Source organism: Equus quagga, chromosome 13 (assembly GCF_021613505.1).
Source record: "Equus quagga isolate Etosha38 chromosome 13, UCLA_HA_Equagga_1.0, whole genome shotgun sequence".
In the NCBI taxonomy this organism is placed as follows: Eukaryota; Metazoa; Chordata; class Mammalia; order Perissodactyla; family Equidae; genus Equus; species Equus quagga.
In genome coordinates, this window is record NC_060279.1 from 86,565,821 (window position 1) to 86,626,768 (window position 60,948).

Sequence of the window (60,948 nt, forward strand, 5' to 3'; positions counted from 1 at the left end):
AGGAAACTCTAGCTCAGAAGACAAATACCACTGACTGGGCACTGACAGGATGGCCAACAGGGATTTGGCAATAGCAGTGATCTTCTTAACACAGATTGTGGTGGGGATCCTGGGCAATGTCTCTCTTCTTTGCCATTATATCATCCTTTACTTCACTCAGTCCAGGTTAAGGTGCACAGATTTGATTCTTAAGCACCTGATTGTAGCCAACTTCTTAGCCCTCTTCTGTAAAGGAGTCCCTCAGACAATGGCAGTATTTGGGTGGACAAATTTCATCAGTAATTTTGGATGCAAATTTTTTATATTTCTTCACAGAGTCGGGAGGGGAGTGTCCATTGGTAGCATCTGTGTCTTGAGTGTCTTCCAGGTGATCACGATCAGTCACAGGAACTCCAGGTGGGCAGAGCTTAAAGCAAAAGCTCCCAAGTACATTGTCCCCTCTCTTTTCCTGTGTTGGATCCTGCAAGTGCTGGTAAATGTCATTTTTCCTATCTTTGTAACTGGCAAACTGAGCAAGAAAAACATGACAAACCACAAAGATTTCCTATACTGTTCTTCTGTTGTTCATGACAAAACCAGTGACTCATTATATGCAGCATTGCTATCAGTCCCTGATGTTTTCTGTTTGGGGCTCATGCTTTGGGCCAGCAGCACCATGGTTTTCATCCTGTACAGGCACAAGCAGAGGGTCCAACACCTTTGTAGGGCCCACATCTCCCGCAGATCCTCCCCTGAGTCCAGAGCTACCAAAACCATCCTTCTCCTGATGAGCACCTTTGTCTACTTTTATGCCCTTGCTTCCATCTTGCAAATTGTTTTGGCTGTTGTAAATAATCCTGACTGGTTCCTGGTGAACATCACTGCAATCACGACCATGTGTTTCCCAACAGTCAGCCCCTTTCTGCTCATGAAAAGTGACTCCAGTGTGTCTAGACTCTGCATTGCCTGGAAAAGGAATATAAAATTCCCTAATCTGGTCAGAAATACATAAGTTGTATATATTTACACAACGGACAATTGTCAATTCATTCATTCCCCCTCAGAGACCTAAATAAAGTGATCAATCACAAGACAATGGTAAACAAAATATCCTGAGCATCTTCTTCAAAATAAACATTAAATCACGATCGTATTGTGATGAAGTATCATTATCATGTAAATATGTGATTAAAGTTTTACTAGTTGTTGCAAAGGGGAAGTTTAGAACTTATGAAGTCATAAACAGCAGGTCTTGAAACTATCTGGATGTTATGGAGAAGTCTTTGAGTGTGTAACTTTTGATGCATTACAGTAAATTTCCCAGAAATAAACTAGGCTAGAATTTCAGGAAAATCTACATGAAAATGAGTCAGCCTGAGGCAGATCATTCCTGAAACTTACGAAATGTAATGTTCTTAGGGAATAAAGAATAGCCTGGGATAGATCTGGAGGGTCAGGTCAGTCTCCGTGATTAGAGCCTTTGGTTGCCAGTTAAGAGTTTTGTACATAACATCCTTAGATAGACGGTGGTCATTTATTTGAAATGTAGCGTTATGCATGGAGATAGCACGTTGAAATCATTTTCTTGTACATTAAAGTAGAAGGAACAAAGGAGAACACAAAATGAAAGTATGCTTCAGCAGGTATTGAAAAACCATCAAGTGCATGTTCACAATTAAAAGACTATTAGGATCTGTAGAAGGCTTATTTTCCTGTATTATGTTAAGATGACTTGAGCATGTTGGCAAGAAAGGGGTTTGGAGATGCGTGGTCATGTGTCTGCAGTAATGAAATAAGTTTATGGTGGAGACTTTCATTAAATTTGGAGCACTTTAGGGAGAACCATTTGAAAGGGAAAGATATAAATCCATTTTGCTTGTTCAGAGTTCGTGGCTTTGAGATTTACAAAAAGCAAAGTGTATCTCCTCAATTTTAGGAATGATTTTAATATGATTCCCTCTGTACATACATTATGAAGCTGATGCAAAGTATTAAGAACTCAGCAGTTTGAGAACAAAAGAATTATTTTGATTTAATGGATATATATATCGAATGTCGTGCCGCAAAGAGAAACTCATATTTTTGGTTCACATCAGAAACTTAAATATTTGCTACATATTAGATCACAAAGAAAGAAGAAACATATATATGTACACACACATCTAAATTTGTGTGTGTCCATATATGTGTGTCTGTCTGTCTGTGTGGATATATGTATGTATACATATACAATCATGTTGTTATCCCTCAAACAATAAGTTGGAAGTTTCTTCATTAAGAAAATTTTTAAATAATTCTAATCACAATAATGACAAATCTTACTGTATATGTTATCTGATATACATGTTGCCATGCTAAATTGTTGAGTTGTTTAAAATTCTGTAAAATATAGTTTTCTCTTCACTCCTTTAATTCTCGTATTTTGGCTATATCTCTGGAAAAAATATCCAATGACTATGCTCAAAAATGTTTGACTTTAAAAGAAGTGATTATTCTATTCACGTTACTATAATAATTGATGTATTTGGGTCTGTATGTTTCAAGTACTGGTGTTTTCTCCAACAGCATGGATATGTTTTCTTATTCTATCCATGTTAACTTCTTTTCTGTTAACTTTAAGTATACATTTGACCATCTTTCTTTGGAAGTTATATACTTCGTATTTCTTAGTTTTTAACCTAGAAATTTTAGTATAATTTTAAAAACTAATCATCGAGACATTTTATTTATTACCTTTGAACTCCACCTTGACAATGGAAGGACATTAAACCTGAGTTTACTCACAAATCTCACTTTTTTAAATTGGTGATACATATTTTAACCGCTTAAAAATACATGCGCATATCGTAAATGCACAGGTCAATGAAACTGTGCAAACTGAATACATTTCTGTAGGTAGCACCTGCATCAATGAACAGCATGTTGTCAGACCCCTGGAAGCCCCTCTGTGCTCCTTCCAGTCACTACTTCTAGGATCACCACTGCTGTGACATCTAACAGCGTAGATTCCTTTCACCTGTTTTGTCTTTCATATCTAGCCAACAATAGAGCATTAACTCTTTTGTACGTGACATTTCATTACTTACGTTGTCTGTTAATTTTTAGCTGTATATTGTTGTGGATCATTCACTGGCATTGCTGTATAAGATTCTATTTTATGAACCTTAAACAATTAATTAAATCATTCCACCGTTACCAAGAGTGATTTTAGAGAAGAAGAATTTCATGGATTAGTTTTTCTATTTTATGAACCTCAAGCAATTAATTAAATCATTCCACTGTTACCAAGAGTGATTTTAGAGAAAAAGAATTTCATGGATTAGTTTTTTCATTAGCTCTTGGGTTTCTTGAATTGGCTTTCTAACCTGATTAGATTTAAAGATGGTAATGAATTTATTTCCAGTATTGAAGACAGCACTGATAGTCCGTGGTGTGATCTGGCAATAGAGATATGCAAAATATCTGCACTGGATACTCCTTGTCAACCAATTATAAGATATAAGTACCTGGGTGACTGTGTATACCATACTTTCAAACATTTTTGGAAAAATAATGAATATGATAACATTGGCTGGTTGCTCCTAATGTTGGTGGACGAAGAGGTGAAAGAAAAGGTTGAGCTCAGGGACTCAAATTCCCAGTTCAAGCACCCTTTAAATGACTTGTAGGCTTCTGTGTGTGCCCTGAAGGAGATCTTATCTCCTGTAGCCCCTGGGCTGAGATTGCTGAAAATCAAATGCAGAATCTCATTCTGGGACTGGCTGAATTATAACTGCAAATTGCACTCCCAACTTCACAGGGTGCCTACTGTTAAAGTGAGGGCATTAATTGAGAAAGAATGGGATCCAGTTGATTTGGGATGGGGATGTGTGGGAAAACACTGACAAAACTGGGAACCCTAAGCCCCTAAATTCTGATGAGTCTCTTTGCCAGTGTGATAGTTCCGCTCCCAGTGGAACTGGCCTCTCCACGCCCAGTGAAAGTGGCTTACCCACCACCAGTGGAAGTGGGCCCCTACCTCTAGCAGGGCATCTCCAACCACAGTGGTATTGGCCTTTCAACCTTGTATGAAAGGATTAACCCTACACCGCCTGAGGAAACTTTAATGGCCTCCCCTGAAGCAGTTGCCATGCAAGACAATGTTGATTCTCCTCAGAAACCACTTTCACCATTCCTTCTTGCTTCTAGAACTGTTACTAGACTCAAGTCTCAGCAGACCCCTAAAGGTGAGTTACAAAGTGTGACCCATGAGAAAGTGCAATATACTCCAAAAGAACTATTTGAGTTTTCTAATTTATGTAAGCAGAAATCCTGGCCACGGGTCTGGGAACAGATGTTAAGCTACAGGATAATGGTGGAAGAAACATAAAGTTGGATCAGGACAAGCTTACTGATATGAGCTCACTAAACGGAGATTCAACTTTCAAAGTTTCAGCTCATGGAGTTAGACAGGGCTGTAACAGTTTGGTTGGTCAGTTAAAAATGGATCAAAATCCAGTTCAATGTGAAGAAACTGGAAATGCCTAGCTCCTTTAAATGTGACGGAACAGATTCAAAGCCTTAGGGAGACTGGAATGTTAGAGTGGATTTGTCATTTAAGACCTGCTCACCATATTGGGAGGCCCCGCAAGACATACCTTTCACTAATAGTTTAAGAAATACGTCTGTGGGGGGAGCCTCAATATCTTTGAAGACCTACTTGATTGTTCCCTCTAAAACAGATCCTACTTACAGTGGGAACTTTTGCTGCTGAAGTGGGAATGCTAAATACAATGGGAGTAGTTTGATCCTGGAGTGGCTGGGGCCAAGTGGTGGCACTCATTTCACTGTTAATGGGCATGTGGGTGTTTTTCAGTTTGTGACTATTAGGAATAATGCTGGTATGTAAATTTTAGAACACATTTTGATGACACATTTAAAATTTTCTGCTTGCTCTAGAGTAGAGGAATCATTGGGTCATGGGTTTACCTGTCTTCAGCTTTAGAAGATAGTGCCAAATAGGCTTGGGAAATGGCTGCATCAATTTTAACCCACCTACCAGCAGCATACGACATTCTTGGTTTATCCACATCCTTGTCGACACTTGTAATTTTATTTCACTTTCATTTTAGCTAGCTGGTTGGTGTGTCATGTTACCAAGTAGTGAGTTTATTTCCATTTCTCTGATTACCGAGGAAATTAGGCATATTTTCAGATGTTTATTAGACATTTGGCAACCTCTTTTTGAAGCATATGTTAATTTTGTCCGTCTTTCCTCTTCTCATATCTATCTCCTTTTTCTTATCAATTTATAGGAGGTATCTATATTGGCTGGATATTATTCTTTTCTTAATTCTCTCTCCCTCTACCTCCCTCCCTCCCTCTATTTTGTGGGTGTGTATCTGTCGGTGAAAAGAAGTTCTTAATTTTAATCTAACCTATTTGACATTTCTCTGTTGTAGATAATGATTATTGTTCTGTTAAAGAGATATTTTCCAAATCTAAGACCACACAGAAGTCCTCATTTGTTTTATTATAAAATATTACTTAGCTTTAACATTTAGATCAACAAACGATTCAGTATTTATTTCTACTATGTGTGGGCAGTACATTATGTATTTTTTCTATTAAACTAATATACTTCAATTGATTCTCAAACTAGGGTATTATTCTTTCTTTCCATTTGCTCTGAGTTCTCATTGCTAACCTAGGTTAACGTTCCCTCTCCTTTGGCTTTGTCTTTCATGTGACATTTCCTTGTAAGTCTCGGTCTCTTCCTGCCTCCTTCAGTCTTTAGTGACCACACAGCACCACACAAGCAAGGCAAGAGCTGGTATCAAAAATCTTCAATGGATCTTTTTGTAAAATCAATTCTCCCCAAATTTTAAAGGGAAAGGGGCACCCTGTTCGGAGACAATTCCCCATTTGCCTCTCATTTTTTTTCCCCATCTTGTGTCAACTTCTGTTCTAGGCTACCTTGCACAGATTTTTGTTTAATAGCCTTGGAAGATGGCAGTAGTGTCTGTATTGGGAGTAAGCAGAGCTTAATTACCTGACCAATATAATAGAGATAATGCCTTCCTCTGAAGCAAAGGTTGAGTAGGTGTACTCATAATGCACCTGCAAGGATTGGAGTTTCTTAAGCTTAATGTTCTCCAGTTGTGACAGAAACCTACTATATGTGCACCATCCACCTGGACCTCTTTTCATGGCCCCCATAGCGTGTGTGGGGGCCAGAGGAGTATTTGTAAACTTGAGGCTCTTGCTGCCTGTTGTACCACAAACAACAGTCTTTTGTCTGAGTCTCAGGAGTCTCATATCGTGAGCCAGTATACAGGCTAACTTGTTAGTTTGCAAATGGGGTAAAATCTTACACAATTTACATTTCTTAGCAGTCTTGGCAATGAGTGTGGGATAGTGACTGAACCCCACAACTAATAGCTTTTGTGCATTGTCATAGTATCAGAGGGAATGTAATTTGATGAGGTAGTTGTGGTCTATCTCAGTCTGTTTGGGCTGATATAACAAAATTCCACAGATTGGAAGGCTTATAAACAAAAATGTATATCTTGCAGTTCTGGAGGCTGGAAGTCTGAGGTGAAGGTGCCACCATGGTCAGGTGAGGGCTCTCTTCTGGGTTGTAGACTCATTGTTACATCTTCACAAGGTGGAAGGACATAAAGGAGCTCTCTCAGGCCTCTTGTTAAAGGGTATCAGTCCCATTTATGAGGGTTCTGCACTCATGACCTAATTACCTACAAAGCCTTCACCTCCTAGAACCATCACCTTAGGGATTGTGTTTCAATATGTGAATATTGAGGGGTCACAAGCAGACCACAGCAGGACCTTTTGAAAAAATTCAACATCTTATTGTTGCTTTTACCTCAAAGTATAGTAGGAATTGTTGTGTTATATGATTGTGCTTTTCCATCTCATAAGGACCAGAGGGGACTATCTCAATCAGGGTGACATATTGTAGAGAAGTGTTAGTGAGACAAACTACACTTTCATTTGTCACCAGAGGGTGGGTAAGGATTAAGATCGAGTGCCACTAACCTCTGATCTGCCAAGTTTTAATTATGGAAATAATATTCTCTTTGTTGGTAAGTTAGAGTCCTCAGTCTCAATAGCCCTGTCTAAGCTGTCATCACTTCTCTGCCAGTAGGGGTGTCTGAGAAAACTTCACCAACTTCAGAATCCTGCTTTCCAATGAAAATTTATTGGGATTTTATATGCAGATTTACAATGGTCAACCCACCCAGCAAAGAAGAAAAAACTCTTGCCTCTTTGGCTCCTCATCATCTAAAAAGAGACCCACATGTTACTAGATTCCTGGGATATGGGAGGCAGTACAAGACTCTGTGATCGACAATTTTGTCATTGAGAGTCTCTGGCAAAATGTGGCAGCCTCCACCTAGAAGCCCCCCTTGGTGTATAAACTTGGGGTCATTCTACCACAACAAACAGGTGCACTGTTTTGAAAGCAGTAATTAGCTTGCTAATGAGCTCTCCTCAAAACTGAAGTCTGATTCTTAGAAACCTTGCAACTATTCAGCTTGTTAAGTAAAAAATTCAACTGAGTAAATTTAATGATCAAATTGGCTTTATCAGTAGTTCATAAATCCGGGAGTATCCCACCTAGGAAGTAGAAGGGAGCTCCAAAGGGCTACAGAAGAAGAAATGTTTTTAAAGGCAAAGAGGGGGTGGAAAACAGGGAATTATTAGCAAAGAATGCACTGTTTGAGCAAGGTGACCCTATTAAGGTGAATGGAAGGTTTCTATCAGGCAGATTACCTCACTAGTGCTGGCCAGGTAATTCCAGGTTGACTGATGAAAGGTTACATTCCAAGGGTGATGGAAACTGCAATTAGGTTAGGTGTTAGGTCTTGGTTTACTTACATGGGGATTAGCACAAGTGACTCCATTTTGGGCCTTCATTCTTTCTCTTAACAATCAGACTTGCAATCTGACTCTCAGCTTAACTGAGAGAAGTGATCAAAATTTAAGGTATTAGAGTCACTCTCAGCTACCGCTGGGAGTTTTGTTGATTCTTTGTGTGATATACACAGGTCATGATGTTTTTTCTAATCACTGTGATATTCACCAGTCATGGATTCAGGCTCACAGTCTTTAATTTGATCACTTTCTTTGCTTCTTTTCTGTTGTTCCAATCTCAGGGAGATCATTTGCTTGGTGGTTAGCCACTGCAAACATGCATTTAGAGCTTTTGAGTGAACATAATGCAACAGGGAGATTATTGTGATTATTATAAACAGGATAATTTGCAGTGTTTGGAGTAAACTTCAGATCCATGGTCCCCAAGACACAAATCAATCAAAATCTCATAAATCAAAGAAAGACCTCCCTGAAGGAGTCACCTTTTTAAGCCAAGTGGCCTTCTCAGTGATCTTACGTAAGTGAGTTTAAACTTTCCCATAAGTGTTAATCCAGGTGCAGCAGGTAGTGCTGGCCACAGCATAGACACCTTCTTGCTCAGCTCAAAGGTAATCAAGCACTATCCTATTATAAAGAAGAACTTGGGCCAGACAGTCTGAGGATCATTTTTGGACAGCTATTCCCTGAGCAGCAGATTCTGCAATATTCTCAAGAGTTAAAGAGAGGTTTCTCATTATATTCTCATTGACATTTACTCCTGACCAGGGAAGCATGGTCCCCCCAATAGAAGCAAATCCTGAGTCATGAATGCTTCTTCACAGGTCCTTTCTGACTTGGCAATGTAGATCCAAGGGAGTCAACCAATGAAGTGTATTAGTTACTTTGTGAATAGTTAGGGGCATGGTTAGATAATTTAAGAGGTGTTGCCCATCAAGGCACCAGCTATCTAGGCATTCACAGGCCCAAGGAGAATGATGTCCACCACAGACAGAGACACATACTCTTGGAGCACAAACCACTCCCATTAAGGTGGTACTGTTAATAGATCGGGTTGCAAGCATTGCTATATTTACCCATTGAACCCATGGGTCACTTAGTTTTTCATTGTATATGGGAAGAAAATCTATTCTGAAATAGAGTCATTCTAAATACTTTGCAAAGATGGGTGCTGCTGATGAGTTCTCTCAGTGAGTAGGAGCAAATATGATCTAGATAATCATGGGAATGTGTTTCCAAAGTACAAAGATTTCTATAGGTAGTTCTCTCTAACTCGGCAAGTACGGTTATACAGTTATGTGTCACTTAACAAAAGGGATAAATTCTGAGAAATACATTGTTAGGACATTTCAATCTTGTGCAAACATCCTAGTGTACTTATGTATATATGTTAGGTATGTAGTCTACTATATACCTAGGCTACATGGTAAAGCCTATTGCTTCTAGGCTACAAACCTGAATGGCATTTTAGTGTACTAAATACTGTAGGCAATTGTAACAAAATGGTGAGTATTTTGTATCTGAACATATCCAAACATAGAAAATGCATAGTTAAAATACGGTATAAAAATCTAAAAATGGTATCCCTGTTTAAGGCACTAACCATGAATAGAGCCTGCAGGAACAGAAGTTGCTCTGGGTGAGTCAGTGAGTGAGTGTTGAGTGAATGTGAAGTCCTAGGACATTACTGTACATCACTATAGACTTTATAAACACTGTACACTTAGGCTACCCTAAATTTATTTTAAAAATTACTTTTTTAATAATAAAATAAATGTTTGCTATAACTTTTTTACTTTATTGGTGTTTATATTTTTTACTTATTTGTAATAGTACAGCATAAAACACTAACACATCATGCAGCTGTACAAAAACATTTTCTTTCTTTATATTCTTATTCTATGATTTGTTCAATTTTTATCTTTCCAATTGTTTTTATTTTTGCAAGTTTGCTCTTACAAAATAAGACATAAAAAGACACATTAGCCTAGGGCTACACAGGGTCAGGATCGTCAATATAACTGCATCCCACCTCCACATCATGTTCCACTGCAAGGTCTTCAGGGTCAATAACACACACGGAGCTGTTCATCTCCTGTGATAACAATGCCTTCTTCAGGAAAACCTCCTGAAGAATGTGTGTGAGGGTCTTCTTGAGGAGGTGTCACACTTTTCAGAAATATATGTACATGGTGATTTGCTTGGTTTCTTTCTTTTTTTCATCATAGATTTGCTTGTGAGCAGATAATACACCATGAACATTCCCCTATAATAAAAAAAAAAAAAGGCCTTTTGGTGTTGAAGGCCCGTGTCCTCAAACTTTTTAAAGAATTTGTTGAGGTCTGCAAAATCTTCTCCTAAACACTTCACTATGAATTTTCTTGGGTGTTATTCGTTTTCTTCTCCTGCAGTTTCCTTTTCTCTTGCTTCTTCTTCAGCTATGTGTTCCTGTTCCAGTTCCAACAACTCCTCCTTAGAAAATTTCTCAGGAATCTCCTGTAGGAGAACCTCAATGTCATATTCATCCATGCCCAGGTTAAAGTTGTTTGCCATCTCAATAATGGCCTTGTTGATTTTTGAAACCTCCTCATTCTTGGCAAGTACTTTGAAGTCATGGACAACTCTCTTGAGTGTTTTCTTCCAGATGCAGTAGGCGATAGGAATTTTTCAGCTCCGTTATAATCTTATGCAACCACAGTCTTATATATGGCCCATAATCTACGGAAACATCATTATGTGGTGCATGCCTGTAATTGGGGAAAGTTAAAAATCAGGCAGTGGATATTCTGTCATAAAAGTTGAACTCTGTAAGAGACTTCTAAAGGGGGTTGATTGCAGTTTGTGGTGACATTGGGAATAGAAGGGAAACTGATCATAGGAAGAAGCAATGATAAATTGCATCATGGATAGATCAAAATCTTTGATGACAAATCCAGCATCTGAATAGTTAGCTCCCATAAGCAATGGTCTGGGAAATGTTGACGAACGCATTATCTTTCCAGACCTATGTCAGAGTAAAGGAAATAAAGAGAAGAAGAATAGTTTTTATGTTTAGTAAAAGTATGAAGTCTCAATCCGATGTCTTGAGCATAAGAAGTCTACCTCAATGTCAGTTACATCTCTTCCTCATCAATTTGCTTTGGAGGTCTCCAGCATCCGTACAGGACCAGATGTCAGGTCGAGCCCTCTTCAGTGGTGAGGTGTGTACCCAAGGCTCAATGCCTTCTAATTTTGCAGCAGTGTCTGTGGTCAGGAACATTTGGTAAGGTCCCTTCCAATGGGGTTTGAGGGCTGTCTTTCTCTGATGATGTGTCCAAAATACCCAGTCACCAGGTTCCAGGCTGTGTCCAACAGGGTCCTTTGAACAGGGATCAGGAAGACTTCTTTTATCTGCTGATGATAGGCTTTAGAGTAAGACATTAAAGACTTACAGTAGCTTGTCACACTAACACGGCATAACAAAGAATCAGCAGAAATTTGTATACTGATGGACGCTGATCTGCTGGTGACAATCTCATGTGCAGTAAGCTTGTTTCTCAAAGGGCTAATGCAAACAGTCAGCATGATCAAAGCAATATATTAGTACTACAGAATCCAGTATTTTCAACAATTTCAGGGTTTGAGAGTCTCATTAATTCTTTCAAATTTGGCCTGATGATTGAGGGTGATAGTGACAGTGATAATTACAAGAAGTTTGCAAAATTTTTATGGCTCATGTGACTTGTCCACTGAAGTGGATGCTTTGACCACTGGAGATTGTGGAAGTATACCCCAACGGGGAAACATATTTTTCAATAAGTTTTTTTTTTTTTTTTACCACTGTGAAGTCATCAACTTTGCAGCAAGGGGAAGGACTCAACCCATCCTGAAAACAACACATTCTACAATAACAAGAACATAATGGTAACTCATGCCAAGTGTCAGTTGAATGAAATCCAGCTACAGGTGCTCAAAGTATCCAGAGGGAGGAGGTCTGAGGTCTCTGGGAAAACAAATAGTTTTCCCAGGATTATAGACCAGAGAAGTTGGACATTGGTGGTAAACTGCTCTTACAATTTTATAGAAGTCTTCTCACCAATGTCTATTCATAATCTGAGTTATCTTCAATGACCCCAGGTTGGTGAAGGTATGTAAAAGCCATCAAATTTGGCTTTCCGAGGATCTGTGAAGTGCCAAGTAGCTACCTTGGCTTTCTCTTAGCCCTGACTTTCTATTTAATTTACAACCATTTTTTGCCCATCTTAAGTTTTCTGATTCAGGAATAGATTGTTGCCATGTTGCAAGAATATCTGGATGACAAAAGCCTGGCAACAAGGGGTCATTTTTTGCAGAAGCAGAATATACTTCATCTGCATGTGCCAAATTCTTTGTAGATTCTGTTGCTTCTGCCTTTGCATGAAAGTCAGCTATGGCATTTTCCCAATATTCAGTTTTAGTTCTCTTAGTGTGAACCTCAATTATAATGACAGCAATTTCAGAAGGTAAGAGAATAGCAACAAGAAGGTTCTTTACTTGTTCATTTTTGGTTGGGGTCCCAGAGGACATAAGAAAACTCTTTGTCTCCATAACCTCTCAAAATTATGGATGACCCAAAGGCTTTCCAGCTATCAGTATAAATATGAACAGTTTGTCCTGAAAACTGGCATGCTCTGGAAGGGCATGGAACACTGTTTGCTGGGCTGATTTAGCTTGTCAGAGGTTTCCTTCTTGAAGGAGTTCATACTGAGTAGTAATAGCATAAGTAGCTTGGAAATTCCTTCTTTATTTCTACAGTATGACCCATCAAGAAATGAGATTAGATCAAGATTAATTAAATGAATGTCTCAAAAATCAGGACATGATATCACAACATGAGACATTATTACCTGAGTCATGATGCTTGCCTTCATCAGGCAGATGTAGTAATGTAGCAAGATTATGGATGCTACAAAGTTTAAGATATGTTTAGGTGGTGAAAGCAGACAGATCTTATAGAAGGTTAGTCTTCTCGTAGAGAAAAGTTGAGTCAATTCAGAGTTAAGAAGACCTTGGAGAGATGTGAAGTTTGTAAATAAGTGACGAGTCCTAGGATTATGTATGCTGAGACTTCTAACTTATCAGCACCTGGCTGTAGCCTTAAGATAGCAAGGACAGGCACAAGCAACTGAATCAAGTTGTATGCTGTAATGGGCAACAGGCTTATGTTTATTACCATGTTCTTGTGTAAACATTCTCAGGGCTTGGTTATTTCTTTCATATACATATTTCTTTCACGTACATATAAGTGGAAGATTTTGAATAATTAGGTAGCCCTAAAGTCTGTCCCTCCTGCACAATGGTTAATAGATCTGTTTGTGCTCGATAACACCCTGCCATGAGGTTTCCAGATTGGCAAAACCAGCTTTTTAAAGAGGCTGGTACAGGGAATTACCAGCCCCTGGGTAACTAAGTCTTCTACAATGTGTGTGAGACCTTGTATGGCCACAGGCTTTATGGATGTTGAGGCTACTTGGAAGTTTAGTCCCATCTACCTGGATCTTTACAGGCTCTGCATCTTTTATTCTCCAAATGTCAGTATTGGATGTTGCCTATAGATTTTCAGGCACCTCAATTACATTAGGGAACTTTTGTTGGAATTCTTCCTCTTTTACATCAAAGGCAGATTGTAAAGAGCATAAAAGATCAGGTTCAGGTTCATCAGGAAATTCTAAAATGAGGTCTCCATGGGAAGTGAAAAATATTAATATTTTAATTTAGAAAGAGGATTTCTGTCTAACAGATTGACTGGGGCTGTATCACATAGCAACAAAGGAAGCTTTTCAGTAAAACCTCCTACAGTCATTTGTACTAATTGAGATAGAAATTCTTTCTAAACTTTATTAGAGAGACCCACAATGGAAACTTCTTTTTGATCTAAGAGATTTGTTGTCCTATGAGAATGAGGAATAAAGGAGATAGTGTAGCTCTGTTATCAACTATAATTTGGGAAGGTTTCCTATTAATTTTAATTTTAGTTTCCTGTTGGCTGTTTAAGGGAATCCCTGGAACACCCTGAGACTCTTATCAACTCTGGGAGAGTCCCATATGGAGGCCCTTCCCTTAGGGGCATTTGAGTGGATGTTGAAGAATTTGCCTTAGAACTTTGAAGACAAGCTTTTTTCTAGTGTCCCAATTGATTACCATGGAGACATTTATTTCTGGGCCAGTGTTTTGATATTCGACCCCTAGGAGGCTGAAATGGGAGAGGCCCAGATGTTACTTTAGGTCTCCGGCCTTGGAGCTGTTGTAGCTGTAAAACTATAGCTTGGTAGAGTTTTGTTTGTGGTCTTGCTTCTAGGTCCTTCAAGGTGCTCAGCTGTAGTCATGAGTTCAGTCAAACAGTGGGTTCCATTTCACTTTTGTGCCTTTGTATCAATTCAATAATCCCAGGAGATAATCCATTTGATACTGACTCTGATATCAGTTTCCCTACATTAAACCCAGCATATATGGGGATAAAACCAAAACACTCATTTGCTGCTTACTCCCTGGCTTCCTGGCTCCAGAATCCACTATCTTCCATGGAGACAGACATCAGAAAGGACAAGCACCTGGATTCATTATCTCCTCCCTGCAAAAAGATACAGGCTGGTGGGAAAGCTGCTGACCAGCAAGGTCACAGGCTTCCTCCTCTCTGCAAGTAGTCTCCAGGCCAAAGACAGGCTGGTGGGAAAGCTTTGACCAGCAAGGCCATATACTCCCGCCTCCCCTACCTAAAACCCCAAATAAAAACCCTTCCTTTTTGCTTTTCTGGGAGTTTGGGATTTCAGCATTAGCTGCCCTCTCTCCTTGCTCAGCACTGTGCAATAATAAAATTCCTACTTTCTTCCACTACCTCTGGTGTCAGAGATTGGCTTGCTGCGCAACGGGTGAGCGAACTCACTTCAGGTTTGATATCACATTTACAAATACAGTGGCTAGAGCACATTAGGTGACCTTATTAATCATATGGAACCTGGAATGCTGTAGGAAGAGGGTTCCCAAATGGACTTTAAAGTCTTTCACGGATTCATTTGTTTTTTCTTTACATGTTTGTAGCATAGATCAATAAGTGCAGGCAGTACCAACTAAAATAGTTATCCCATTCCACTTGTTTAATTCAGGAACTTTTAATTTCCAGTGTACTTCTTAAATAAATGATGTTGTCTAATTGGAATGGTCCCCATAATTACATTGTTTTTAATAAGATTTTGCAATTTTTCTAGATTATCTATAGCTTCTGGGACTATAATTCTTAGACATGAAATAAGCAGGTGTGCTGGAATTTGGTATATTTGAATCCTTAGAAATAACAAATTTCATCTCTTTTAGCTAGGCTTTGAGTCTCTTGGAGCCAGACTAATACCTAAGAGGGATGTGTCATGGGTTTGGGAATTGAGCACTGTTTTACAGTGCATCTTGTTGCACAGAAGTTTTCTTGAGGCTGACTTGTGTCCTAGTGTCAATCTAACCTGTTCCAGGATCAACTTATCCTAACACAGGAGTCTCTGAGCTAGGTGGCTATCACTCTAACAACTTTTAAGTGCTTGACCCATGCTCATCAATTTTTGTTGCTTTTTGGCTTTCAAGATCCCCAAGTTTTCACTAGCCTTTATATACACAAAACAAGACAAACAAACCTGTGCACCTTAACACACCAGGAGTAACCAAGAGATGCTATTTCAGACAGGTCGAGAAAAAGCCCTGTGCACACCACCAGGAAATCCAAACCCCAGAACTGGGGACGGGGGAAAATGACCGAAGCTGGCAGACTCAAAAATGAAGACTGTGGACTAGACAGGGTTTCAAAACAAAAGGAAATTGCAGGCCAGAAAGCTGATTAGATCAACAGCTCAACACAAAGAGCTGAGCTCAGAAATCAGAGGAACTTACCCATGGCCCTCAGAAACTACAAGAAAGACAGAGACCTCAGAAAGTGTTCAGAAGTACCGTGCCTCTGTTTCTTATTGTACCTGAATGCCATCAGAAGTTAGCTTCAGATCCTGTTGCTCCCAGCATATTTGTTAAATAACAAAACTTGAACTGAATGAATTTCAAAGATTAGTTGTTTTTATAAATCAATTTGTGTAATAGGCAGCATCCCAGCCAGCAAGTTGAGAGGAGCTCTGAGAGCTGTACAAACTGGAAGGCTATTATGGGCAGAAGGGGGAAGGAATAAGGAAACAGCAGATTACCTCAGCTTCTGTTAGGGATAGAAAGGGTCCATGTGGCAGATTACCTCATTGGTGCTGCCCAAAATTTCAGACTGAAAGGCTGGGATTCCAATCCCAGGGAAGGTTGAAACTGCAATTCAATTAGGTATTAGGATTCAGTTTGGTGATGTGGGCTTAGCACAAGTGACTCCATTTGGGGCCTGTTGTGTCTTTTCAACATCACAGATTTGAGCTGCATCCAGAATCTTCACCCAGTCCGTACAGGGTTCCTCTACCTCTTTGGGGTCTGGAGACCCCAACAGAGCATCATTCTCTCAAAATTAACTGCTGATGTGGAGAATGCACAGCTCTAACACTGCCTCTCATCTCTGCTTGGCATTGTTAGGCTGTTAACGTCTGTTACAGAGTGCAAGGAGCCACCTTATCCAGCACCCCAGTGAATGCACGTGCAGAGAGTCAGTCCTGCTCTAGCCCACCCACCCTCAACCACCCTTCATATGCTCATTCTTGAATAGATGGCACCTTTGGATGCCCCCTCCCTGGAATCTTTTCTTGCAACTGCACACCTGCATCATGTCACGGGGTCCTCAGAACTTCATTAATAGCAGCCCCTTCCATTTCCATGTGAATCATGCATCCGGGTTCCCTTCTCTTCCTGACCATATTGCTAAATGCCAGGAACCAACATTATTTGTGTTGAGATGTGATGGTAGTGTGTAGGGCTCAGAGGTGCTGTACTCCTTTCTCTGAAATAGTGCTACTGAAAGAGGAGACAGGGAGAGCAGCTGAAGCACCACGGGGGACAATTATAAAAATGAAATTTCATGACCCTACTGCAAATCTGCTGCACCATCATTTCTTAGAGTGACATATTGCAAAGAATCAGCTTCTATAGGATCCCTGGATGTTTCACATGCTTATTACAGCTTGAGAAGTAATGTTTAACTAAATGGTCCTCAATACTGGTTCCTCGTTTAGGATCACCTGGGGAGTGTCAAGAAATACCATCATCTGTGCTCTTCTCTCTCCCCCACTTCCATTCTGTCAGTTGTTAAACCATCAGGATACATTTCTGAGAGAGGATCTCAAGTTCGGCCCACGGGGAAGTAACAGGGGTCTCCTCTGCATGGATATTGTAGAGGCATCTTGGTGCAGTCACATCCGTCATGCTGTAGCAGGATTTGGGATATTCCTAGGAGGAAAATGTCCCTAAAGACAGAAGAGGAGAAACTAATGTTAACACCTTCAGGTCAGAGCTGTTTTTTCTTGTATTCTTCCTATGGCAAAGGACAGGGAAGGGCAGCCTTTTCTGCAGTTCAAAGTCCTTCAGCCTGTGGTTTTTGGAGGTGGCCAAGGAAGGTATATTCATTTGCTAAAGACACCATAACAAGGATCATGAACTAGGGGGCTTAGAAAACAGAAATTTATTGTCTCACAGTTCTGGAGGCTAGAAGTCTGAGATCAGGGTGTCAGAACGCCGTGCTCTCTTTGAAGGTCCCAGGGGAGAATTTGTCCCAGACCACTCTTCTAGCTTCTAGATCATTGACTTGTGACAATATAACGACATTCTTCACATAGCATTCTCCCTGTGTGCATATCTGTCTCTAAATCTCTTTTTTTAAAATAAAGATGACCATCATTTAGATTAGGGGCACAGCCTACTCAAGAAGGATCTCATCTCAACTAACTATGTCTACAATGACTCTACTTCCAAATAAGGGAACATTCTGAGGTACTGCGGCTTAAGACTTCAACAGATTATTTATTTTTTGAAACCCTACCATTTTTATTTTATTTTATTTTTTATTTTATTGAGGTCATATTGGCTTAGAAGATTGTTTAAATTTCATGTCTACGTTGTTATGTCTCAGTTTCTGTATAGATTGCATCGTGTTCACCACCAATAGTCTAGTTTTAATCCACCACCATACACATGTGCCCCTTTACCCCTTTTGCCTTCCCCCACCCCCTTTTCCTCTGGTAACCACTAATCTGTTCTCCTTATCTATGTATTTGTCTGTTTATCTTTCACATATGGGTGAAATTATATGGCATTTCTCTTTCACTGTCTGACTTTTTTCACTTCGCCTAATACCCTCAGGGTCCATCCATGTCATCACAAATGGCACAATTTTGTCTTTTTTAATGGATGAGTAGTATTCCATTGTGTATATATACCACATCTTCCTTATCCATTCATCCGTTGACGGGCACTTGGTTTGCTTCCACATCTTGGCTATTGTGAATAATGCTGCAATGAACATAGGGGTGCATAAGTCTTTTTGAATTGTTGATTTCATGTTCTTTGGACAAATACCTCATAGTGGAATAGGTGGGTCATATGGTAGTTCTATTTTTAGTTTTTTGAGAAATCTCCATACTGTTTTCCATAGTGGCTGCACCTGTTTGCATTCCCACCAGCAGTGTATGAGGCTTCCCTTCTCTCCACATCCTCTCCAACACTTGTTATTTTTTGTCTTGTTAATTACAGCCATTCTGATAGGTGTGAGGTGATATCTCATTGTAATTTCGATTTGCATTTCCCTAATAATTAGTGATGTTGAATATCTTTTCATGTGCTTGTTGGCCATCTGTATATCTTCTTTGGAAAAATGTCTGTTCAGGGGGTCGGCCCCGTGGCCAAGTGGTTAAGTTCACGCACTCCGCTTTAGTGGCCCAGGGTTTCACTGGTTCGGGTCCCAGGCACAGACATGGCATCGCTCCTCAGGCCATGTTGTGGCAGCATCCCACATGCCACAACTAGAAGGACCCACAACTAAAAATATACAACTCTCTACTGGAGAATTTGGGAATAAACAAACAAACAAATAAACAAGATTGGCAAGTTGTTAGCACAGGTGCCAATCTTTAAAAAAAAATCTGTTCAGATCCTCTGCCCATTTTTTTTTGTTTTAAGTACCACCACTTGGGATGGTATTCTCTTTTTTTAAAGATTGGCACCTGAGCTAACATCTGTTGCCAATCTTCTTCTTCTTCTCCTCTCCTTCTTCTCCCTAAAGCTCCCCGGTACATAGCTGTATATTCTAGTTGTAGGTCCTTCTGATTGTGCTGTATAGGACAGCACCTCAGTGTGGCCTGATGAGCACTGCCATGTCTGCGCCCAGGATCCAAATTGGTGAAACCCTGGGCTTCCCTAGCAAAGTGCATGAACTTAACCACTCTACCACGTGGCTGGACCCATCCTCTGCCCATTTTTTGATCGAATAGTTCGTTTTTTTTTGTTGCTGAGTTGTATGAGTTCTTTGTATTTTGGAAATTAACCCCCAGTGGAAATATTTTCTCTCAGTTGCTGGGTTATCTTTTCATTTTGTTCATGGTTTCTCTTGCCGTGCAGAAACTTTTTACTCTGGTGTAATCTCATTTGTTTATTTTTTCTTTTGTTTCCCTTGCCTGAGTAGACATGGTATTCAGAAAGACTGACGTCAAAGACTGTAAAGAGTCTATTGCCTGTATTTTCTTCTAGGAGTTTTATACTTTCAGGTGTGACATTCAAGTCTTTAATCTATTTTGAGTTCATTTTTATGTATGGTGTAAGATAATGGTCTACTTTCATTCTTTTGCATGTGATTGTCCAGTTTTCCCAACACCTTTTATGGAAGAGACTTTCCCTCTTCAATTGTATGCTCTTGGCTCCTGTGTCAAAGATTACCTATCCACAGACATGTGGTTGTATTTCTGGGCTCTCAATTCTGTTCCATTGATCAGTGACTGTTTTTCTGCCAGTACGATGCTGTCTTGATTACTATAGTTTTGTAGTATAATTTGAATTCAGAGAGTCAACACATTAATTTTTATGGAACACAATTTAACCCATAACAGAATGGCTATGTTGATGCCATAAAAAGCCAAATTCAAAATATGTGTTTTTTCAAGACAATGAGAGAGCAGTCTAGAGAAAAGAGAAAAGAAGAAAAGGAAAAATGTTATTCTCAGACAAGTATTGAGTCCCAGGTCGTATGCTCTGCCTTATCTTCCTCCTGAAATGCCGTGATTTTATAACTTGAAAGCCATTCCTTCTCTGTCTCTGAGATATTGAACCAAGAACAGAATGTGTTAGGTGTATGTAAGTGTGTTTCTGTGTGTATTGTACAATTTCAGATACATTTATCAAACTACATAAGAAGCAGTATACACCTCTGATGAAAATCACTGAGATATTTTGTGGATTTATTGTGGAGATCACAATAGTATTGATCATAGGTAATTCATGAAAATTTGACTTTATTTTGTTGTTTAAATATTTTGCTCAAACTTGTTATGATGTACATTACTTTAATTTTACCAAAGTAAAAATTATCACAAATTTGGCACAACACCCATTTTATTTTTTTATATTTCTTAAACTGGAAATCTGGCTGAGTATTCTGACTAGGGCATCACAAGCCTAAATCTGCCAGCCTGGGCTCTATTCTCAAAACTCTGAGGAAGAATCTGTTTCCAGGGTCTTAAATTCTTGGCAGAATCAACTTCCTTCCTACAGTTTCCTCATGTGCTCGCCCATATCCCATCTTCAAACTCAGCAATAGCATGTTACATCCCTCTCATGTTTCAAATCTCTGATATCCTTTTGTACCCCATCTCTTTGCCTTCTCTTCCTACTTGAAAGGCTCTTGTAATATGTTGGGTCTACCAGATAATCAAGGACAATTCACCTATTTTAAGTTCAGCTTATTAGTAACCTCAATTTTAACTGACATATTCATTTACCAGGTACCAAACCTAACCACCTAGGTTATGTTACACTCATGATTGGAGATTTTCCTATAATATTATGACACCAGTAAATCTGCTGCAATTAAAAATATTATTTTTAAACTATCAATGCATCTAACGCAGTTTATCTCTTGTGATGTTTTCTTATATGAAAGAAGCAAAGAGGAATGTGTCCTTAAAAACTTTAGTTGTCTTATTATGTTTCACTTTTTATGGTAAAGCTTACAAATACAAGCTTCTAAGAGCACATACACGTCAAAAGAAAGTTATATTTTAGAATTACCACAATAAAGAACGATTTTTTTTTATCATGTCAGTCTTGAGACATAAAAATTCTTGTGGCACTATAGTTTTTCAGTCTGTAAGTAGGCCTTTCAAAGGGATGGCTGGGCACCTCTTTCTGACACTGAACCCTGGATTCTAGTAAACAGCCTCTCCTGTTAGATCTACTGTATCTGATTCTGTACATGATAACACAAAAGAAAAGAGAAAATGCTATTGAGTGTTGTTCATCCAAAATTTTACCTGCCCCTCTCTAATATAGATTCAATTCGTAGAGTATTCAGGGGACTATTATATGAGAAAGATTTTTCCCCCTGAACTGAAATTAGAAACCATAGGAAATAAAAGCAGGTTATCAAAGAGGTGTCTGCCATCCCACATTCACTGCAACATAGTTTACAATAGTCAAGATTTTGAAACAACCTAGTGTGTATTAAAGGATAAATGGATAAAGGAGATGCGAGATATATATATATATATATATATATATATATATATATATGCACATACATAAACACACACACACACATATATATAAAATGGAATATTATTTAGTGTTAAGAAAGAAGGAAATTCTGCCACTTGGAACAACATGGATGGACCCTGAGGACATTACATTAACTGAGATAAGTCAGACGGAGAAAGAAAAGACTGTATGATCTCACTTACATGTGGAATCTAAAAAAGCCAAACTCATCAAATCACAGAGTGAAATAGTGGTTACCACAGACATGGGTTTGGAGAAATAGGAGAGATATTGTTTAAGGGCACAAAGTTGCAACTAGTAGACAAAAGATCCTGGAAATCTAATGCACAGCATAGTGAATGTAGACAACAATGCTGTGTTACAGTCATCAAACTTACTAAGAGTCTAGGTATTAATTATTCCAACCATGAAAAAGAAAGAATAATTCGGTGATGTGAAGGAGGTGGTATAGCTACAATGTAATCCTATTACAAGATGTGAAAGAATCAAATCAACATGATGTACCCTTTGAATTTACACCATATTCTATGTCAAATATATTTCAAGAAAAAATTGAAATTGAATTGACTGTTGCAATTTGATCATAAATGATGGAACAGATGAGTGGGGGAATCAATCAGGGACCTCCATTGTGCCCTCTTCCACCTCCATCACCCCTAGACCCACCCATCCTCTCACTCTTCCTCTTTTCCCCTTGCTACATCCTTCATTTGTCCTCCTGTGACTTTAGACATCTACTAAAACTCCACCCACCACCTGACATTCATCCAAACCCTTTGACTTCAATATTGTACTCTCCACTTCTATTTTGAGACATTTCCACCTCCAACCCTCTGTGACTCTTATTCTAGGGACCTCAGTCTAACCTTCTTCAGACTTCGTCACCTCTGCAAAGTCCATTGTCCATGCCCTCCTTCCTCTTGCCTTCTTTCTATGCCCAATTCCAACATCTCATCCTATGCCCTGTGACTTCTATGCCCATGCACTCTCATTCAACCAAGCCCTCAATTCTCAAGCATCATCAATACCTTCAGGAACTCAACCCACATTCTGTATGCATTACACCCAACTATATAACTACTGGCACTTTCCCCTGGGTTCTTTAGCTCATTCAGGCCACTGTCCTCTCTAGCTGTCTTATTGTCCCCTACCAATTTGGACTTCCTGCCCTTGCACAAGGTTTCCTCTAGTGCCATCTCCTTTTCTCACACTGTCTCCAACTTGGACTGTTATCATATACTAAGATCTGCCTATCCAATCTGAATTCACCTTTTCCCCTGACCATGTTTTTTAAACTCACATTTGCCTTACATTTTCATTCCATTAGCACAATTGTTCCTGTGGCCTTATGCACCCCTTATGTCCCCAGATCCCAATATCCCCTCTACTTTCACCTCCTTGCACACTTTGCCCACTGGCACTTTCATCCCTGGCATTGCACTGTAATACTTAACCAATATTAAAAATCCTTTGCCTTTTCTCTCTCTGTTCACTCTCTTCCCCTGCACTCTGTATAACCCCAAGCCCCCAGGCTCTCTACACCCCCATATTATCCTCACATCTCCTTTGTCTGGTGTCCTATTCTTGCTCCACTCTACCATATACCTACACACAGTCACTCCCCCAAACACTCCAAGTTTCCCAGCATGTTCTCAACATAAGAAGACAACGCTCACAGAACATTTGAAGTGCTGTGCATTATAATAAACTCCCCTTGTGACTGTTGCAGGTTTAGGAGGGCTACAAAGTGTGGGAAAGCCCCCTTTGCAGGCATCCAGAAGACTGAAGATGCAACTCTTCTGTGTAATATCATGTAATTGGCATATACACCTGCATGATGACTGTGATTTCATGAAAGAGTGTGACTGAGAGTTTAGGCGAGTGTGTGTATTTATAAATGTGAGTGTGAGTTTTCATGTATTTAATGTGTTCATGTATTTTCTGAACATGCAATTGAAATTGTGTGAGCATGTGACTGTATGTGTACTAGAATGTGACTATGTATGACTGTATGTTTGAGTCTGTGAGTGAGTGCGCATGTATGCGTGTCTTTGCATCTGTGTGTGTGTGTGTGTGTGTATAGGATAGATTGTCCACTATTATAGCTCTAACAGCTAGATTTACAATTTGGGGTAACAGCATAGTGAACTTGGATCAAAGATATAATTCGTCTGTAGAAAAACCTAAAGAATTAAATTGAACTCTTAATTTATATTCATTTTTTTCTTGACCCATCAGAAATATATTCCTTAATTAAAAGATTAATCATAATTCCTTACCGAAAATTTTGCAAGTAAGTGTAGGGGACAATGTTGACCATTTGATGGTCTTGAATAAAGTAAGTGGCATTGCCTTGCCTGATAGTTACAAGAATGATCGAATCTACCTGTTAAAACCATTTGACCCCAGCGCTTTCTTTGTGAGAGACTGTTTTAGAACCTTCTCTCTTTCCTTTTTTAATAGAGAGAACGTTGGTTTATAACATTATATAAATTTCACATGTACAACATTATATTTTGACTTCTGTATACACTAAATTGTATTCACCACCAAAAGTCTAGCTTCCATCTGTCACTGCACAAATGTCCCCCTTTACCTCTTTCACTCTACCGCCACTCCGAGTGCCCTCTGTTAACTACCAGTCTGTTCTTTGTATTTATTGTCTTTGTTGTTTTATCTTCTACTTATAAATGAAATAATATGGCATTTGTCTTTGTGTGAAATTTCGTTTAGCATAATACTCTGAAGGTCCATGCATGTAGTTGCAAATGGCAAGATTTCATCTTTTACATGGCTGAGTAGAATTCCATTGTATTCCATCATATATATATATTGCATCTTCTTTATCCAATCATCTGTTGATGGGCACTTCAGTTATTTCCGAGTCTTAGGTATCTGTGTAAATAATACTCCACTGAATATAGCTCCATGTATCTTTTTGAATTAGTGGGGATTTTTTGGATAATGACCCAGAAGTGGAATACCTGGATATAGTCTGATTCTGCTTTCTCTCACTAGTGAGGGTCGAACCTGATAAACTATAGTTTCCCAGCAATTTACATATTAATTGATATTGAGTTGTGCAACTGAGGACTCTGATATCTAATGTACATTATTCTGGTCTTGTTCTTCTTGTTACTTGTATTTCTTTTTAAATCCTCATCAGATATTTTGACATATTTCATTTCTTTTTTCTTAACTTAATTTATAGTGTAGCTCCTTTGTATGAAATTTTGAAAGAACTCTCTTTTAGGTGGAAATTCTCAGTAAAGTAGAACATCCAGGAGGAAACACATACTTGCTGCCAGTCCTTCATGTGTCAAACCTAAGTGCTTTTTGCTCTCCACCATGTGAACGACTGTCTGCTCCAGGGTTCATGGAAAAGAAAGAGGCTCTCACAAACACGCCTATAGTCTCTTAAGAGATACTAGCTGTAAACATGTAGCTGTTCTTGGTAATTAGTACTTGTGAAAAAGTTTTCCAAAGGATTCTCAGCTCCCAAGCCTGTTACTGCCAATGTTGCTACAGGTGAAGTGATAATTGCAGTTCCGAGGGGAGGTGAGGTCACAGGATCACAGACTCAAATCTCAGGGTCTGGCTACCCCTGTTGCACACACACTGACTGCTTTGACCTCCATGCTAATCCCATCATCCAGGCAGCAGAATAAAGTCTGTGGATTCTCTCTATATTCATCTGAGAGCCAGAATCTGTAAGGGAAGGAGTTATATCAGGAGTCTGGGTAAGTGAACATATGGGACAAAGGGAATCTTCTGTGTATGAACCTGGTTCAGTGCCAAAGCCATGTAGGAAGGTGGAATAAATCCTGAGGCGTGAGTTGAAGTAGTAAACAAAGGTGGAGTCCTAGACCTTCCACCAATTCCTGTTGGTTCCTCATGTAGTGTAACACAATCCCCACTGACAGTGATTGTTGTGGCTTAACCCAAGAGGTAATAAAATCTGATTTTTAATACACTTAAGGACTGTAGTTCTGGAGTTAATCTGCTGTTCAGCCTACTTTGCAGGAATCATAGACATAAATTTCAGGTTTCTAGAAGTGCACCCATAATACCTTCACACTTATAATAATAAGAGTAGGATGAACTTACAGGAATAGTCTGATCCTGCGCTGAAAAAGTGTGTATAGAAGCAGCTGCTGGAGTAGGAATGTTTTCTCTAACTCTGGGTGTATGAAATGCTCAATAGATGTAATCATTGTGTCTCTATTGATTATGGAGAGACTGTTCCCACTTAAAGTTAAGGAAAGAGCATGTAAGAAAAATAGACCTTTATGAGTTCCAGACAACATTTTTAGGCTCAAGTGTATCTTGTAAGGTTTCTGCTGCTTTTAAATGTAATAATATCAATTGAAAAAATGTATGTCATCTATAAAATACATAAAATTTTTGCCATGACATTGCATGTTGCATGTGTCTTGTATTTTAATATTTTTCACAAATCTTGCCTTACTGCTAGTAATTTTATTTAACTGAGCCATTAATAAATAGACATGTACATGATCCAAAATTAAGAATAATTTCTTACTACTACAAACTATCATGCATCAGTGTCTCTGTCTTGTTCCTGTGACTCAGGCCATTGTATTTTTGTTCCTGGAATAAAAACAAATGAGTCTTTCTGTTTCTATCCTAATATTTAGACATTCTTGCATTCATTAAAGCAAACTTGTCCTGAGACAGGATCCTGCAGTTTTAGACTGCACCAGAGCATCTACATTTTATTAAGATCTCTAAAGCTTTTTTCAAAGTTTGTATTTGCTTATAAAATAAATCTTCAAATATAAGTGGAAACTTGTTATTACCAAATTTTAAAAATAAAACACCACCAATCTAAACTGAAACGACAAGGTGAAAAAACAAAACTAAATTGAGATGTTTTTGAGAAACACAGCTAACTAATATTTTTATATATTGTGGATTAAATGCACTATCTTTGTTACCACCCCAGCCAGGTTCAAATCTTTATTTTGCCCGTAACCAGTGAGTGAACTTAGAGGAAGCAGTTAACCTCTCTGTGCCTGTGTTGTCTTCATCTTTATAAGGAATGGAACAGTACCTGCCTCATGAATTTGTGATGGATAAAGAAGTTACTGCATGTGTGGCCTTCATAGCACTGATTTGTACATTGTAAGTGGTCTTAACGGTTATAAATTCAACTCTGTGAAGCCTCTAAAGGACAGAAAAAGTTTAAGTAATTATATCCAAGTAGGAACTGTTGGTAGGCGAATGTTAGATTTCAGTTGACATGGTATGTGTGGTCCATGCCTCATTCCCATGCAGGATCCTCTAGCTCAGAAGACAAATATCAGTCATTGATAGATGACAGGATGGTCGCCAGTGAATGGCAGTAGGAATCATCTTCTCATTACAGACTACATTTGGAATCCTGGGGAATTTCTCTCTTCTTTACCATTATCTTTTCCTGTACCTCACTGGGTGTAGGCTAAGATCCACAGATTTGATTATCAAGAACGTGATTGCAGCCAATTTATTGGTCCTGTTCTCTATGGGAATCCCCCATGCATTGTCATCTTTTGGCTGGTATCAGATCTTCGATTATTTTGGATGCAAAACTTTTTACTATGTTTGTGGAGTGGGCAGGGGTATGTCTATTAGCACCACCTGCCTCTTGAGTGTCTTCCAGGCCATCATGATCAGCCCCAATAACTCTAGGTGGGCAGAGCTTAAAGTGAAAGTTCCAAGGTGCATTGTCCCCTCTATTCTCCTGTGCTGGATCCTGCAGGTGCTGGTAAATGTAGTTTTTCCTATGTTTATGACTAGCAATTGGAGCAACAAAAACATCACAAACCAAAAAGATTTTGGATACTGTTCCGCTGTTCAGCATGACAAAATCAGAGACTTTTTATATGCAGCATTGCTATCATCCCCTGATGTATTCTGTTTGGGGCTCATGCTCTGGTCCAGCAGCTCCATGGTTTTCATCCTGTACAGGCACAAGCAGAGGGTCCAACACCTTCGTAGAACCAATGTCTCCTCCAGATCCTCCCCGGAGTCCAGAGCTACCAAAACCATCCTTCTCCTGGTGAGCACCTTTGTGTATTTTTACACCCTTTCCTCCATCTTTCGAGTGTGTTTGGCTCTTTTTAATAGTCCCAACTGGTTTCTCTTGAACACCAATTCAGGAATCACTCTGTGTTTTCCAACCTTAAGTCCCTTTTTGTTTATGAGCTGTGATTCCAGTGTATCCAAGTTCTGCTTTACCTGGATAAGAAATACAAAATCTCCTAATATTATACGAAACATGTAAATTGTATGTATTTATGCAATGCTCATTTCATAATTTACTCATCCTCCTCAGAGATCCAGGTACAATTGTGAGTGGCTGACCAAAGAATTTAAACAGGACATGCTGTGCATCTTCTCCAAAGTCAACAATAAGTTATAGTAGTATTCATGACGAAATATTATATAATTCTTATGTAGGTACTTATGTGATTCAAGTTTTGCTAATGCTTACTTTGGAGGAGTTCAGAATTTATGCAATAATACACTCCAGGTTGCAAAACAATCTGGATATTGTGGAGAAGTTTTTGAATGTGTAACAAATTTATCATAGTAAATTTCCCAGAAATGAACTAGGTATGAAATTTAAGAAGAGGTACGTGAAAATGTAACAGCATGTGGCAGATCATTAGGGTAACTGAAGGCAATGGTGTAGAAGGGAAGTTCAGTAACTGAGTAAAGCTTTTGGGAACCAGGTATGAGTTTTGTACATTATATCCTTAAAGAGGCAGTAGTCATTTATTTGAAGTATAATGTTATGACGGGAGATGAGCATATTTAAACATTTTCATGTAGAAATGGCCAGACTGAATTGGACTGGAACAAAAGAGAGCCTAAAATTACTTTTACCTGATTTTTAAACAATATCAAGTGAACGTGACAATTTTGAAAGATGTAAATTGCATGGAATTGGGCTCTGTAGAAGGCAGATTTTTCTCTCTTTCATGAAGATGATTTGGGCATGTTGGCAAGAAAGCAGCTTAGACCTCCACACTCCTGTCTCTAAAGTAATTAAATGGGCATACTTTAAAATGGGAGCACTGTAGGGGGAGCCATTTGAAAGGGAAAGACATGACTCCATTCTGTTTATGTGGCGTTTGTGGCTCCTTGATTTTCAAGGAGCAAAGTGAATATTTCCTCAATTTTAGGAGAGATTTTTATGTAGTTTTCTCTGTATTTACATTCTGAAGCTTATGCAAAGTATGGAGAATTCAACAATTTGAAAAACAAAAGAATTATTTTGACCTGGTGGATGTATATGTTGAACCTTGTACCACAAAGATCACCCCATATTTTTAGTCACATGAAGCACTTAAATATTTGCCACAGTTCGATGGTGAAGGAAGCAGAAGAAAAAAAGTAGATATATAGACACATACATACTTATGTGTGTGTGATCTGTGCGTATATATATACACATACATATACATATAAATTTAATCATATTTGTTATCCATCAATCAATATGCTGGGAACTTGTAGGTTGAGAATAATTTAAAATAGTACTAATTACAATAAAGTGTATGTTATCTGATGTGTATATTGCCATTCCAGCTGTTTAATTATTAAAATTCCATAAAGTGTATTTCTCATTTTCCTACTTTGATTCTACTATTTGACCATATCCCTTGAAAAAACATTCACTGAATGTAAGAAAAAAAAGTTTGGTTTTAAATGGAGTAATTATTCCATTTAAGTTTCATTTAATAATTTCTAATTAAATTAAAAAAAAATAATTTTTTGTGTGTTAATAGTTTATTTTCTTATTTTATTCATGTTAGCTTCTTTTCTATTAATTTTTAAATATAATTCTACAGCATTTTCTTTAAAAGTTGTATACTCATTATTTGTTAATTTTTACTCAGAAATTTCAGCATACATTTAAAAGCTAAGCAGTGTCATTGTTTTTAATACTATTAATCCCCACCTTGACATTATAAAGACATTAAAAACAGTAATCTGCTAGCCATTTCCCACCTGTTCGATTGGTGATATGTACCTAAAAATTTTAGACACATACACAGGTCATAAGTGCATAGCTCAATCAAAGTTCGCAAAGGAACACATTTCTGTACTCAGAACCTAGATCAATCAAGAGAATACGGTCAGAGCCCCAGAACCCTCTTGTGTCATCTCCGTGTCACTACTCTCAGGGCAACCTCTCCTCTGATACTGGACAGCAGAGGTCACTTTAGCATCTTTTGCATTTTATAAAAAGGAAATCACACGGGGCTGGCCCCGTGGCCGAGTGGTTAGGTTCGCGCGCTCCGCTGCAGGCGGCCCAGTGTTTCGTCAGTTCGAATCCTGGGCGCGGACATGGCACTGCTCATCAAACCACGCTGAGGCAGCGTCCCACATGCCACAACTAGAAGGACCCACAACTAAGAATATGCAACTATGTACCTGGGGGCTTTGGGGAGAAAAAGGAAAAAAATAAAATCTTTAAAAAAAAAAAAAAAGGAAATCACAGAGCAGTAACTCTTTTGTATTTGGCTTTTGTCATCCCTTATGTTTCTGAATTTATTGCTGCATGTTTTTATTGATAATTCATTTGCATTGCTCTATGAGATTCAATTGTGTCAACATAAAACAATTAATTTAATCATTCCACTGTTGATAGGCACATTGGTGGTTTTCATTTTGGACTAGTAGGGATACTGCTGGTGTGTACATTTAGGGTATGATTTGATGACACACATACCGTTATCTGTTGGCTCTATATATAGTAGTGGAATTGTTAGGTGACAGGCCTACATCTCTAGCTTTAGGACTTAGTGCCACATAAGTTTGGAAAACATTTATACCAATTTCCACACCCACCAACAGTGTAGGAGATTCTTGGTTTCTCCACATCCTTCTCAACACTTTTTTTAAAGTAATTTTATTGAGATCATAAAGGTTCATAACATTGTGTAATTTCGGATGTACATTATTATTTATCAATTTCTAAACACGCTTCATCGTGCTCATCCCTGGTAGTCTAATTTGTATCCATCACCATACATATGTGCCCTTTTATCCTTTTCACTCGCCTCCCAGCCCCCTTCCTCTCTGGTTACCACTAATCTGTTCTCTTTATCCATGTATTTCTCTTCCACATATGAGTGAAATGATGCAGTATTTGTTTTTCTTTGTCTTGTTTATTTTGCTTAACATCATGCCCTCAAAATCCATCCCTGTTGTTGCAAATGGGATGATTCTGTCTTTTCCAAAATGAAAAGACAACCCACCAACTGGCAGAAAATCTTTGCAAATCATTTATCTGACAAGGGGTTGATCTCCAAAATATATGAAGAACTCACGCAACTCAACAAAAAAATACCAAACAACCCAATAAAAAAAATGGGCAGAAGATATGAACAGACATTTTTCCAAAGAAGATATACAGACGGCCAACAGACACATGAAACAATGTTCAACATCACTAATTATTAGGCAAATGCAAATCAAAACTGCAATGAGATATCACCTTACACCAGTCAGAATGGCTATAATAACCAAGACAAAAAACAACAAATGTTGGAGAGGACATGGACAAAAGGGAACCCTCATGCATTGCTAGTAGGAATGCAAAGTGGTGCAGCCACTCTGGAAAACAGTATGGAGATTTCTCAAAAAAATTAAAAATAGAAGTACCATACAATCCAGCTGTCCTGTTACTGGGTATTTATCCAAAAAACTTGAAATCAATGATACAAAGAGATTTATGCATACCTATGCTCATTGCAGCATTATTCACAACAGCCAAGATGTGGAAGCAACCCAAGTGCCCTGCTACAGAGGAATGGACAAAGAAGATGTGGTAGATATACATACATACAATGCAATACTATTCAGCCAGAAAAAAACATTTTTAATTTTTTTTAATTTTAGATTTCTGGTTGGTGTGTGGTGGTACAAAGCAGTGAGTTAAGTTGCACTTCCTTGATTATTATGGAAGTTGAGCATATTTTCACATATTTATTAGACACTGAGCAACCTCTTTTTGAAGTATGTGTTAGTTTATTTTGTCCAATTTTTCTATTATGTTGTCTTTTTCTTATTTGTAATAGTTCTCTACATCTGCTAAACATTTCCTTTCTTGGTTCTATTCTTTCTCTCAAGCTGTGTCTCTGTCTGTTTTTCTGTGTCTGTGTGTCTTCTGATGATGAGAAAGTCTTAATTTTAACATAACTTGACATTTCCTCCTTTATAAATAATGTTTATTATTTTCCTTAAGAAACATTTTTTTCCCTAAGAGTACAGAGATGTCTTTTGTCTTATTCTAAAAAGTTTCTATTGCTTTAAAATTTAGATCAGCAGTCCATCAAGAATGATTTTTTGTATGTGTGGATAGTGAAGATTTTTTTGGTTAAGCTAAATAATTTTAATTCATTCTGAATATATTATTCTTTCAGATATTATTCACATATTACTCTTTCTTTTCATTTACTCTCACCTCTCAATTCTCAACTAGGTTAACATCACCTCCTTTCTGGATTTGTCTTTCCCATGAAGTGTCCTGGTAAATCTGTGTCTCTTCTTGTCTTCTTCAGTCTTTGACAACCCCACAGCACCACACAACCAATCTCAGTCTTGGTATCAAAAATCTTCAAGGGGGGGCTGGCCTGGTGGCTTGGTGATTAAGCTTGCATGCTCTGCTTTGGCAGCCCAGGATTTGTGGGTTCAGATTCCAGGCATAGACCTACACACCACTCATCAAGCCATGCTGTGGTGCCATACTACATACAAAACAGAGGAAGATTGGCACAGATGTTAGCTCAGAGACAATCTTCCTCAAGCAAAAAGGAGGAAGATTGGCAATAGATGTTAGCTCAGGGTCGATCTTCCTCACCAAAAGTAAATAAATAAATAAATAAATAAATAAATAAATAAATAAATAAATAAAAATCTCCAATGGATCTTTTTACTCAATCAGTTGTCCTCAAATTTTAAAAGGAAAGGTGCACCATATGAGGAAACAGTTCTCCAGGGGCCTCTCAAATGTTTTTTCACATCTTGTGTCAACTTGTGTTCTGGACCAACTTGCACAGATTTCTGTATGATAGCCTTGGAAGACGGCAGTAGTGTTCATATTGGGAGCAAGGACACCTTAATTACCTGACCAATATGATAGAGATAATGCCTTCCTCAGAGGCAAAGCTTGGGCTGGTGTACTTATAACCCACTTTAAAAGATTTGGGGTTCTCAAGATTAGTGTTCTCCAGCTGTGACGCAAATTTACTTTGTGTGCCAGCATCCATCTGGCCTCTTTGCTTGGTCCCTGTGGTGCTTGTGAGACCAGTAGGAACATATGTGAACAGGAAGCTCTAGCTGCCTGTTTAGCCATGAATAACAATGTTGTTTGTCTCCATCCCAGAAGTCTCATGTCTTCTAGACCATCCATGAAACTGGTAGGCTAGTTTACCAGTTTGCAAGAGGGTAAAATTTTACATGCTTTACATTTCTTGTCAGTCTTGGCCTTGAAGATGGGATAGTGACTGAGCCTTACAACCAATGGCCTTTGTGCACAGTCATAGCATTGGAGGGAAGCTAACTTGATAAGGTAGTTGTGGTCTATCTCAGCTTGTTTGGGCTGCTATAACCAAATTCCACAGGCTGAGTTGTTTTTAAATAATTTGTATCTCCCAGTTCTGGAGGCTTGAAGTCTGAGATCAGGGAGCCAGAATGGTCAGGTAAGGGCCATCTTTTGGGTCGCAGACTTGTTGTATCTTCACAAGGTGGAAGGAGGCAAGGGTGCTCTCTCAGGCTTCTTGCTAAGGGACACCAATTTCATTGATGAAGGCTCTGCCCTCATGATTTAATCACCTTCCAGAAGCTTCACCCCAATACCATCATCTTGAAGGTTAGCTTTCAATATATGAATTTTGTTGGAAAAAACAGACCATGTCAGGACCTTCTGGAAAAATTCAATATCTTGTCATTGTTTCTACATCACAATGTAATGGGAATTGTTGCATTATATGCTGTGCTTCCCCATCCCACATGTGCCAGAAGGGATTATGTCAATCAGGGTGAGGTGCAGGTAGAGAGGTGTTACTGAGATGAACGACACTTTCTCTTGTCACCAGAAAGATAGAGGGTGGGTGAGTGTTTAGGTCAATTGACACTAACCTGTGATATAGAAACTTTTTATGATATAAACGAGGAACTTTTTGTTGGCAGTTTCTCATTAAGATTCTGTATTGATTTTTCAATCATAATGAATAAATAAACAACTGAATATTGTGGAAAAGTCTACAATTTACATATTTCTGGTAAAATTAGGGGATTTTGTGCTCCTACTCTGGGAAAGGAGAGACTGGAAATAGTAGAGTCATGGCTCATGAGCAGAAACGGGCTGACAGTAGGAAAGCACATCGAAATTAGGGCATAGGTGTTCACTAACCACCAAGTGAGGTTGTAAAGGAGAGCAATACAAATGAGAAAGATAGAGGAAAGGGCAGAAAATGATACAAAGGTGACTGGGGGAACAAAGATGTTTCAGATGGCTCTGGACTCAGCAGAATATCTAGAGGAAACATTATTCCTGTGAAAATGTTGGACTTGATCTGTGTGCTTGTACAGGATGAAAATCATGGAGCCGCTGGCGCACATTATGAGCAAAGAAAATACCGCTTCAGGGAATACTATGAGTGTTGCATCCAGAACCTGAGATTTTATCATAATCTATAGCAGAACCATATCTCTTTTCTTCATGATGTTTTTGCTACTCAATTTGCCAGAAACATACAACATGTATATAGGAAAAATAAAATTTACAAACATGTAAAGAATCCAACAGAGGGAAATTGAGAAAGCCAATGTGCTTTGGGGATTTGACTTTAAGATCTTTCCAGCTGAAGTTCGTGAGGCTGATCATGATGGTCTGGAAGATACTTCAGAGTCAGGTGATGCCAATGGACACGCTCCTGCCCACTCTCTGAAAATACAAAAGAGGTTTGCATCCTAAATCATTGAAAAATTGTTTTAACCCAGAGCTACCATTGTCTGGGGGACTCCTTTGGAGAGAATGACCAAGGAGTTGACAATCACCAGGTGCTTGAGAATCCAACCTGTGGATCTCAACCCACCTTCAGTGTGGTAAAGGAAGAGATATGGTAAAGAAGAGAAAAATTTCCCAGGATTCCAACTGTAGCCTGTGATAAGATTATTCCTATTGCCAAATGCCTGGAGGCTGTTCTCTAATTCACTAGGTTTCCTCTGAGTTATGATAATAATCATTATTCTGAGAAAAAAGGCTCATTGAAGATTTTTGACACCAAGAGTAACTCCTTCACTCCTGTGGGATTGCCAAAGACTTAAAGAAGGAGGAAGAGATGGAGAAAATTTCCAGTAAATTTTATGAAAAGTCAGCAGTGCTAATGAAGGGATCTTATTTGGGTGCAGTCATGGCAAGTCATAACAAATGGAAAGAAAACACAGTACAACATTTTCAGCATAAACTGTAATTTGCTAGCCACATTGGAAAAAAAGAAAAATCTCAATAACTACCCATGATACAATAAATCAATTCTGAGTGGAGTGCTGATCTAAATTTTAAAGATAAATAATTATGTTCTCAGAAAAACAAGAGCAGAACGAAGGGCCTTAGATTTAGAAAATATTTCTTAACAGCACAAAACAACTATATATGTGAGATGAGAAATTAAATTATATTAAAATTAAGAGATGCTTGTCATCAAAAGACACACACACATCCAGAGATGGGGTAGGGGGGAAGCTGTAAACAGCACAAAGAACTCTTATAGACCACACAGTAGGAATAAAACGGACAAAATCTCCCAAAAGAAACTTCAAAACTCAATGTCCATTGATTAATTCAATGGATAAGACGTTTGTGAACAATGTTCAATGTCCATAGTAATCAGGAAAAATCAAATTAAACTGCTGCATGGTATCATCATATACCAACCAGAAAGCAAAAATGAAGTGACATGAAACACGAAGTTTGGGCAAGGATATGGGTAAACCAAGGTTCTCACATACTGCTGGTGGTTGTTAAAATTGAGGCAAACATTTTGGAAAACTGCATGATAGTATCTACTTTCACTGACCAGGTGCAATCTTATGTCTCAATAATTCCACTCATGAGTAAACTCAACAGAAATTTGCACATTTATCACCCAAAAACTAGTTACAGAACTTATATGCCAGCATTACTCATTACACATAATAGCCCCAAACTCAAAACTACCCAGTGGTCCATTAACAGTATAATCAATCAATTAGTTGTTTGATATTCACACAATGGCATCCTCTACAGCAGTGCTAATGACTACCAACATTAGTGTGGAACAATACAGATAAATTCACAAAATCATATGGAATGGAAAAAAAGGACCAATATGGAAGACATCATCCTGTATGATTCCATTTAAGTAAAGTACAAAACACGCAAGTGATTTAATCTCTTAATTGTTAGAATAGACACAAATATATGTTCCAATGGCTCCACTCCTACAAATCTACGCAATAGAACTATACTCTAGGGGTAGTGACTTAGAGATGATGCAAGAGGGTTTTGGGAGACTAATGGCATTCAGTTTCTTGATGTAGGTGGTCTTTAGAGAGGTGTATTCATAAAGTTGAACCTTGACCAAAGGTCATATACAAAAATTAACTCAAAATGGATCAAAGACCTAAATGTAAGACTTAAATCAATAAAACTCTTAGAAGAAAACATAGATTAAAAGCTTCAGGGGCTGGCCCCATGGCCGAGTGGTTGAGTTTTCATGCTCCACTTCGGCGACCCAGGGTTTCACTGGTTCAGATCCTGGGCACGGAGATGGCACCACTTGCCAAACCACACTGAGGTGGCATCCCACATAGCACCACCAGAAGGACCTACAACTCGAATATACAACTATGTACTTGGGGGCTTTGATGAGAAGAAGAAGAAGAAAAAAAGAAGATTGGCAACAGATGTTAGCTCAGGTGCCAATTTTTGAAATAAAAATGAAAAGCTTCATGATATTAGATTTGGCAAGGATTTCTTGGATATGACACCAAAGGCACAGGTAACAAAAGAAAATAGAGACAAATCAGACTTCATGAAAATTAAACACTTTTGTGCATCAAAAGACATTATCAACAGACTAATAAAGGCAAACGTCAGAATGGGAGAAAATATTTGCAATTCATGTATCTGTTAAGGGATTATATACAGAATATATAGAGGACATTCAAAAGTCAACAATAAAAAAGCCAACCCAATTCAAAATCGGTAGAGAACTTGAATAGACATTTCTCAAAAAACAATATACAAATGGTGAATTAGGACATGAAAAGATGCTTAACTTCGCAATTTATTAGGGAAATGCAAACCAAAGCTACAGTGAAATACCAGCTCACAGCCATTAGGATGGCTATTATAAAAAAATTAAAAACCAGAAAATAACAAGTGAGGGCAAGGAGGTGGAGAAATCAAACTCTTGTGTTCTGATAGTGGGAATACAAAATGATACAGCCACCATGGAAAGCAGTTTGGCAGTTCCTTAAAAATTAAAAACAGAATCACTCCAGGCTCCAGCAATTCCACTTCTGGGTATATACTGAAAAGGATAGAAGTCAGGGTCTCAAAGAGACATTTGTGCACCCGTGTTCATAGCAGCATTATTCACAATAGCTAAAACATGGAAGCAACCCAAGTGTCCAATGACAGATGAATGGATAAGCAATACGTAGTGTATACATACAATGGAATATTACTCAGCCTTAAAAAGCAAGAAAATTATGACATATGCTACAACATAGATAGACATCGAGGATATTACACTAAGTAAAATGAGCAATTCAAAAAAGTACAATTAATGTATGATTCCACTGCTTTGAGATACGTATAGTAGTCAAATTCAGAGACAAAAGATAGAAAGGTGGTTTCCAGGGTCTTAGGGGAGAGAGATGAGAAATTGCTGTTTAATGGGTATAGACTTTCAGTTTTGCAAAATGAAAAGAGTTCTGGAGAAGGATAGTAGTGATAAGGTTGCACAAAAATATGAATATACTTAACCACTGACCAGTACACTTAAAATGGTTAAAATAGCAAACATTTGTTATCAATACATTATAATAAAATTCACAAAATTTAAAAGAATACTTACTGTCTTTTAAAATACTAAAATAATTAGAAATGTTTTTATAATATTTCTACAACAAAAAATTAGAAATAAAAATTTCTACACAATAAAATAAATTAGAACAAAGTGCTATGACCTCTGCCATATGAGGTGGAAATGTGGGGAGAGTGATGACAAAGAGTGTGTGGGGAATGGATGAGAATGGGGGTGATAGGGAAAGGTGATCAGAAAGATGGCAGAGGAAAGAGGATATAAGGTAAGATGGTGGTGCAAAGAGCATGGTGTTTGGGGAGAGAGTGCAGGAGAAGAGAGTGGAGAGCATGAAAATGCACGTGGAGTCGAAGAGTCCTGACCTTGTAAAGTGCACTGCAGGGCTTAAGGGCACCAAGGGGCAAAGTGTGCAAAGAAGTGAAGGATGTGGCACATATTGGGCTCTGTGGGGATAAAGGGTACATCAGTCATGGGAACAAGGGGGTAATGGGAAGGGAGACAGTGGTCAGATATGAGTCAAGGGCAGAGGCAGGTGTTAGGCACAGGAGAGTTCATGTCCACCAGGGATTAAAGAAGACAGTGGGGAAAAGGCATATATGCTTCATAAGATTGGAAACTTTTTTTTCTAAAGATTGGCACCTGAGATAACATCTGTTTCCGAACTTTTTTCTTCTTTTTCTTCTCCCCAAAGCCCCCCAGCACATAGTTCTATATTCTACTTGTAGGTCCTTCTGCTTGTGCTATGTCAGACGCCACCTCAAAATGGCTTGATGAGCTGTGCCATGTCCATGCCCAGGATCCAAACTGGGAAAACCCTGGGCCACCACAGCAGAGAGAGCAAACTTAACCACTCAGCCACTGGGCTGCCCCTCTGAACACTCTTTTGATGGAGGAACACAACACTATGATGCTTGGATAGATGAACGGCAGAACTCTATTACTTACAGCTCCAAAAGAGAGAAGGAGGACAAGCAGGGCCACACAGAGGGTGGTACCCAGGAACAGGGTACCAGGAACCTGAAGCTGTAAGGGCAGCCTGTGCATGGCAAGTAGGGTGGGTTAGTCAGGGTTAGGGGCTCCTTGTCCATTGGCTAATTTGAATAATTTTGCAGGCTCCATAGTAAAAGGACTGTCCTCAGTTGTGTGGTGCCTGTCTTGGGCTAATTAGAGCTGTTGCCAAGTGGCCCAGAGCGTGAAAGCGCAGTTAGGGAAGTGGTTGAAGTGTGGATTGATCAGCTGCTCAAGAAGGGAAATTGACCACACACTAGGGAGGTCCTCAAAACTTGGTCAAGACAGCATTTAAAAAAAAGAAGAAACAAACTGCATTACAGTACATTGTTGGTTATGGATGTGCTGGATGTAGTTAGCAGCTGACATCAGAGACAGTTAGGGGAAAGGGAGCTAGAGCCTTGCAGGGGGCATAATGGGCTCAACAGACAAAATGGTGGCAAGTGATGCAGTCAGCTGGAGAGATAGTGGATTTGAGGAGGCTAAAGGACTCAGAGGAAAAGGGCAGATTTTGAAGTGTAGATAATGGACACAGGGAGCTGATAATGCCCAATGTTTGAGGAATGGGATTTTGAGAGATGGGCCATAGAGGACAAGAGAAATGGGTTGAAGTCACTGGGATGGGGCAAATAGGAGTCAAGGAAGAAAGAGAATGTGAAGGTGATGGAAGGCAAAGAGTGTTGAGTCTAGATTTGTGGAAGAGTAGGGGGGAAGAGTGGACAGAAGGATGGATTTCAAAGTGAGTGCAGGATGGAGATGGGGTATGGAAGTTTAGAAGAGTGAGGTGGAGGTGAAATAAGGCAGAGACAGGTCAAGGATTTGGAGGATGGTGGGGCAGGTGGAAGTCTAGGGGATGAATAAAGGTCTAAAAGGGTTGTGAGATTGAGGTCTAGGGGGCTATAGAGGTGGAAAGAGAGGCAGCATGGATATTGAGGGAATGGAGATACAACTGCAATGACCTTATTTCCAAAGGTCACATACTGAACCACTAGGGGTTAACATTTCAATATATGAACTTTGGGAACACAATTCAAACATAACAGACTGGATATATTAATGCAATATAAAAGACACAATCTCAAAATGCAGGTGTGACTTTTCCAGACAGTGAGACAAGGACAAAGGGAAGAAAAAAGGAAATGTCTCTTTCTCAGGCAAATGTTGAGTTTCCAGTCAGATGCTGTATCCACTCTTTCTCTTAAAATTCTATATTTTAATAATTTGAAAGCCGTCACTTCTGTACCACAGAGGTAATAAGGCAAACAGAATAGGTTAATTATGTGTGTGTGTGAGTGCACGTGTGTGTGCGTAGTCAGTGCAATTTCAGATATATTCTTAAACTACATAAGAAGGAGAATGTACCTCAGTGATGAAAATTCTTACATTTGGGATCAAAATACTATCAGTCGGGTAATTCATGAATATTTTATTGCTTACATATTTTACCACTAAATTTCTTCCTATGTTTATTACTTTTATATTACGGACATAATTTACCACAAACTTGAGCATTTTAACACATTTTCTTTTTTTTCACCTTTATCGATGTATAGTTGACAAATAAGATTTTTATATACTTAAGGCATACAACCTGATGTTTTGAGAAAACCCACTTATTTTCTTGCAGATCCTATATCAGAAAACTGAGTGGGCCTGGCTGAGTACTTTGATTATGGTGTCACAAGCCAAAATTAAAGTGTCATCTAGTTTGGGCTCTATTTTCAAGACTCTGTGGAAGAATTCACTTCCAGTATCTTTTAGGTTGTATGCAGAATTCATTTCATCCTTAAGGTTTCCTCACAGGCCCACCTACATTCCATCTTCAACTAGAGCAATAAAGTGTGAAATCCCTCTCGTGCTTCAAATCTCTGATTCCCTCTTCTACCAGATCTCCCCCGTTCTTTCTCTTTTAAAAACACATATGTTATGGGGCTGGCCCTGTGGCCGAGTGGTTAAGTTCGCGCGCTCCGCTGCAGGCGGCCCAGTGTTTCGTTAGTTCAAATCCTGGGCGCGGACATGGCACTGCTCATCAGACCACGCTGAGGCAGCGTCCCACATGCCACAACTAGAAGAACCCACAACGAAGAATACACAACTATGTACCGGGGGCTTTGGGGAGAAAAAGGAAAAAATAAAATCTTTAAAAAAAACAAAAAACAAAAAACAAAAACACATATGTTACATTGGCCCCACCAGATAATCCGGAACAATTTCCCTATCTTGAAATCATCTGATTAGCAGCCTTAATTACACCTGCAAAATCCATTTTTCCATGCAGCATAATATAACCACCCAGCTTATGTTACATCCAGGGTTGGAGAGCAGCCTATTATGTTACAAATGGTCTTGGTCCAGCCCCAGTGGCCTAGTGGTTAAGGTTGGCATGCTCCATTTCAGTGGCCTGGGTTCACTTCTCAGGTACAGACCTATACCACTCGTCTGTCAGTGACCATGCTGTGGCAGCATCTCACACACAAAAAGAGGAAGATTGGCAACGGATGTTAGCTCAGGGTAAATCTTCCTCAGGGGAAAAAACAAAAACTGTTAATATATCTACAACTGTAATACCATGGGTTACCCCTTGTGATGGTTTCTTATAAGGAATAAGCAATGGGGAGAATGTCCTTATGACTCTTAGGTATCTTGTTATGTTTTATCTTCTTACAGCAAAGCTTATAAACAAAAGCTTAATAAAAGTTCATATAGCTGAAAATAAAGCATTATAGTTTGGAAATACCACAACACCTAAAGAGATTTTCATCTGATCAGTGTTGGGGCAAAAAATTTATTTGGGACATAGCAGTTCTTCAGCATCAATGCAGAGGTTGGGACCTGATGCACTGGGCCCTCTTCCCAATGCTTGCAATGCTGGATACCAGTAAACAGCTTCTCCTGCCTGACCCATCAAGATCATATCCTGTACCTAATATCCTGAAGGACGAGTGAGAATGCTATTGTGTTGTTCACTAAAAGTTTTACCATCCCTCCTTGACTGTATGTTCTACTTAAGCAATTTGGAGTGGCCATTTTATATAAGCAAGATTTTTGCCCCCTGAGCTGACATTAGAAACTAACGATGACATTGTAATTATGGCATAAATTAAGGAATTTCTGAATGAATCATATAGTAGCCTCCAATCCGCCCACAGACACCATCATCATTCCTAGTTCCAGCCCTCTCTCCCCCAACTATGTCCCTCCTCCTCCAGCTACATCCTCCATGCCTCCACCCTGTCAGCTATAGCCATCTACTAAACTTCCACTCAACCCTCACATCTACTCAACCCATTTAGACTCTTATTTCACCCCCAACCTCCCTCCTGTCGCCTTTTTGACATCCATCCCTATGTGAGCAGTATTGCAAGGGCCCCAGTCTGGCCTTCCTCACTTCCCATCACTCCTGCCAACCACATCATCTGAGTTCTTCTTTTACTTTCTCTATGTCCACTCCACTTCAAACATCTCAACCATTCCCTGAGTTGTGTACATCCCCTATCATTGAACATCCTAGGCTCAACTTTCAGGCAACCTCAACTCCTCCAGGAGCCCAATCCACAGCCTGAACCCATTACACCCAACCATGTAGTCCCTTTCTCCTGGGCTCCTTGGCTCACATATGCCCACTACCCCTCCCAGATCCCTCATGTCTGGGACAATTTTGCCTCCCGTCTCATACTCATTATCTCCTCCAGGTTCCATCTCCTCTTCCCACACTCTAGATCTGTCTTGGGCCACACTCTCTACTTCCAAGATCAGCCTACCCCACACATATTCCCATTCCTCCCCTATCACCATATTTTTAATCCCTCAAGGACATTAAGTCTCCTGGGAGTTTTACCAACGACTGACCATTAATATTTTTATCCCAAATTCCCCATCCCTATTATCCTCCACACTCCCATGAAACCCATACCCCTATTTCCCCAGAACTCAATATGCTCATACCCTTAATGCCCTGCACACTTTGTCGCCTTGTACCCTCACACCCCACAATGCACTTTAACCTCTCCCTGACATTTGACACTCTTTTTTCTCTTATCCCTCTGCCCTCTCTCTTTCCCTGCATTCTCCATTCTCCCTTACCCCAGGCTTTCTTCTCTCTCATCTTTTCTGTATATCCCTTTCCTTGTGCCCCCTCTTCTCTAACCTTACCCTATCATACACCCATTAAATAATTGCCTAGTGAAACTGCATCAAATGTGGATTTGTTTATAGGGAAAACAAAAGGATCCATTTCAACTCCTAATTTATGTTTCTTAATTACCAAAGCAACCAATGCTCATCACTGAAAATCCAGCAGCAAAACAAAAATCTGTAGAGTACTGTGGAAACTATTTGATCTTGTTGAATTAAAACTTGAGCACTGGGTCACGTGATCGCTACAAGAATGGTAGAATTGGCTCACTGAACCATGTGATCTGGGTTCTTTTATTTGTGAGACACCCTTCTAGAACCTTCTTTCTTTCTTCTATGTATATTTTTCTGTCTGGAATTCTTATCATTAACGGACATCCATAAGGGTAAAGTCTATTTTCCTACACAATTTCCATATTAATTGGCATTAAATTATGCAAATAGCCCAAATTAAATAACTGATTTGTGCCAGTGATTTCTCTAGTGAGTGATTTGTATCAAGTTCTTCCTTTCACTTGTACCCCATTGGAACTCCTTCCCAGGTACTTTGTCTCATTCTATTTCTGTGCTAATAACTGAAATGATGGTTCAGCCAAGTGAAATGAAGATTATGCAAGAAGTAGACATTTGGTAAAAGAACTTCTCAAGGCAGCAAAAAGCTCAGTGTGACACAGAGACTTGCAGCCAGTTCCTCATGTGTCAAGCATCAGCCTTTCCTGTTCTCCCCGATTTGAAACCTTGTCTGCATTCAGGGATAATAGAAAACAAAGAGACTCTCAAAAACACTCCAAGAGTTTCCCCTAGGAGTGCTAAGTAGAAAGTTGTAATTGTTTTTGGTAATTAACAACTTGGAGAAAAGTTTCCAGTAATGCTCACAGCTCCCACGCCTGCACTAACACCGCTGCTACAGATGAAATAATTGCAGTTCTGAAGGGAGGTGAGGTCACAGAGTCACAAACTTATATATCAGGGTCTGGCTGCCTCCCTCCCACACACGTCCTGGACATAGTGACCATCAAACTGAGCCCACTGTTCTGGCAGCAGGAAGATGTTGGGTGAGTAATTTCTATGTCAGTCTGGGAGGCAGAGTGTGTAAAAGAAAGGCATAACAAGAGTCTGGGTGAGTGATTGTATCAGAAAAAGGCAATTGTCTGTGTATTCACCTGATTCAGTGCCAATGCCATGTAGGAAGGTGGAAGAATTCTGAGGCATGAGTGAGCTAGTACAGAGAGATGAGGGTCCTAGACCATACCCCACTCCTTGATGGCTTCTAATGTAATTTAGTGTAATCCTCATTGACAATGATAGTTGTGGCTTAATCTGAGTGACAATGAAACCTAATTTTTAAAGTGCTTAAGGATGCAGTTATAAAAGCAATCTGCTGTTCAGTTTAACTTACAGGAATCATAGACTAAATTTCAGATTTTTACAGGCATACCTATAATACCTCCGTGTTTGTAATAAAGAGTAGAATGAATCACACAGGAATCATGCGATCCTGGGAAGAAAGTATCCCGAATAGTAATTGCTTGAACAGAAAGGTTGCAGCTGTCTGTCTCATGTTGTTTCCACTCATTTAAAAAATATTCCAGGGGACCGGCCTGGTGGTGTAGTGGTTAAGTTCATATGCTGTGCTTCAGTGGCCCGTGGTTCCTGGGTTTGGATCCTGGGCACAGACCAACGCACCACTCATCAAGCCATGCTGCGGCAGCATCCCATATACAAAAAAATAGAGGAAAATGAGCACAGCCTTTAGCTCAGGGACAATCTTCCTCAAACAAAAAGAGGAGAATTGGCCACACATGTCAACTCAGATCCAATCTTCCTCACTGTAAAAAGAAAAAACCTAATATCAATCCAAAACTAGTATTTCAATGATACAATACACAAGAATGCATACATTGAAGATGCCATTTTGTATATATGTCTTGTATGTTAATATCATTTATAAATCTTAGTTCATGCCAATAGTTTTACTAAACTCAGGTCTTAGTAAATAGATAAGTATATCATCTGAAATTAATAATCCTTTTCTGCTGCCTCCCACTACTGTATCATGTGTTAGTGTTTTATGTCCCAAAGTGTATGGCATTACATGTGATAGTTCAGTAAGACCTGTGACTCGTACCATTATACTTGTGTTCTTGATGTAAAAGCAGATGAGTCTTTCTATGGCCACTCTAATGTCAAGCCATTCTTATATTTATTACATGTGACTTGTCATGGGGCAGGTTCCTACCGCATTCTGCTGCCAGCACTACATCAACTGTTACTAAGATGTCTAAAGCTTTACTCATAGTTGATATCGGCCTATGGAATAAATCTTTACAAATAAGTGGAATCTAGTTATGATGAAACTGTAAAACACCACCAGTCTAAAATTAAATGACAAGATGCCATATCCAAACTAAACACAGACCTGGATTATTTCATGAACACAGCTAACTGGCGTTTTAGCAGAGCATGGTAATTCAATGCACTATCACTGTTTCTTGCCCAACCTGTTTCAAAGTCCCCACTCTGCCATAAGCAGAAGATTGTGACAAATACTTAACCTCTCTGTGTGTACCTTCTCCTCATCTTTATAATTAAACTCACAGAAGTGCCTACCTCATAGATTTGGGAAGAATGAAGAACTATCCAGGTGTACTGCCTTCCCAGGAATGATTTCACATTATAAGTGCTTTTTCAGGGTTGTACATTCAACCTCTGGAAACCTCTTAGCAAAGGAAAAATATTAAGTAAATGTGCCAAGCGTCATCAACTAATTGCCCTATGGAACTAAAGGGTGGGTTTGGAAGCATTTAACTGCTTTTCCAAATAGTTTTTTTTTTTTTTCCTTTTTTCATGTTAAGGAGATGCAATAATCAACCACCCTGAACCAGACCAAGCCTCACCACAAGAGCTATGCCTATGACCTTTGCCTTACTTTTATGCTAAGATCCCTCCAGGAGGAGCTTAGGCCTTATTATCATAACCAGCAGTGTATGTGGAAGCGTATTTTCCAACTGGTGAGTCCACAAGCAAATATCCAACTCTCCCTTTTGAATATTCCCTCCCTATCCGAAACATAAGGTCCCTCCTTTCCTTTGTTCATGGACCCATGACTTTGGAAATGATTCCTCATGGTGTCCTATTTGCTGCAAATATACCTTACTTTGTGAGACAACTACTTCTAGTGGAGAGTCTGATTTAACTCTCTAGGAGGTGACCCAACTTTGCTTTCCATAACATAAGTGGGAAGTAAAGTAGGTGGAGATTATTGGATTTCAGCTGGCAAGATCCATGTAGCCAATGCCTTTTATTCCCATTCAGGAAACTCTAGCTCAGAAGACAAATATCACTGACTGGGCACTGACAGGATGGCCAACAGGGATTTGGCAATAGGAGTGATCTTCTTAACACAGACCGTGGTGGGGATCCTGGGCAATGTCTCTCTTCTTTGCCATTATATCATCCTTTACTTCACTCAGTCCAGGTTAAGGTGCACAGATTTGATTCTTAAGCACCTGATTGTAGCCAACTTCCTAGCCCTCTTCTGTAAAGGAGTCCCTCAGACAATGGCAGCATTTGGGTGGAAAAACTTCCTCAGTGATTTTGGATGCAAACTTTGTTTCTTTCTTCACAGGGTGGGGAGGGGAGTGTCCATTGGTAGCATCTGTGTCTTGAGTGTCTTCCAGGTGATCACGATCAGTCACAGGAACTCCAGGTGGGCAGAACTTAAAGTAAAAGCTCCCAACTACATTGTCCCCTCTATTTCCCTGTTTTGGATCCTGCAAGTGCTGGTAAATGTCATTTTTCCTATCTTTGTAACTGGCAAACTGAGCAACAAAAACATGACAAACCACAAAGATTTCCTATACTGTTCTTCTGTTGTTCATGACAAAACCAGTGACTCATTATATGCAGCATTGCTATCAGTCCCTGATGTTTTCTGTTTGGGGCTCATGCTTTGGGCCAGCAGCACCATGGTTTTTGTCCTGTACAGGCACAAGCAGAGGGTCCAACACCTTCGTAGGGCCAACATCTCCCGCAGATCCTCCCCTGAGTCCAGAGCTACCAAAACCATCCTTCTCCTGATGAGCACCTTTGCCTTTTTTTATGCAGTTGCCTGCATCTTTCAAGTTCCTTTGTCTGTTTTAAATAATCCTGACTGGCTCCTGGTGAACCTCACTGCAATCATGGCTGTGTGTTTCCCAACAGTCAGCCCCTTTCTGCTCATGCATGGTGACTCCAGTGTATCCAGACCCTGCTTTGCCTGGATAAGGAATATAAAATCTCCTAATCTTATGAGAAATAGATAAATTACATGTATTTCCACAATGTGCATTGCCACTCATTAATTCCCCTTCAGAGTGCTAAATAAAATCTCAAGAGAATGGTAAACAGAACATGCTGATTGTCTTCTTTAAAATAAACAATGAATTGTAATAGTATTATAAGTAAATATAATTATTACGTAAATACATATGTGATTGAAGTTTTACTATTGCTTTCAGTGGAAGAGTTCAGAATTTATGCAATAATAAGCACCAGATCTTGAAACTATCCGGATATTATGGAGAAGTCTATGAGTGTGTAACTTTCAATCTGTTTCAATAAATTTCCCAGAAATAAACTAGGCATAGAATTTTAGGAAAATGTCCATGAAAATGGTTCAGCCTGTGGCAGATCTTTACTGAAACTGGAGAGAAGGAATCTTCTTAAGGAATACGGAATAGCCTAAGGTAGAGCTGGAGGGCAAAGTCTTTCGGGGATTAGAGCCTTTGAGTGCCTGTTAAGAGTTTTATACATACCATCCTTAGAGACCATAGTCATTTATTTGGAATATAATATTATGCATGGAGATTAGCATGCCCAAGTCATTTCCTTGCAGAAATGGCAAGATTAAAGTAGAATGGGGTAAAGGAGAACACAAAATATAAATATGCTTCAGTTGATGTCGAAGAACCATCAAGTGATTGCTGACAATTAGAAAGACATGTATCGTGATGTGTAGAAGGCTGATTTGCCTAGATTATGTTAAGACTACTTTGGCATGTTGGCAAGAAAGGGGTCTGGAGATTCATGCTCACGTCTCTACAGAAATGAAATTAGTTTATGGTAAAAAGTTTGATTCAGTTTGGAGCACTGTAGGGAGAGCCATTTGAAAGCAAAAGAAATGAATCTATTGTGTTTATGTAGAGTTTGTGGCTTTTGCATTTCCAAAGAGCTAACTGTATATTTCCTCCATTTTAGGAATGAGGGGACTGGAATTGGCCACCCCAAGATATGTCTCTTTGGCATGATGATTATTTGAGGCTAGTTACTTTGCAGACAGGAAATCAGCTGAAGAGTAGAATTTACTTACCCTTTGTTAGGAGACATTTACATTGTAAAAGAACTCTCCATCTGTAAAGATATCCCCCTCTATGTACCAGGAAGAAGGGGAGATGACCTTGTCTCTATAAACTCTTAATCAATGCCAAAGGCAAGTACTTAAATCTGCATTTTATTGTGCTTATCTGGTAACCTCCTGTAACTGACTTCCCTCCCCCTCCCAATGTTGGCATTTCTTTAAGGATTAAGCATCTTTCCTTAGGCTAGGAACTGATTGCTACGCTCACCTGTGACCACCCATCTCGAGACAATAGACTTGCCTCCTGCTATGCCCTCCACCCTCCGGGATAGCAGACCACTACCTGCTGTGTCCATCAAGCGCTGTGCCACCAGGGCAATCTTGTGACTATTGTGGGAGGGACATTTCAATCATATATTAAATATCCTGTTTGGGGGTATATAACCATTCTGTGCACCCCACTTCTTCGGTGCCCTTTCTCCCTTCAGGAAGAAAGGCCCCGGGCTATGATCCTAATAAAGCTTTGTTTAATTTTCTCTTGCTATTCTGTCTCATGTGAATTTAATTCGTTCTCAGGCTGATGAACAGTGACTCCAGTGTATCCAGACTCTGCTTTGCCTGGATAAGGAATATAAGGTCCCCTAATCTTATGAGAAATATATAAATTGTACATGTTTCCACAATGTACAGTTGCCAATTCATTCCTTCCCCCTCAAAGTCTTAAATTAAATTGTGAACCACAAGAGAATGGTAAGCAAAACATGCTGAGTGTCTTCTTCAAAGTAAGCAATAAATCATGATAATATTGTGATGAAATATAATTGTTATGTAAATACCAATGTGATTGAAGTTTTCCTAATGCTTGTAGTAGAGAAGATCAGAATTTACGCAATAGTAAGCACCAGGTCTTGAAACTATCTGGATGTTATGGAGAAATCTTCGAGGGTGTAGCTTTCAAGCTATCACAAGAAATTTCACAGAAATGAACTAGGCATAGAATTTTAGGAATATCTACATGAAAATTGTCAGCATGTGGCAGATCATTACTGAAACTGAGGAAAAGTAATGTTCTTAGGGAATAAATAATAGCCTGGGGTAAAGTTGGAGGGTAAAGTCCTTCTCAGTGATTAGAGTCTTTGGTTGCCATGTAACAGTTTTTATATAACATCCTTAGAGAGACAGTAGTCATTTGTTTCAAGTATAATATTATGAGGGGAGATTACCATGTGGAAATCATTTTCATGCAGAAATGGCCAGATTAAAGTCGATTGGGGTGAAAGAGAGCAAAAAACAAATATGCTTCAACTGATATTTAAAAATGATCAAGTGATTGTGGACAATTGAAAAAAAACTGGATTGGGATGTATAGAAGGCTGATTTTCCTGTTATGTTAAGATGACTTGGGTATGTTGGCAAGAAAGGGGATTGGAGGTGCATGCTAATGTCTCTGCAGTAATGAAATTAGTTTATATGTTGGAAGTTTCATTAAATTTGGAGCACTGTAGGGAAAGCCATTTGAAAGGGAAAAATATGAATCTATTCTATTTATGTAGAGTTTGTAGCTTTTGGGTTTCTAAATATCAAAGTGTATATTTCCTCAATTGTTGGAGTGGTGTTAATGCAGCTTGCTCTGTATTTACCTTATGAAGCTGATGCAAAGTATTGAGATCAGCAATTTGAAAATCAAAAGAATTATTTTGACAATGGATTTATATGTTCAATCTCGTGCAATAAATAAAGAGTGGACAGATTTTTGGGACCCCTGTCCCTGGTCTAACAGGCATATCTAGCAAGCAAACTGTACAGCCTTTAAAGCAGTAAAAAGAAAAAAAAAAATCCATGCTGTACTGTGAAGAAGCCACGCAGGCCTTCTTCAGCCTTGCCAACTGACCTTGCAACAAAGTTAGATCAGCAAACCATTCAGACTTTATTTCTTTTATTGAGGGTAGTAAATTATATATTTTTCCATTAAACTAACAAATTTCAGTTTGTTCTGAGAATATGATATTATTCTTTGTTTCCATTTGCTCTCACCTCTCATTGCTCACCCAGATGAACATTCTCACTCCCTCGGATCTGTCTTTTTCATTAAGTGTCTGGGTAAACCTGTGTCTCAACGTGCCTACTACAGCGTTTAACAACTCCACAGCACCACGCAACTAAGGTCAGTCTTGGTATCAAAAATTTTCAATACATCTTTTTATACAATCAGTTATTCCCATATTTTAAATGGAAAGGTGCACCTTGTAGAGGGAAAATTCTCCATATGCCTCTCAAATATATACTTTTTTATATCTTGTATCAACTTATGTTCCGGACTACCTTGCACAGATTTTTCTGAGGTTTAAAACATTATTTTATTGATTATCTAGATGTAACAACATGGTGGAGAAAATAATATTGTAGATTAAACTTAAAAGTGTATTGTGTCTGCACCTCTTACATTGTGAATATCAAAAGAAACTGATGAAATATTCTTCCGAAAAACAAAAGCCATTATCCAATTCATCAGAAAAATTGCTAACATCATTGATGAATGAGAGACATTCTGGCATATGTCTTTATTGTTTCACTTACGTCCTACTCATTAAAATAAATGACAATATTAACCAACATTCATGTCAGAACTATACTCATTCATCAATGGCAAACATTATTGGCTGCAGTTGTAAGACTGCGCACAGGTCAATGAAATCATTCTGTGAAAATCAGTTGCCTACATGGAATTTAAAATAAAGAGTGTTTTATATTTTATTATTATTTGTAAATTGTGTGACTCACATCTTTTATATCCATAAAGTTTAAGAAACTTATGTAAAATATTTGCATACATCGTTTTTTTGTACTTGTTGGAGTGCCAGTCATTAATCATTTACCAGTAAACCACTGGGTAGTTTGGTCACTAATCATTGCCTCATTTAGCAATGATGACTCCCAAAAGCCTTCCTTTAGAAATGGACCTGGGAGCATGAAAAACTCAAACATACTTTGCTTCCTTTTTTTAAAAAAAATTAATTTTATTGAAGTCATATTGGCTTATAACATTGTGCGAATTTCAGATGTACATTTTTATGTATCGTTTCTATATATCAGTAGAGACTGCATCGTGTTCACCACCAATAGTCTAATTTTTATCCCTCACCATACATATGTGCCCCTTTATCCCTTTGTCCTTCCACTCACCCCCTTCTCCTCTGGTAACCACTAATCTGTTCTACTTACCCATGTGTTTGTTTATCTTCCACATATGAATGAATTCATATGGTGTTTGTCTTTCTCTGTCTGGCTTATTTCAATTAACATAATACCATCAAGGTCCATCCATGTTGTCACAAATTGTATGATTTTGTCCATTTTATGCTGAGTAGTATTCCATTGTATATATATAGCACATCTTCTTTATCCATTCATCTGTAGATGGGTGCTTGGGTTGCTTCCACATCTTGGCTATTGTGAATAATGCTGTGATGAACATAGGGATGTGTTAATCTCTTTGAATTGTTGATTTCATGTTCTTTGGATAAATACTCAGTAGTGGGATAGCAGGAACATATAGTATTCTTATTTTTAATTTTTTGAGATATCTGCATACTATTTTCCATATTGGCTGCATCTGTTTGCATTCCCACCAGCAATATATGAGGGTTCCCATTTCTCCACATCCTCTCCAACATTTGTTATTCTTGTCTTGTTAACTATAGCCATTCTGATGGGTAAAAGGTGATATTCATTGTAGTTTTGATTGGCATTTCCCTCATAATCAGTGATGTTGAACATCCTTTCCTATGCCTGTTGGCTATCTGTATATCTTCTTTGGAAAAATATCTGTTCAGATCCTCTGCCTATTTTTTGGTCAGGTTGTTTGTTTCATTGTTGTTCAGTTGTATGCATTCTTTAGATATTTTGGAAATTAACCCCTTGTCAGATATATGATTTGCAAATATTTTCTCCTCATTGCTGGGTTGTCTTTTCATTTTGTTCATGGTTTCCTTTCCTGTGCAGAAGCTTTTTAGTCTGATGTAGTCCAATTTGTTTATTTTTTATTTTGTTTCTCTTCCCTGAGTCAACATGATATTCAAAAAGACACTGCTAAGACTGATGTCAAAGAGTGTACCACGTATATTTTCTCCTAAGAGTTTTAGGGTTTCAGGTCTTACATTCAAGTCTTTAATCCACTTTGAGTTAATTTTTGTGTAAGGTCTACTTTCTTTCTTTTGCACATGGCTGCCCAGTTCTCCCAACGCCATTTATTGAACAGACTTTCCTTTATCCATTGTATGTTCTTGGCTCATTTGTTGAAGATCAGCTGTCTGTATATGTGTGGCATTTTTTCTGGGATTTTAATTCTGTTCCATTGATCTGGGTGTGTGTTTTTTTGCCACTCCTGTGTTATTTTGATTACTATAGTTTTGTAGTATATTTTAAAGTCAGGGATTGTGACACTTCTAGTTTTGTTCTTTCTTTTCAGGATTACTTTGGCTGGTTGGAGTCTCCTGTTGTTCCATATAAATTTTAGGATCCTTTATTCTATTTCTGTGAAGACTGTTATGGAAATTCTTATTGGGATTGAATTGAATCTGTAGGTTGCTTTAGGTAATATGGACATTTCATCTGTTTGTTAATTTAACCCATGATCATGGAATATTTTTCCATTTCTTTTTATTCTTTGATTTCTTTCACTAATGTCTTATAGTTTTATGTGTGTGGGCCTTTCACCTCTTTGGTTAAATTTATTCCTAGATATTTTATTATATTTGTTGCGATTGTAAATAGGATTGTATACTTGACTTCTCTTTCTGCTAGTTCACTACTAGTATACAGAAATGCAACTGATTTTTGTATGTTGATTTGTACCCTGCCACTTTGCTGAAGTTGTTATTTTTAATACTTTTCTGGTGGATTGTTTAAAGTTTTCTATAGACAGAATCATGTCATCCAAAACCAGTGAGAGTTTTACTTCTTCCTTTCCAATCCGGATCCCTTTTGTTTCTTTTTCTTGCTTAATTGCTCTGGCTAATATCCAGTACTATGTTGAATAAGAGTGGTGAAAGTGGGCATCCTTGTCTTGTTCTTGTTCTCAGAGGAAGGGCTTTCAGTGTTTCACCATTAAATATGATGTTGACTATAGATTGGTCATATATGGCCTTTTTATCTTGAGGTAGTTTCCTTCTCTACTTATTTTATTGAGAATTTTTATTATATAAGGATATTGTATCTTGTCAAATTCTTTCTCTGCATGTATTGAGATGATCATGCGATTTTAATTCCTCATTTTGCTAATGTGGTGTACCACATTGATTGATTTACAGATATTGAACCATGCCTGCATCACTGGAATAAATCCCACTTGATCATAGTTTATGATCCTTTTAATGTGTTGTTGTATTTGATTTGCTAAGATTTTTGCATCTATGTTCATCAGTGATATTGGCCTGTAATTTTCCTTCTTTGTGTTGTCCTTGCCTGGTTTTGGTATTAGGGTAATGTTGGCCTCATAGAATGAGTTGGGACATGTTCTGTCTACTTCAGTATTTTGTAATAGTTTAAGATAGTTAGGTATTAAATCTTTTTTGAATGTTTGGGAGAATTCACCGGAGAAGCCATCTGTTCTGGACTTTTGTTTTTTGGGGGGGGGGGGGGGCTTTTGATTACCGTTTCAATCTCTTTGCTTGCAGTTGGTCTATTCTGATTCTCTTAATTTTCTTGATTTAGTTTTGGAAAGTGGTATGATTCTAAGAATTTATCCATTTCTTCTAGGTTATCCAATTTGTTGGCATATAGCTTTTTGTAGTATTCTCTTATAATCCTGTGTATTTCTGTGGTATCCATGGTAATTTCTCCTCTGTCATTTCTAATTTTATTTATTTGAGTCTTCTCTCTTTATTTCTTAGTGATTCTGCCTAGGAGTTTGTCAACTTTGTGTATATTCTCAAAGAAATAGCTCTTAGTTTCATTGATCCTTTCTGCTTTTTATTAGTCTCTTATTTCATTTATTTCTGCTTTGATTTTTATTATTTTCCTCCTTCTATTGACTTTGAGCTTTGTTTGTTCTTCTTTTTCTTGTTCTTTTAGATGTTTTAGGTGTAGTTTAAGATTACTTATTTGAGATTTTTCGTTTGTTTGTTGAGGTAGGACTGTATTGCTATAAATTGCCCTCTTAGGACCGCTTTTGCTGTATCCCATAAGAGTTGGTATGCTCTGTTTTGATTTTCATTTGTCTCCAGGTATTTTTTGATTTCTCGTTTGATTTCTTCATTGATCCAGTGGTTGTTCAGTAGCATGTTGTTTAGTCTTCACATATGTGTGCCTTTCCCAGGTTTTTTCTTGTAGTTGACTTCCAGTTTCATAGCATTGTGATCAGAAAAGATGCTTGATATGATTTCAATCTTCCTAAATTTATTGAGTCTTGCCTTGTTTTCCAACATATGGTCTATCTTTAGAATGCTCTGTGTGCATTTGAGAAGAATATGTATTTTTCTGCTTTTGGATGAAATGTTTTATATTATCTGTTAAATCCATTCGGTCTAGTGTTTCATTTAAGGCCACTATTTCCTTGTTGAATTTCTGTGTGGATGATCTATCCCTTGACATAAATGGGGTGTTGAGGTCCTCTACTATTATTGTGTTGTTGTCAATTTCTCCTTGTAGGTCTCTTAATAGTTGCTTTATATACTTTGATGCTCCCATCTTAGGTGCATATATATTAAGTGTTATGTCTTCTTGGTGGAATGTCCATTTTATCATTATATAATGCCTATCTTTGTCTCTCATTATCTTTTTTATTTTTAAGTCTGCTTTCTCTGGTAAAATTATGGTTACACATGATTCCTTTCGCTTGGGGTATCATCCTCCATCCCTTCACTCTGAGCCTATGTTTGTTTTTAGAGCTGAGATGTATTTCATAAAGCCAGCATATTGTTGGGTTCTGTTTTTTAATCCCTCCAGCCACTCTGTGTCTTTTTATTGGTGAATTCAGTCTATTTATATTTAGAGTGATTACTGATATTTCTGCGCATAATACTGCCATTTTATCTTTTGTTTTCTGATTGTTCTATATTTCCATTGTTTCTTTTCCCTTGTATTTCTGATTGCCGTTTCAGTTTGGTGGTTTTCTGTGATAGTTTTATCAATTTTCTCTTTATTTGTGATTTGTGACTCTGCTCCAATTTTTTGTTTTGTGATTATTGTGAGGTGTGCATAAAAGATCTCATAGATGAGACAGTCCATTTTCTGATAGCCTCTTATCTCCATTAGCCTATGCAGGTTCCATCCTTTTCCCGTTCCCCTTTCATATTTTTGTTGTCACAAATTATTCTTTTTTGTGTTGTGACTTTGTGACTAAATTGAAATGTGTACAGTTATTTTTGATGCTTTTTTCCCCTTTATATTTTATGTTATAATTAGTGTTTGCTAACCTATTCTGATAGTGAGCTGCAATTTTCTGATTTTGTCTGTCTATTTATCTCCTTGCTCAAAGCTTTGTAAACCTTTGTCTTTTTGTTTCAGGTAGGAGGGCTCCCTTCATCATCTCTTGCAAGGCAGGTCTAGTGGTGATAACTCTCTCAGCTTTTGTTTATCTTGGAAAGATTTTATTTCTCCATCATATCTGAAGGATAATTTCGTTAGATAGAGTATTCTTGGCTGATAGATTTTGTCTTTCAGTATTTTGAATATTTCATTCCATTCGCTCCTCATCTGTAAGATTTCTGCTGAGAAATCTACTGAAAGTCTGATGGGAGTTCCTTTTTAGGTTATTTTCCTCTCCCTTGCTGCCCTTCACTTTTTTTTCTTTTGTCATTGACTTTTGACAATTTTAATATTATATGCCTTGGAAAAGGTCCTTTTGCATTGATGTAATTAGCAGTTCTATTGAATTTGTGTGCTTGTATGTCCAGTTCCCTCCCCAGTTTTGGGAAGTTCTCAGGTATTATTTCTTTGAACAAGCTCTCTGCTCCTTTGTCCTTCTCTTATCTCTCTTGGATATCTATGATCTTTATGTTACTTTTCCTAATTGAGTTGGATATTTATCAAAGAATTTCTTCATTTTTTAAAAATCTTAGTTTTCCCTCTTTCTCCACCTCAAGTGTTTCTAGGTTTCCATCTTTAAGTCACTAATTCTCTCCTCCATAAGGGCTACTCTATTTTTTAGGCTTTTTACATTATTTTTTAACTCATTAATTGTGTTCTTCATATCCAGAATTTCAGTTTGGTTATTTTTGAGCTTCAGTCTGTTTAGTGAATATTCCTTCTGTTCATTAATTTTATTCCTGAGACTATTGAACTGTCTTTCTGTGTTTTCTTGTAGTTCATTTATTTTTTTTTTTATGATAACTATTTTGAATTCTCTGTCAGTTAGGTTGTAGTCTTCTCTGTTTATCATGGTGTTTGAGGAATTGATCCTCTTCCAGCACATTTGTGGCAGTAATCACATTTTCTTATTTGGGTACAGCTTTGGTTACTTTGGTCCTGGTCACCTAGGTCTCAGGTTCCTCCAGTGGTTCTCCTTGGGTTTGGATGCTGACATCCCATGCAGCGCCTTTGCTGCTGTTCCTGAGTTGTCTTGGGGTTCTAGTTGCACTGCTGCCATGGGTGCTGGGTTCACAGGTGTCACTGTCACTGGTGGGGTCTGGGGACCTGGGAATGTGTATACAGCCCCTGCTGCTGGTGGAGCTCATGTCTTGGTTGCCACCACTTGGGACTGGGTCACCAGTTCTACTGTGATCTTGTTGTTTCTGGTTGCAGATTCCCCTTGCTACCAATAGGGAGGGCAGGGTCTGTTTGTTCTGTGCCTGCCCCATCTGCACTTACTTGTGCTGGTTGGCTGCTCTGCCTTCATTCAGGCTGGGCTGCAGCTACTTAGCAGAGTGCCTTCATATGGGCTGGCCTGCTATGCTCAGCTCAGTGGGAAGTATTCACGTGAGCAGGGCTGCCATGGCATGGTGGGTGCTTCCATAGGGCAGGCTACTCCTGCTTCACAAGCATTCGTGCATGTGCCTGTCTTCCCCTACCTCCACTCACAGTCACATTGGCCACTGTTTGAGGATCTGGGACCTGGATCACTGCCTCCAGAGAGGGGTAAGGGGCCACGTTCCTCATTTCACTGCTTCTTGGGAGTCCAGTCCACCCACCTTCAGATGTATAGTTGCATGGATCTCTCAGGCATTCTGTTGTGCTGTGTAGGGAGTCCTTTTTTGGTTTATGGATGTCCATTTAGTTGTAACTTAGAGGGAAAACACAAAAGGAACAACTCACTCCACCATGATGATGATGTCACTCTCAGACTTTTATATGTCACCCACAACCTCCCTCCTATCACCTTTTTGACATCCATCCCATTGTGACCACTATTCCAGGGACTCCAATCTGACCGTCCTCAACTTCCATCACCCAAGCAAGCCACATCCTCTAAGACCCTCTTTTTCTTGCCCTATGTCCACTCCATTTCAAATATCTCAGCCCTTTTCCTGGGTCCTCTATGCGCCACACCATCACATGACCCAGCCTCAATTCTCAGGTGTCCTCAACTCCTCCATGAATCCAATTCACACCCTGCACCCTTTACACCCAACCCTATAGTCCCTGTCTCCTGGAATCCTTAGCTCACTCATGTCCACTACCTTCCCCAGCTCCCTCATATCTGGCACCTATTTTGCCTCCCACTTTGTACTCATTATCTCCTCCAGGTTCTGTCTCCTCTTGCCACACCCTCGATCTGCCTTGGACCACACTATACTTCCAAGATCAGCCTACCCCACACATATGCCCCTTCTTCGTCTATCACCATTTTTTTAACCCCTCAAAGACATTGTCTCCTGTAAATTTCACCAACCACAGACCATTAGTATTTTTTCCCAATAAACACCCATCCCCATTATCCCTTTCATTCCCATGAAAACTGTACCCCTCTTTCCCCAGAATCCAATATGCCCATACCCTTAACTTCCCTGCACATGTTGTCCTCTTGTGCCCTAAAAACTGATAATGTACTCTATGACATTTAATACTCTTTTGTCTTTTATCCTTCTGCTGTTTTCTTCTCCTGCCCTCTCTAGCCGCCCCACCCCCACCCCAGGATCTCTGTGTCACCATCTTATCCATATGCCCCCCTTTCCCTGTGCCTTCTCCTGCTGACTTTGCTCTGTCACACACCCATGCATGGTCACTCCCCCAAACACCCAAACTTTCCCACCAAATGTATCAACTTACAGTGGCAATGCTTACATCACTTTTTAAATGCTGCATATTATAAATATTGCTTTTGTAGGTTGCTGTAGGGTTAGAAGGATTATACAGGGTGAAAACGGAAGGCACCCCTTTTTAGGCATCCAGAGCTGTGGAGACATAACAATTCTTCTGTGTAAGAACACGTTATTGAGATTCACACATGCTTAGTGACTGTGTGATTGTATGAAAAGGTATAACTGTGAGTTTGTGTGAACGTTGTGCATCATGCGTGTTTAAGAATATGATTGTGAATTTGTGTATGGTATGTTCATGAATGTTTATGAATGTGCAACTAACATGGTGTCCGTATGTGACTGTATGTGCATAAGTATGTGAGTGTATATGAGTGTGTATTTCACTGTGTGTGCCTGCACATGTGTATTTGCATCCATGTGTAAATGGGTTTTTGTGTGTTAGTAGTTTGGATTGTCCACAGTTGTTGCTCTAAACACCAACCTAAAACTTGGGGGTGACTGGATAGTGAATCTGGATTAAATTGTGGATTTGGGTATAGGAAAACTTAATCAATTTGAACTCCAATTTTTTTTTTTTAATTGTCAAAGCAACAAGTGCTCCTTTTTTCAAATTCAGCCAAAATAAGTGTAGAGAAGTATGGTAACCATACAATGTTCTTAAAGTAAGTAAGTAGCATTGGCTTATCTGACAGTAATAAGAATGATAGAATTGGCCTGTTAAAGGATCTGATCCTGGTGCTTTTATGTGTGAAGGACTATTTCAGAACCTTTTCTCTTTTTTCACTGCATATTCTTCTGTGTCTACTTCCTATCACTAGAAGAGGTTAACAATGTTAAAGTATATTTTCCCACAATATTTCCATATAAATAGGGATTAAATTGTGCAAATGAGTCCAAATTAATTGACTATGATTTATGCAGTTGAGCTCAATGATTTTCAATGTAAATTATTTGCATCAAGTTGTTTCTTTTACTAGTACCTCATTCAAAATCATTCCTAGTTATTTTGTCTCATTCCATTTCTCTGCTAATAACTTAAATGATGGTTCAGTTCGCTGGAATGAATATTAGGCAAGAACTAGAGATTAGGCAGAAGAACTTCTCAGGAAAGTGAAGAATCCAGTGAGACACACAGACTTGCAGCCAGTCCCTCACATGTCAGACCTCAACATCTCCTGCTGCCTCCATGTGAGACCTTGTCTGCATTCAGAGATGATGGAAAAGAAAAATCCTCTAAAAAACACTCCAATAGTCTCCTAAGGAGCACTAACCAGAAACTTGTAATTGTTTTTGGTAATTAACAACTTGGAGAAATGTTTTCAGTAATGTTCTGAGCTCCCAAGCCTGCACTCCCACTGTTGCTACAGATGAAATAATTGCAATTCTGAGGAGAGGGGAGGTCAGAGTCACAAAATTATATATCAGGGTCTGGATGCCTCCCTCCCACATACATTCTGGCCATAGTGACCATCACGTTGAGCCCACTGTCCTAGCAGCAGGAAGGAGTTGGGTAAGTATGTGCTATTTCAGTCTGAGAGGCAGTCTGTAAGGGAAGGAGGCATAGCAGGATTCTGCACAAACTATCCGGTCAGCAAAAGATTCTCTGGGTTTGAACCTGGTCTCATGCCAAAGCACACAGGAAGGAGAAATAATTGCTGAGGAAAGGGCTGAGCTACTAAGGAATGTTGGGGTGTCTTGCACACTACACCAATCTTTGATGCCTCCTAATGCAATGTTATGTCATCTTCACTGACAATGATTGTTGGTATTTAATGCAAGTAATAATGAAATGTGACTTTTAAGATGCTTAAGGATGTAGTTCTGAAATCAATCTGCTGTTATGACTACTTCACAGGAATCATAGACTAAATTTTCAGGATTACTAGAGGTGTGCTTATAATGAAGAGTACAATAAATCTACAGGAATCACCTGATCCTGCACAGAAAATATATCTGAATGGCAATTGCTTGAATAAAAATATTTTCTTTAACTCTGAGTGTATGATGCAATTAATAGAGATAGTATTTGTATCTCTTGAAAACATTGTAGTCTATTGATTATACTGAGGCTATTTTCCCTCTTAAATTTAGGGAAGGAACATTAAAGGAATAGTCAACATAATAATTACATGTTTTACACAGCAACTGTCTGGCTCGTATTGTCTTGTGTTCACCTGATTAAGAAATATTCTCATCAGTTGTAACGAATGTACCACTGTGGATTTTGTACACACTGTGAATATGTGTGAGGAGGCAGGGAATATATGTGAAATCTCTGTAACTTCTGCTCAATTTTGCTGTGAATCTAAAACTGACTTAAAAGATAAAGTCTATTAAACATATATATATGTTCTCCTAACAATCCTAAAATCTACTACATCAATTTATAAAATGCACAAGATTTCATGCCTTGCAAATACTATTTTGTGTATATTGCATATTTTAATATCATTCACAAATGTTGCATCATTGTGAATAATTTTACTTAACTCAGGTATTAATAAACAAATACATATATTATCTGAAATTAATAATAATATACTTTCAACCCTACACTACTTTATCATGTATTGGTGTGTTATGTCCAAAATTTAAGGCATGATATGATTATTCAACAATTCCTGTGACTCTT

General features: G+C 38.7%; 2 protein-coding genes and 2 pseudogenes across 2 annotated transcripts in view; 3 read left to right on the forward strand and 1 right to left on the reverse strand.

The window, feature by feature from the left end:
• Positions 1–991, forward strand: part of LOC124250305 (vomeronasal type-1 receptor 4-like) — a 1,026-nt gene extending 35 nt beyond the window's left edge. The window contains 1 exon segment of the mRNA XM_046682116.1: positions 1–991. This exon segment is cut by the window's left edge and continues 35 nt beyond it. Within this exon segment, the coding sequence (XP_046538072.1) occupies positions 1–991 (991 nt within the window).
• A 25,893-nt stretch (positions 992–26,884) lies between these two features.
• On the forward strand, positions 26,885–27,674 carry LOC124250306 (vomeronasal type-1 receptor 4-like; annotated as a pseudogene).
• Positions 27,675–33,811: 6,137 nt separating this feature from the next.
• On the reverse strand, positions 33,812–38,681 carry LOC124250307 (vomeronasal type-1 receptor 4-like; annotated as a pseudogene).
• Positions 38,682–46,096: 7,415 nt separating this feature from the next.
• On the forward strand, positions 46,097–47,083 carry LOC124251541 (vomeronasal type-1 receptor 4-like). Its single transcript, XM_046684417.1, has one exon. The coding sequence runs from the start codon at positions 46,142–46,144 to the stop codon at positions 47,081–47,083; it is 942 nt and encodes a 313-aa protein (XP_046540373.1). The 5' UTR covers positions 46,097–46,141.
• The last annotated feature ends 13,865 nt before the right edge of the window (positions 47,084–60,948 follow it).

Excerpts from the sequence above, each read along its gene's own strand:
- LOC124251541 (XM_046684417.1), top strand. The coding sequence starts at position 46,142 with ATGGCCAACAGGGATTTGGCAATAGGAGTGATCTTCTTAACACAGACC.